This window comes from Phaenicophaeus curvirostris, chromosome 23, assembly GCF_032191515.1.
Source record: "Phaenicophaeus curvirostris isolate KB17595 chromosome 23, BPBGC_Pcur_1.0, whole genome shotgun sequence".
Classification (NCBI taxonomy): domain Eukaryota; kingdom Metazoa; phylum Chordata; class Aves; order Cuculiformes; family Cuculidae; genus Phaenicophaeus; species Phaenicophaeus curvirostris.
The window spans coordinates 3,800,454-3,865,116 of record NC_091414.1 but is presented as its reverse complement, the minus strand read 5'-3'; the positions used below and the strand labels follow the sequence as shown (position 1 = coordinate 3,865,116).

General features: G+C 53.3%; 4 protein-coding genes across 10 annotated transcripts in view; 3 read left to right on the top strand and 1 right to left on the bottom strand.

Moving 5' to 3' along the window:
- The first annotated feature begins 6,107 nt into the window (after window positions 1–6,107).
- Window positions 6,108–33,202, top strand: WDTC1 (WD and tetratricopeptide repeats 1). Its single transcript, XM_069875552.1, has 16 exons — window positions 6,108–6,325; window positions 11,673–11,820; window positions 14,111–14,194; window positions 15,093–15,139; window positions 16,338–16,449; window positions 17,363–17,550; window positions 18,157–18,339; window positions 19,094–19,188; window positions 20,245–20,360; window positions 21,402–21,477; window positions 23,622–23,718; window positions 25,037–25,210; window positions 28,573–28,808; window positions 29,180–29,348; window positions 29,761–29,953; window positions 30,093–33,202. The coding sequence occupies exons 2-16, from the start codon at window positions 11,713–11,715 to the stop codon at window positions 30,288–30,290; spliced, it is 2,076 nt and encodes a 691-aa protein (XP_069731653.1). The 5' UTR covers window positions 6,108–6,325; window positions 11,673–11,712; the 3' UTR covers window positions 30,291–33,202.
- A 6,019-nt stretch (window positions 33,203–39,221) lies between these two features.
- On the top strand, window positions 39,222–47,823 carry TMEM222 (transmembrane protein 222). The gene is made up of 6 exons (XM_069875148.1): window positions 39,222–39,356; window positions 41,882–41,966; window positions 42,752–42,783; window positions 43,432–43,528; window positions 43,682–43,812; window positions 44,781–47,823. The coding sequence occupies exons 1-6, from the start codon at window positions 39,238–39,240 to the stop codon at window positions 44,866–44,868; spliced, it is 552 nt and encodes a 183-aa protein (XP_069731249.1). The 5' UTR covers window positions 39,222–39,237; the 3' UTR covers window positions 44,869–47,823.
- A 5,083-nt stretch (window positions 47,824–52,906) lies between these two features.
- SYTL1 (synaptotagmin like 1) lies at window positions 52,907–62,869 on the top strand. Of its 2 annotated transcripts, none has more exons than XM_069875554.1 (15): window positions 52,907–53,052; window positions 56,686–56,982; window positions 57,672–57,817; window positions 57,906–58,008; window positions 58,295–58,334; window positions 58,774–58,873; window positions 59,065–59,147; window positions 60,380–60,493; window positions 60,575–60,741; window positions 60,827–60,929; window positions 61,714–61,875; window positions 61,944–62,025; window positions 62,103–62,199; window positions 62,286–62,491; window positions 62,575–62,869. In XM_069875554.1, exons 2-15 carry the CDS (start codon window positions 56,735–56,737, stop codon window positions 62,712–62,714), a joined length of 1,791 nt encoding a protein of 596 aa, XP_069731655.1. In that variant the 5' UTR covers window positions 52,907–53,052; window positions 56,686–56,734; the 3' UTR covers window positions 62,715–62,869. The 2 variants fall into 2 exon arrangements, with proteins under 2 accessions (XP_069731655.1, XP_069731654.1); XM_069875553.1 differs by having other exon boundaries at window positions 57,900–58,008.
- MAP3K6 (mitogen-activated protein kinase kinase kinase 6) overlaps window positions 62,856–64,663 on the bottom strand; it is a 12,559-nt gene continuing 10,751 nt past the window's right edge. For 3 of the 6 annotated variants that reach the window (XM_069875539.1, XM_069875542.1, XM_069875540.1), the window contains 5 exons: window positions 64,537–64,642; window positions 63,670–63,898; window positions 63,359–63,578; window positions 63,169–63,245; window positions 62,856–63,091 (listed from right to left, as the gene is read on the bottom strand). In XM_069875539.1, the coding sequence (XP_069731640.1) occupies window positions 62,926–63,091; window positions 63,169–63,245; window positions 63,359–63,578; window positions 63,670–63,898; window positions 64,537–64,642 (798 nt within the window). In that variant the 3' untranslated portion in view covers window positions 62,856–62,925. Of the gene's footprint in view, window positions 63,092–63,168; window positions 63,246–63,358; window positions 63,579–63,669; window positions 63,927–64,536; window positions 64,643–64,663 lie in introns of those variants that run through there. The other 3 variants (XM_069875541.1, XM_069875545.1, XM_069875544.1) reach the window with 2 other exon arrangements.

Here is a 64,663-nt window from a genome sequence, read left to right as displayed (position 1 = left end):
AGGAGGAGGAGAAGAAGAAGGAGGAGGAAGGCTGGGAGGGAGAGGGAGAAGAGGGAGGAGGAGGGCTGGGAGGGCCAAGGAGAAGAGGGATGAAGGAGGGGCGAGGGGAAGAGGAGGAGGAGGAAGGCTGGGAGGGAGAGGGAAAAGAGGGAGGAGGAGAAGGAAGAGGGAGGAGGAGGAGAAGAAGGAGGAGGAGGGAGGGAGGAGGAAGAGGAAGGCTGGGAGGGAGAGGGAGAAGAGGGATGGGGGTAGGAGAAGGAGAAGACGGAGAAGGTGGGCTGGGAGGGAGGAGAAAGAAGCTGGAAGGGAGAAGGAGAAAGGCTGGGAGGGAGAGGGAGGAGAGGGAGGAGGGAGGGGTGGGGGAAGAGGAGGAGGAGAAGGCTGGGAGGGAGAAGGAGGAAGGCTGGGAGAGAGGGATAAGAAAGAGGAGGAGGAGGGCTGGGAGGAGGAGGAGGAAGGCTGGGAGGGAAGGAGAAGGAGGAGGAGGGCTGGGAGGGAGGAGGAGGAAGGCTATGAGGGAGAGGGAGAAGAGGGAGGAGGGAGGGGCGGGGGAGAAGAAGGAGAAGGTGGGCTGGGAGAGAGGAGGTGGGCTGGGAGGGAGAAGGAGGAAGGCTGGGAGGGAGAGGGAGAGGAGGAGGAGAAGGAGGAGGAGGAGGGCTAGGAGGGAGGAGCAAAGTGGGGTGCAGTGCAAAGGAGGGGGGCAGAGAAATGGGAGGGAGAATGCAAGGAGGGGTGCACAGAAATGAGGGGTTGTGCAGGGAGCCCAAGAGGTCCTAATGCAGGGGTGTGGAGGCCCAAAAGAAAGAGAATGGAATCTGCAGTTGGCACGGTGAGTGCCCGCTGGTGGAGGGTGCAGTGGGGTGACCCAGCACTGTGCCGTGCCCAGCTGCGGGAGGGTGACGGGGAGACTGCAGGTGCAGAGCCCAGGCACCTTGCTGGGGGACAGCCTGGGCTCACAGAGCTGGCAGAGCACCTGAGCCTTGCAAGGAGAGCAGAGCAGCCACCTGCCTCCTCCCTCTTTGCTGCTTGGAGAAGGACAGTCATGGTCTGCTTAGCCTCAGCACCGCTCTGGGGCGGTGGGTGACTTCCAGGGAGACTGGACTGGGGGGCATTGGCTGCTATTCTGGACCAATATAGTGCTGTAACCCCATCTCTGCCCTTCGTCCCCGTCAGCGGCGTAGTCTGAGTCACCAGGAAATCTGATAAGGCTCTAATAAAACCACTAGAGTGGCGGGGAAGGGGTGGGGGGGGATGCTCAGCACCATGCGCCTGGGCTCAGCCGCCCTGATTTCTTGGCTCTGCTACTGCTTTCCTGAGTGTCGTGCGTGTGTGTGACCAGTGGGCCTTTTGCACTGATTTATTAGCTAAATTCTAGAGGCGAAGGAGCCTTTTGGTAAAGGTGCAGCCCCTAATCCTTGGGGGCACTTGGTGTGGGGAAGGCATGAGCCTTTGACATGATGCATGGCAGCTAAAACTCGAGCTCTGAAGGTTACGCTCGCTGGTTTGCATCGCTTACATTCTTTTTAAGATGGCATCAGCTCCCAAAGCTCTGGCAGTCGGACTCACTCGGGGAAGGCTGCAGGGAATGTGGCCTTTTGCCTTCCTGGCAGACAGGAGGGGAGCACAGCAGCTCCTTCGTGCAAATCATCAACAAACGTGACCCGTCAATTAAAGTGAATCATCAATCCGAGCAGGAACCAGCTTAGGTGTGTCAACTCCCCTCTTCCGCTCGGTTATGTTCTGGATAGTCAAATTAATCTGTTTTAGCAATTAAGCAAGGAATCCTGAGCACTTCTCGTTTTGAAAGGTCTCAGTCATATCTGGGTGAGAAGCCTGATCCCAGATTTCGGTTGAAGCAGGACCGTGCGCTGGCAACATGCAGACAAGCAGAGACTCGTTCAGGATTAAACACTGAGGCTCGTTTTCCTTCAGAAACAGCTCCTAGAAGCTGAAATGGGTACAGTGAAATAACTGGGTCAGCTTTTTCCACCTCGTTGTGCCTGGATCCACCGGCAGCCCTGGTGGGTAGGTCAGAGCTGTGCAGTACCTGGCTACGTTTGCCGCTGGGGGATGCAGCATCCAATTAACGTCTTTCTTCTTTGGGAGCACAGGTTCCCAACCTCCTTGCCTGAGTGATACTGGCTGGACAAGGGCCTTTCAACCCATTGAACTCTGCAACCGAGTTCGGTTGGTGCGAATTCTTGGCAAAGTGGAAAGATACACCAGCTTCCTCCAGCTCAGGAGATCAAGACCTGGAGATAACCAATTAAATCTGTGTTCCCAAGTCAATCCATCAGCACTGCAGTGGCTGATATCCCCACAGGGCCTTGGGGCTTGAGCTGCCTTGGGGCTTTATTCACTTATTTGTGTCTCCATAGCCCATTACCTCCAGCTTTTCATGGCCCAGCCGAGATGCTCAGTGTGATTTTTGGAACTTGCACCACCCTCACACCAGGAAGGACTGTAATTAGGATTAAGCTTCTCAGCCTGCAAAGAGAGAGCAATGCAACCACATGAACAGGCAGATGGAGCTATAAAAATGTCCCATCAAGCAAATTCCATAAATTATAATACACCAGAGCTTGTCCTGTTGTATCTTGGAGAGCAAAATCAGACAGTGTGTGTATACCTGAGTTCATAATTGCGTTCCTTGGCCTCTGTCGCACCTCCTGTCTTAGAGCATCTGGCCATCTTCTCCGACCCAGACACCAGCATTCTCCCTGCTCCTCCAGGCTGTGCAAGCGCATGGAACTTCATAATCCATAATGCAAAACCAAGAAAACATCCAAAGTTGTGTTCACATGCAAATCATGCAGAATTCAGCTCTTGTATTAAGAGAATCCTCTGCAAAGCTTTGCTATTCCATAGTAGGCTTGATCAGAGGGTCTAAACATTTTCCAGCAGACGTTGATCATCAAAAGGCAAACATCATTTACCTTGCACAGGGAGGTGAACCCAGGCAGACGCTGAAAGGGAAGCGTTTTCCAAAGTCGTGCGAGGAATTGTCAGAAGGTTTGCTCAAAGGAACAAGGAGTGCAGGCTTTGCTGTACCTCCTGGCTGCAGCCCACACTGGCTACAAGAATGTTTCTATGTTTATAGTCCCTTTCTATATTAGGCCCAGCTCTGTCATTCTCATCCTCTCTGCACTTATTCAATAAACTCAGCACTGCTGCTTCTCTCTGTTTCCACTTTGCGCCTCCACCTTCCTCCATCCCCACTTGCAAACTCAGAGTTGCCCGAGCAAAGCGGGTGCAGGTCAGGCGTTCCCTCTCAGTCAAACGATTTTTGGTGATCTGCCCCAATAAACAGCACAGGGAAGCTGGCAAGCAAAGAATACATGACTCTAAATTTTATTTCCACAGCTCTATCCCAACCATTTCCACCTGCAAATCCTAGTTGAGCGCCCGTGCTTGTCGGCCAGATGCCTGCAGGACAAACCGTGTTGTTTCTCTCTCCCAGAATAAGGTCTGTGTCTGTGATCCTGTGACTTCCTCACTAAGGCATGGGGTGTAAAACTTAACTTTTGTGTGCACGTTGTGTTTTTATTTTATTTTTTTTACACTGCACTGTCTTTTCCTGTGTGTAGCACGGATTGCATAGACAGGAGACCAATATTTACTGAAAAATGCCTTTTGTATGACTTAAATTGTTTTCCCTCAGACACTGTATGAAAGGTAAGTCTAACTCTCCAGCAGTTTTATTCCTTCTTCCCTGTACTTTTCTCCAGACTGAAAGCCCCACAGCCCTGTTTCTGCTCTCCAAGGTGGTGTTTATACTGCAGGAGGTTGGCGCTGGGAGGAGAACGCCTTGTTTACATTCCCCAAGCTGCCTCTAGTTTCTTTTGAGACTGCAGTGGGAAACTTCGGCTTTGACATCAGGACCAGCCAGTACCCCTGGTCCTCCGTGGTTTCAGCCGCTGTTGTGTCTGTCACCAGCTCAGAACTAAATCCAGCGCCTGTGCCCCAATTTTCTCTCCATCAGCGAGTAAAGCTTACGGGTCAAGGGCATCTGAAGCCTGCCTGATTTCCATGTAGAGCTTTCAATCCCTGTGAGGACGGCATCTGAGAGAAGATAAAACCCTGTTGTAAGGATGATAGTGACGGATCCCAATTATTATTTGTTTAATTAAAAGCGTCTGGACAGACGCAGAGTCAACAATTAACAATTATCTGCCTTGAAGAACATTGACACAGCTGAATAAGTTAATGGGTTATGAGATGCAGACAAATCATTTCAAGCTAATAGTTGGCCATTCGTTTGTGAATCTTGAGGTGTAGGGAGAGTCCTCTCACTTCCCTCAAATGCCTGATTTAAGGTTTTTTTTAGCTCCTTCTGTTCACACAGAACAGGGATGTAGCAATTTTCTTCCGTGGTGCAGCTGGGATCATCTAGGAGCCATGGAATTAAGTTCTAAATGAGAATTTAAACTAATCATTACACTTTATTAATAGACTTCAGAATGTTTAATTCTGGAAATCAATTACAGAGAGATGAATTCATACCTTTTAATTTGTTTTACGCACGCACTCTCCCTTGTGTGCATTAAGATAATTAGGACAAGCGGAGGTCCCAGCCTTTCCTTCGCCCCAAGCTCCGGTGGCAGTGTCCAACGTCCAGGCATGCGGATATGGAAGGATGAGGTGAAGAGAAGGTTGTTGTAAACACTGCCACCCCCTGGCTCTTTCCATAGAGTTATATTTTCCTTCGCAAAGCTCTAACTTTGTGCTCCCTGAAGGAGCTGTGCAATTTTGCGCATTCCTAGTGGGAATTCTCCCAGAGGAGAAAGACCTGGGGGTGATGATTGACAGCGACTGAACAGGAGCCAGCAGAGGCCCAGGTGGCCAAGAAGGCCAATGGCATCTTGGCTTGGATCAGAAACAGCGTGGCCAGCAGGTCCAGGGAGGTTCTTCTCCCTCTGGACTCGGCACTGGGGAGACCGCTCCTCGAATCCTGGGGTCAGTTCTGGGCCCCTCACCACAAGAAGGATGTTGAGGCTCTGGAGCGAGTCCAGAGAAGAGCAACGAAGCTGGGGAAGGGGCTGGAGAACAAGAGGAGCGTCTGAGAGAGCTGGGGGTGTTTAGCCTGGAGAAGAGGAGGCTGAGGGGAGACCTCATTGCTCTCTGCAACTCCCTGAGAGGAGGTTGTGGAGAGGAGGGAGCTGGGCTCTTCTCCCAAGTGATAAGTGATAGGACAAGGGGCAATGGCCTCAAGCTCCACCAGGGGAGGTTCATATCGGATATCAGGACAAAAAATTTTCATGGAATGGGTCATCAGGCCCTGGCAGAGGCTGCTCAGGGAGGTGGTGGATTCACCATCCCTGCAGGTATTTAAAAGACAGGTAGATGAGGTGCTCAGGGACGTGGTTTAGTGGTTGATGGGAATGGTTGGACCCAATAATCTAAGAGGTCTTTTCCAATCTAGTGATTCTATAATTCTATGGATTTGTTTTAACTCTAGGTCTTGGCTACACCCCTTCTGCCTGTGTGGAACTCCCACCATAGAGACACGAGCCTGACAGCTTTCCCTGCAGCAGGGTGATCCCTGTGGGATTGCAGCAAAGCAAGGAGGTGATGAAAAAGGGGCTGGAAGTCTAAGACCCCCCAAACCACCTCGGGCACCCTTAGGGGGATTCATGAGGCAGCTGCACCCTGCAAGCTAAGGGTGTACAGGCCCAGCAAGGCCTGGCTATATGCATCCCCCGGGCTTGCTGGAGAGGAGAGAAGGAAGGAGAGACGCGGAAAGACCTGGCAGGAGGGACAGGGGTACAAGGCCAAGGCCTGCAATCCCCCAGGCAGGAGGGACAGGGGTACATGCCCAAGGCCTGCAGCCCCCCCAAGGGAGGAGGCCATTGCTCCCTCCCTGACTACAACTCCCAGCAGCCCCTTCGCGGCACTGCGCTCCCGCCCCCTCCGCGCCGATTGGTCTAGCCCGCCACGCCGAGCTTTCATTGGCTGAGGGAGCTGTCAATCACGAGGGGTGACGGCGGCCGCGAGGGCAGGCCGGAGCGGTATTCTCGAAAGCGACTTACGCGATATGCGCGGAGCCGGCGCCGGCGCGGGCGCGAGGCGGGTGGTGGCGCAGTTAGCGCAGTTGGCGCGGCGCATGCGCAGAACGCGGCTGGGCCCCGGGCGGCTGGAGGGGGCGAGCAGGGGCGGGGGGCCAGGGCCGGGGCCGAGGCCGGGCCGAGACTGAGGGCCCTGCCCGCGCCCCGGGGCTCGCCTCGGGCTCCTCACAGCGACCCGTGCCGCTCTCTGCAACCCCTGCATGGATGCAGCCTCGCCGCTTCCAGTGCCCGCTGCGCCCGAGCCCGGGAGGCCCTGACAGGTAACGGTCCCGCCCGCCGCGCCGCCCCTCCCCCTGCCGCCCCCCCACCCCCCCGCCTGATACCCCTCCCAGATACCCCTGCCCCCCAGATACTCCCCCCAGACACCCCTGCCCCCCCCGGTACCCCTGCCCCCGCCAGAGACCCCTGCCCTGCCCTGCCCCGCCCGCTCCTCCTCCTGACAGCGTCCCCAAGCCCTGACAGCTACCCCTTCCCTGTCACCTATCCCCCTTTCCCTGTCAGCTGCTCTTCTTCCTTGTCTCCTATCCCCTTCTCTACTGCCTGTCCTCCTTCCCTGCCACCTATCCTCCTTTCCCTGCCACCTATCCCCCTCCTTCCCTGCCACCTCTCTCCCTTTTCCTATCATCTGTCCCTCCTTCCCTGCCCCCTGTCCCCCTCCTTCCCTGTCCCCCGTCCCCCTCCTTCCCTGTCCCCCATCCCCCTCCTTCCCTGCCCCCATGTCCCCCTCCTTCCCTGCCCCCTGTCCCCCTCCTTCCCTGCCCATCGTCCACCTCCTTCCCTGCCCCTCGTCCCTCTCCTTCCCTGCCCCTCGTCCCCCTCCTTCCCTGCCCCTCGTCCCCCTCCTTCCCTGCCCCCATGTCCCCCTCCTTCCCTGCCCCCATGTCCCCCTCCTTCCCTGCCCCCATGTCCCCCTCCTTCCCTGCCCCCTGTCCCCCTCCTTCCCTGCCCCCTGTCCCCCTCCTTCCCTGCTCCCCGTCCCCCTCCTTCCCTGCTCCCCGTCCCCCTCCTTCCCTGCTCCCCGTCCCCCTCCTTCCCTGCCCCCCTGTCCCCCTCCTTCCCTGTCACATATCGCCCCTTCCTGTCCTTTATTCTCCCCACAGTCCCTGTGATCCCTTCTTTCCTGTCACCCCCATCCCACTCCTTGTCAGGTCCCCCCACTGCATTCTCTCCCTGCCAGGCATTCCCACCACTGCTCTGCAAGGCACCTGACCCCTTAACAAGCCCTTCTTTATCCAGCCCCTCATCCCTATCCCTTCTGCCTGCCCTGCTCTGTCCAAGCATCTCTTACTCCCCAGTTCCGTTGATATCTGCTCCCTCTGGCTGGCACTCACCCCTCTGCTGCGTTCAGCCTCTGCCTTTTGACTTCTCTTTCCCCCCTTCCCACAGCTGGGACTGCGCTTTCCTCGCTTTCTTCTCCCCTTTCCTAAGGGCTGACTCTACCCTGCTCCCTCCTCTGCTCCCCTTTCCCTTGCTAAAACCTTCTGTGAAACTTTCCCCTGCCCGGTGGGTGCCCTGTAGCCCCTTTCCTTGGAGAGGAGATCAGCCTTTCCTCCTCTGCTGGCTAAACTCCTTGCTAGAGCTCCTGGGCCATGTGGATCCGGGTATCAGGCTGCTCCTTGTGCTGGGCTGAGGTGTTGTCTTGCACCTTCCCTTTCTTCCCATGTCAGCTGGCAGATGAAGGGGTGGGGTGCCAGCTTGGAGGGGAGCTATAGCTGTTGTGTGGGCCAGCATCTCTGGGCGTATCAAAGCTTCCCTGACGCTACCGTCCTCTTGTGCTGGTTTTGTCAGGTCTCTGATCCCACCTCTGCTCCTGTAAGCAACTTCTTCCTCTGTCGTTGGCTGGCTCCGTGCTCTGAGCCATCTGTCCTGGGGAGTGACTACTGCTCCTGGCAACTCCTTCAGCTGTAGCAAAACCTTATTTTACGAGGTATCTGCTGCTAACCAGGTCATTTCCTCTTGTTTCTCTGGGTTTGTTACAAAAATCTACCTATTTATATGCTTAAGTTTTAATTTCATCTGTGATGTCTCGGAAAGTCGAGGTAAAGAGAATAGGGAGAATAAGTTGTGAGGCTGAAGAAGCCTGCGGAGTTGGGTCCCAGGTGGCATTTGGATGAGTGATGTAATGTATAGATGCTTGAGGGAAGGGCCATTGGAATCTTCCTTTGGGATGAGTCGCGTATCTGCAAAGCTTGTAGCAAAGTGCTGCTCCTTTTCAGTGACCTTGAGTTTGGAGACTGAGAAACTTGGGCACGTTAGAACAGTTTGGAACTGGATTACTTATTTAAGATTGCTGATTTAGAAATGAGCGCTGCTGCTTTGTGGAGCTTCTTGGCAGTGATGGAGCTTTTCTGAAGGGCAGTGGTCCCTGGGTTTGAACTCCGAAGCCCACATCTGCAGGGCGGTTGTCCGTGTCAGTGTGTTGCTGCGTGCGTCAGTGAGGTAGGGAGGTGTGTGAAGGTGAGGGGAAAAGATATTCAAGGACAGGAGCAACCTCCCATATCCCACCTGCTTGGGAACCATTCAATATTAAAACAACTAAATTGTTTTCATTATCGTTGTTGCGGCTTTGTTTCCGGACTTAGAGCAAATGTTTCAGGAAAATTAGAAAAGCACGCGGGAGAAGGCCAGATAATGATGTTCCTCCCCTTCCTCCCCGTACCCTGAAGCACTCTTTGAGAACACACTTTTCCAGGAGCTTAAGTGGCTCTTCACTTACTGTTGGGGTAAATACAGCCCATCAGATTGTGAGCCCACAGCCTCCAGAAATCTGTGGCTTGTTAATTTTTGACTGCAGATTTAAAGGCCAAGTGTTGCGAAAGTTCTGTTTCTGCCTCTGGAGCTTTGCATTGCAGGAGCAGGAGTCCATGAATGAACCGCATCGGACTGCAGGGGAGATGATCCCTTCTATGCTTCAGCCTGTAGTTTGAGAAGAGGCTGCTTCTGCAGATGAGGTGACAGTTGGAACTGGATCCCAGATTTATAGTCCTGTCCAGGGTATTCCCAGCAGGTTTGGAACCATGAGGGATCAGGGAAAGTTGTCCTTGCTTGGAATTGAGTGCAGAGATGCTCTTGCAGGGCAATGGAGAAACGTGCTCCAGTGTCATCTGATTAGGGAATCACAGAATGGTTGGGGCCACTTTGTTGGACTTGGAAGGGCTTTAAAATCCATTCTATGATTCTATGAATTTGAGTCTCCCTTTAAGGAGTGGTAGATTTTGGGAGGTTCGGATATTTGTACCCTCTGAGCATCGTGATGCAGTCAAAGAGTTGATTTATAGCATATTAGTAGTTTTGTAGTAACTTATTTAGCAGTAAATTGGCTTCTTGTTATGGGTTATTTATGTCTGGAGAGCATGGGAAGTCCATATCTTTCCATGAACCTGTATTTTTCCATGTATATCCTTCAGGTCATTTGGTGCTAATTCTTGCTAGACAAGAGTTGAATAAAAAGGAGCTGTTTAGAAATTAGCTGTGACTGGAGTTGGAAATTTGACAACAATATTTCCAGGGGTCTTCAGAGGCATTTGTCCATCGGGAGGTTACTGTGTGCTTGGCTCTGGCATGGTACGATGCCTCTTTGGGGTCCTAAGAGCAGAAGAAAGCTAAGCTGCTCTTGAAGAGGAAGACAAGCAGTCCCTGCCTGGTAAGGAAGAGGAAGGCTTAGCTGGATGCCACTTGGAGAGGGGGAACTGCAGACTTAATATGAAGTTAAAGATGCTTAAAACATGAGGTTTCTTCCTGGGCATGTGTGCTGGATTTCCTGGTGCTGCTTCTGGAGGAGAAGGAATGTGAATTAAATATGTACACGATGGACAAATACAACCGCACTAGCTCAGTTGCAGGCTGACCGGTGGATTGTAGGGAAGCCCAAATTTATGATGGGGTCCAAAAAATCTCAGCTGATGGCTCCAGCATCTGGAGGTAAGAGTTGAGATGCGTGGCAGAAGCCACTGGCTCACTGGACACGTTTGCTGCAGACACCAGCCTTGGGTGGTGGTGAGTTTAGGCTTCTGTGTGTACGTCTGGGGTTTGAATTGGCCCTGGTGGAAGTACGGCCTCGTTTGCCCTCGCTGAGCACGGGCTGGGAGCAGGCTGGCTGTGCAAAGTCCTCCCATCGTCTCGACTCACCTTGGGTTCAAGGCCTGTGCTGTTGCTTTGGGAGTTTTATCAGTTTTGTTCCCATCATAAGCACAAACTAGGACTGGAATGCAACCTGCTTGCATTCTGCCAGAGGGAGGTTCATCTTCACAGACCTGCGAGCAGCTGTGCCCTGTCTCTGTGTGTTGCTTGGTGGGATGGCTACCCTAAAAGTCCTCCTTAGGAACCCACTGCAGGAAAATCCAATTCTCTGATGTTTGTGTGGCTTTTCTTGCTATCCCTCTGTCTAAAGATGCTTCTGTGCTCACTGCGGAGCCAGCTGCGTTAGAAAAGCCATCTGAACTTCCACTTTGGACAAACTCGACTTTCTGTGAGGAAATGTGAATTCTTAATACTTCCTACCTGTGGACAAATGCCTGTGTATGCACGCTCATGCGTTTTTGAAAGGAAATTAAGCCCACGGATTTGGGGATGATTGGCTGCAGTAGCCTAGTGGTTTTGCTCTGCGGTACAGCTGCGTGGCTGTAGCGTTGCTGATGGGGGAAGCCCTCGGTTTGCAGCAACTCAACGGATGAACTGGTAGAGAATCAGGCAGGGTTTGTCATAACTTCTGCCTTGCCTCAGTGGAGTCGCTTGCTGCTGCGTTTCTGTGAAATAGTCTTGTTTCAGTGCATGAGTGGGGCTGGAACTGGATGGGCTTTAAGGTCCTTTCCGACCCAAACCATTCTATGATTCCATGATTTCTCAGAGATGAGCTGGTTCCTTTGCTTAGCAGCCTATCCGAAGCGGGGTTGTAACACTCACCCTGAATGTTAATGTTTTCTGGCAGGCGTAGCTAATTTTGTTGGGTTTCAATTGTTCAGGTTAGTGTGTTAAATGTGGAACTCCATTAAAAGCATGGAAAAATCTAATTTCTCCTGGAAATACGGCTGTAAATGATCGCCCCTTTTCTATTGCTAATGCAGCTGGGTGCTCAGATGACAGTGTCACCTGATGGTTGGCCGTTGTGGTTCCTAGGGAACACTTATGCTCTTTTGTTTATTTTTGTTTGGCTGATAATCAGATGTAGTAAATGAGAGAGAAGAGGAGACCAAAAATATCGATGCCGTGTTTATTCCCTCTGTAATAAGTCTTGTTGGTTGTAGAGTTTGGGAGAAGTGAAGTGGGGCGTGAGTGGATGTGTAAAGGTGGGAGGCGAGCTGTGGGTCAGGGCGCTACTCTGGCCTTGCAGGGTCTTTGCTGGCAGAAAAATACGGCTTTTCTAGACTCATTTAGTCCAGGAGCTCTGCTCATTTTGAATTTCTCTGCAGACTGGGGATGGCCTCTTCAGTTAGGAGTTCTTCAGTCTTAGGTTGTTCCTTCCCATCCTTGAGTTTCTTCAAGGAGCCTTTATACATAACTCCAGTTCTTAGCCCTCGCTGTTGTTTGAAACCCAAGTATTTGATATTATCTATGAATGGCCTAATATTTGTATGCCTGCCTTTGTTCCCTTCCTTTTCTGTCCTGCAGGTAATTAAATGCCCTTGGTGTGGATCTTTGCTCTGTTGGCATGCTCGGATGCGCAGCAGCACCTCCGATAGCTTCTTTTCGTCTGCCCCATTGCAAGAAGATGGCAAAAGCAAACATTACCCGAGACATCATCCACAGACAGATCAAGGTATGTGTTAGCTGAGTGTTCACCTGTGTTGGGTGGAGAGCAGCTACAGAACCGGTGTCCAGGCTGGACTGGGAACTACTCATGTTGTTGCCTTCACTTCTGAAAAGATCTCTGCTACTTACGTATTGATAAGCTGTGTAAGAAGCTTAAGAGAACAAACACATAGGACCTGTCACTAGCCTTAATGAAGAGCTGGAATGAAGTATGGCATAGCAGGAATACAGTTCTTCTCCCTAGCAGGAGCGCGCCGCTCTAGTTTGACATCAGCAGGTCTGTTCCTTTTGAGTACAGCGCTGAAGAGAGAAACACAGCTACTTATGTTTGGGCACCATAAAAGGACCCTCCACTAGCTTCCCTCATGAGTTTTCTGTCTGCTTCTTTGTGTGTTCTCTTTGTGTGATCTTGCCATCAAAGGTATTTTCTGACTGTAGTAAAGCTAATGATCTCAGTCTCTTTCTGTCTCTTTTTCTTTAAAGGGTAGTGTGTTGCTTCCTTTGTGTAAGAAAAAACTTCTGCGGTGGTCGGATCAGTGATCTGACGGCTGCACTTGTGAAATATCTCTTAGCTACAGCAGGCACAATGGGCAATTATTGCTTGGACTCAGAGCCCTTAAATCATTTGCAGTGTTGCTGGTAATCGGCATTCACGATAGGGGTCTGTTAGTGGCCAGAATAAGGAGCTTGAATGCTCACTTTACTTTGCAGTTTGGTCCCAAACTTTGTTTTATAAGCTTGTAATTTAATCCGTGTGCAAAGATTTATTCTGCTGCCCAAACAAGGAAGGGATGGTTCCATGGTTAGAACATTAGCCTGGGACTTTCTCACACTGCCTGCTCTGTTAGATTTTCATGTGTGACCTTGGGAAGATTGCAAAGTCTGACAGTTCCTATAGGAAAAGCAATATCCTACAGCACAGACCTCACAAAGCCACTGTGGTTGCAATAGCAAGGCAATTATAACTGCAGCACCTTGCGCTGGGCCTAGCAGTGCTTTGGGAATGCTATCCATAAAAATATGTCAAGGGGGTTGAAGATTATAATGGAAAGTTACTACAAAAAGCCTGGTTTGTTTTATTTTTCCTCCAACCCCCTTCTGTCTGTCTCCATTTCGTTACAAATAGCTTTTGTTGTGTGGGGTTCGTTGGTCTGCAGAGCAGTAATGCAGCGTGCTGGTTCTTTGTGTCTGTGCTGTGACTGCTGACGTGTTCCTGGTACCATCCCTGTGATTTTTGGCATCGGTTTTGTCATCTTTAAATGGTGATAACGAAGGCTTCAGTTGTCTTTGCTCAGGGAAGTCATGGATGCACCCTCCCTGGAGGGGTTCAAGGCCAGCTTGGATGGGGCTTTGAGCAACACAATCGAGTGGGAGGTGTCCCTGCCCGTGGCAGGGGGTTGGAACTGGATGGGCTTTAAGGTCCTTTCTGACCCAAACCATTCTATGATTCTGTGGTACTGTGATCACAGCTTGGCATGGAATGGAACCGAGGCTGGATCAGGTCCTTGGAAGGAATCTCCTTGGACATCAGATGTTCCACCCCAAATATGACTGCCGCTCCCTTTCCTTCATGCCTGCCTCTGCAGTTGGCCTTCTTTCATCAAAGCCATCTGCTAATACATCTGTGAACCCTGTGCGATCACAGGGGAAACAACTGTCCTGCTTTCCTTCACCTTCATTTGTACTGACGCAGTTCTGTGGCAGCTGTTCCCTTCCCCGTGGAACAGGCTGTGCTCTGGTACTGCAGCTACACATTCCTGCTCCATTTCGGATGAAATAAGCCATCTCTAAAGGATGCTGTTTGCTTGTGTTCCCCAGGATTTTGCACTGTGGTGCTGGTGTGTCAGGACAGATCAGAATCTGTCTCTCTCTGTAACAGCAGAGTTCTGAGCAGTTGTGGTCTTGTGCTTTGGTCCTTGGGAGCGAGTTGTTCCTGAAATCCTTGCCAAGGGATAATGACAGGCATTCCCAAGCTCTTCTGTATCTTGTTTCTGGCCCGAAGTAGGCAACTTATTCTTAGTGTGGGCCTGTCAAACCTGGTCTTGGCTACCCAGCTGAAGCCTGGTGATTAGATAAGCATCATTTTTAGACCAGTTCAGGGTCAAGGATTACAAACTGCCTACCTGGAGATAATGCAAATGACATCTCCATGCAACAGGCCATGTACTTGATGCTATGGACACCTCAGTGGCTGGCAAGGTCCCTGCTTGATTTTTAAAGTCCTCAAATCATCTCTTAAAGAGTAAAAGGAGTATTTTGTTTGTGTAATCAGTGTGGGCCTTATTTGCTTCATGCAGGAGAGGGGTGCGCTGGGATTCGAACGACACTATCACGTCACTGATCCATTCATTCGACGCCTGGGTCTCGAAGCAGAGTTGCAGGTAAGTGGGCAGTGTTTAAAGAGCAAACTGAGCTGCTTGTTGTACAACTCACTGCAGAAAGGACAGTGTGCGGAGTTCAGTCTTGGATAGGATAGATACTGATTGCTTAGTCCCCTAAACTGCGTTAGAGCCAGGAATAGCTCAGTGAGATCTTGTGTGAGCTTTCTGCGTTACCTAATGCACCAACAAGAGAGCCTTTACTGGGCGTGGATCAGCTAATCCCGGCAGTGGTGCCTGCAGAAGGCAGTCACCAACTGTTGGAGACACTCAGCTCTAGTGATGAAGAGCGTAACGCGTTGCCTGAAGAACATGTTGTTGTGTTGCAGTCTGGCACAGCTTAAAAAGATCTTCATTTGGGGGAGGAAAGGGTTGTTTTGCCCCCCTTTTCAATCACGTTTTCCATCTCAAATGCTGCTCAGCGTTCTCCTAGTCTTCCCTGATGCCGTTGTTAGTTAATTTGGGCGCAGATGTCTGATACAGTCACCCAGCAGCAAGGTGCTTCTAAAAGAGTTACCAAAGTGCTTTTTCCCTGCGTTCCCAGAGAACCTGTGCATGTAATTTGTCAGCCTAGCCAAAGGCTCTTGAAGCAAAGTCACCTTTCTGTGTGTACAGCAGGATTTCAGCTGTAGCCTCTGAGACTAAACCTCCATTTTATTCAATGCTACATTTTTGTTTTTAGTTTCATTTTGCCTTTTCTACCCCAACTGCTCTAGCGTCTCAGTCTTTTATGGAGGTGCTTATCTGCCATGTGGGTGTTTTTTCACAGGGTTGGAATAAAAAAACCTGCTTGTATTGGAACAAGTTGTTCTGTGTGAGGAGCTCACTGTGTCCTTGTCTTAGAACAGCTCTGTGTGATAAGTCTGAAGTTTGTGTAATACCATTTTCCCTCTTTCCTCAGGGTCACTCCGGGTGTGTCAACTGTTTAGAATGGAATGAAAAAGGAGAGTAAGTATGTGGCTCCATTCAGGGCATCAACAAGCTGATAAGCCCAGGTTCTCCCTGGAGCGGGATGGAGGTCGTCTTACCCTAAGTAGCTGCTTCCCATGCCTGGTGAAGGGGAGCTTGGGCTCCAAGTTTTGAATTGTCGGAGAGCACACCCTTCAAAAGAAGCTTTATTTTGTTAAATATATCTGGATATTCTTAGAAATGCCCCTTTGGTGAGTTCAGAAGGGAAATGGTCAGGCTAAGAAGTGGAGATTGAAGGCTGCTTCTCTTCTCTTAAGTGGTATTATGGATTATAATGGATCTTCAGGATTTGCCCAGCTGGTAGTGACTTTTCCCTGCCCCCTTCACCATGCTGTTAAAAGCTTCTGCTGGGGGACAAATATATAAGGGAGAGAGGCAGGGTGTTTACCCCCCTGCAGTTTTAGAGGGACACTAAACATGAGCATCTCTATTAACCAAGTGGAATAAAGAGCGTCTGCTTGAGAAATGACTGGATGGAAGGAAGAGCCTATATTTCTTGACATGCCTCTTAGAAAATCCAAAGTCTGCTGGCTGATACTCTTCAGAATTATTTACCAGGGAAGATTTCATCTACTTGAAAGAGATCTGGCTACAAGGAAATAAGTTTAAAACAGCTAATAGTTGCAGGTGTCAAATTCTTTTGCTTCAAAGGAAGGTAGATGTATGAGGCAAACAGTGCCTTGTGATGCTGCTGCCACACCCCACACTTAAAAAGCAGTCTGGGAGTGACTAAATGGGCCCTGGCTTGGGACTGCTGGGCACTTCCAAAGTCCAGGAATTAATGGTTTGGCTTGGGTTTGGGGATGATGTGGAGCAGTAATGCAGTCAGGCTGATAGGGGAAATTGAGACCTTGCTTTTTGTTGTTGACCGGACGTTCCTGTTGTTCTTCCCTGGGCCATCTGAATCGGTGGTGAGCGGGTTCAGTGAGCTAAACCAACAAAAAACACTTGCTCTGTTTTCTGTGGAGTTGGTATTTGACTGGTTTAGCTCCCTAAATTGGCGGGGTGGATTGGCATGTGGGGAGCAGCAAGAAAACGTAATGGAGAACAGAGAGGATGTGGGCTACTTAGAGCTGAATTAACTTAATGGCTGTCTGTGGTCAAACCACTCTAAGAAATTGGTCACACATTAGGACGGAAGAATACCTGATGTGTGCTTCTTTTCTTTTTGATTTAGCTTGTTGGCCTCTGGCTCTGATGACCAGCATACCATTGTCTGGGATCCTCTGCACCACAAGAAACTCCTTTCTATGCACACAGGACATACTGCAAACATCTTTTCTGTTAAGGTATGCGATCGGAAGGAATAAACAGCTGACAAAATTGGCAGCCTAAGCTGCAAGAGAATAGAATGTTTCCTGGAGGAAACATTCTCCTCCAGGCAATTTCTTTCCCTCCCCAAATAATTTAGTATTTCTAATGTTGAGTTAAAAATGCATTGAATCTAATACCTGCTTAGCTTATTTTCCGTGGAAAGTCAAAGTAAATGCTTGTAGCACACTGGGATGTGATCAAGAGACAATTTTTTGTGCTGCTGTAGTTGGTGACTCTTGAGTGTGTGCACTGACCCGTGTGTGACATAGGTAGTAATCTGAGTCATCCCATGTTCCTAAAGCAAGCTGCTCTGTGACCTGCCAGGACTGCTCAGCCGAGTCTATGTGAGCAGCCTCAGCGCTTCATGGAGTCATGGAATAGTTTGGGTTGGAAAGGAGCATTAAAGCTCATCCAGTTCCACCCCTGCCATGGGCAGGGACACCTCTCACTGGATCAGGGGCTCCAAGCTCCATCCAACCTGGCCTTGAACCCCTCCAGGGATGGGGCAGCCACCCCTGCTCTGGACAACCTGGGCCAGGCCCTCCTCACCCTCACAGCAAAACATTTCTTCCTAAGATCTCATGTCAATCTTCCCTCTTTCAGCTGAAAACCATTCCCCTTTTTCCTGTCCCTGTACTCCCTGATCAAGAGCCCCTCCCCAGCTTTCCTGGAGCCCCTTATAGTACTATGAGGCTGCTCTAAGGTCTCCCCAGAGCCTTCTCTTCTCCAGGCTGAACAAGCCCAACTCGCAGCCTGGCCTTATAGCAGAGGTGCTCCAGCTCTTGGATCATCTTCGTGGCCTTCTCTGGACTCAGTCTGACAGATCCATGTCTTTCCTGTGCTGAGGACTCTAGAACTCAAGTTTGATGTCAAATCTGTCTCCCACAGTTCTTGCCACATTCAGGGGATCGGATCCTCATCACGGGAGCTGCAGATTCCAAGGTGCATGTCCATGACTTGACTGTGAAGGAGACCATCCACATGTTTGGAGATCACACCAACAGAGTCAAGCGGATTGCCACAGCTCCCATGTGGCCGAACACCTTTTGGAGTGCTGCAGAAGATGGACTAATCAGGTACAGAACTCTGAATTAGGATCCGATGCAGTACTTTCTGTGCACAGACCTGAAGAGAGGTTGTCCTTATGCTAAAGAGCGTAAGCTAGTCACTCCTTTTCCTGAAACTGGAAGGACTCCTGTCCTCAGCTCTGTTTTCTTCCACTGAAATGGGAGGCCAAAAAAGGAATAGCTGTGTCAAAGGGAAGGGAGATGCAGCACTGAGAAACTTTTCCCCCCAGAGTCATTGAGACTCTTAAATGAGTGATGTTACTATGACAGTCTTCCACTTTTCAAATGAGTTACTGTTTGTGAGGTCATGACTTGGAGTTTAATTTGGAACTTGAATATATCTGTGCACATTATAGAGCTGGTTTTAATGGTTATCCCAGTATTGAGGCCTAGTGTGTGTTGAACTGTGACGCATCCAGTATCCTGTGGCCAAAATGACTGTTAATGTCGTTAGTGCCATTTCTTCATGCACAGTCCAGATAATTAAGTGTAGGTCACTACTGAGCAGTACAAATGAGCTGCTTTGAGTGGCCACTGTGGAAAGTTAACCTCTCTCTTATTGCTGCTTCTGTGCTTTTGTGGCACGGGTTGCCTGACTCCTTGTTCCCTGTGCAGACAGTACGACCTGCGAGAGAACAGCAAGCGCTCGGAGGTCCTGATAGACCTGACGGAGTATTGCGGGCAGCTGGTGGAGGCCAAATGCCTGACAGTCAACCCCCAGGATAACAACTACTTAGCAGTAGGGGCGAGTGGACCCTTTGTGCGGCTCTACGACATACGCATGATCCACAACCACAGGTAATGGCACCTGGCTTTTCTGAGCAACAGGACTGGTACAAAAATCTGCTCAAGGCTTTGGTGAGAAGGGGGAGTTGCAGTGGTCTGGCACTTGCCTGTCTGACTGTGCAGTTTTACCCAGTATTTTCTATACCCCACAGTCTGTTTGATGTGGGTGAGCACACTGTGTGGCAGGTTTGTACATCAAGTGTCAGCATAGACCAAGCTTCCAGCAGTGGAATGCTGTGGAACGCTCCCTGAATCCTGTGTTCAGTTCTGGGCCCCTCACCACAAGAAGGGTGTTGAGGCTCTGAAGTGAGTCCAGAGAAGAGCAACGAAGCTGGGGAAGGGGCTGGAGAACAAGAGGAGCGGCTGAGAGAGCTGGGGGTGTTTAGCCTGGAGAAGAGGAGGCTGAGGGGAGACCTCATTGCTCTCTCCAACTCCCTGAAAGGAGGTTGTGGAGAGGAGGGAGCTGGGCTCTTCTCCCAAGTGACAGGGGACAGGACAAGAGGAAATGGCCACAAGCTCCACCAGGGGAGGTTCAGGCTGGACATCAGGAAAAAATATTTCACGGAAAGGGTTGTTGGGCAGTGGCCGAGGCTGCCCAGGGAGGGGGTTGAGTCACCTTCCCTGGAGGGGTTTAAGGCACGGATGGACAAGGCGCTGAGGGGCATGGTTTAGTGATTGATGGGAACGGTTGGACTCAATGATCCTGGGGGTCTTTTCCAACCTGGTGATTCTATGATTCTGTAAGACTGTTCTTCTTTCTGGCTAGAAAAAGCATGAAGCAGAGTCCTTCAGCTGGAGTGCACACATTCTGCGACCGGCAGAAACCCCTCCCGGATGGTGCGGCGCAGTACTACGTGGCAGGTACAGGAACCAGGGCAGAGGGTGACTGGTGGGACTTTAATGCCTGAAGAAGCAGAGTTCTACCCATTGCATGGGAAACTAGTGCTTGGAAGAGCTGTTCTTTGATGCAGGGATGTTCCATGGAATTGCAGTTTATTTTATTTCTGTGCAATGAATTCTTACTTATGTTACCCGCCCGCTTTCCCTGGTTTGGAAGTGTGTTGGTGAGCTGGCCTGCCTTCTTCTTTTCTAGTGTGAATGTCTTGTTGTCACTTTTAATTGAAAGTCAAGGATTGGATAACCTGGGCACGATAGGCTTTCTCCTGGAACTCGTCCCAGCAAGGCTGCTGTTCAAATCTTTTTGGCACAGAAGAGAAGTGGTTTGTCTTCATCCTGCAGATGAAGAACCGTCGATGCAGTATCTGGGCAATCAGATGACATTCTTCTCCACAGCTCATTATTTACTACCTTTTTCCCCTCTAATGTTTGTTTTTTTAAAGTCTCTTAGACCAGCACATTCAGCAGACCAGTTTTGACAGTCTTGCTTCTGATGAGTCCCGCTAGAGGATTCCTTAGGCCCCCTGAATTGGTCATGCGACACATCTGCTGTCTGAAGCAGAAGAACCTGTGTGTGAGCTGAATATTTAGAAGCCTTGCTTCGGTTGTGCTAAGAGCTTTATTAAGGAAATCTGATTAGAGGGTTGAAGATGGAGGTATTTGTTTGCAGATGGCCACAAATCACAGAAGCTAAATCCATAGTGCATCCCTAAAACTGAGATTTGCTGGGTTCTGCAGACTTCATTGTTAGCAAGCTAGTTACAATGCAGTCTTCTCCTTGTGTGGAGATGGCCTTGCAGAATTATACATAGAACTTGTAAAAAGGCAGCTGTGCACATCTGTGTGTTTTGGTGCCTGATGGGAGGATTCAATAAACAGCAGCAGGCAATGGAAAAACCACTTGGGTGCATGTGCTTACTGACATTGCTCTCCTCAGAACCTCTTGGAAAACGGAGCAGCTGGGATCAAAGACAAGGATTATTGGTTCTGCTAATATGAACGGACCTCTTCTCCCCACAGGGCACCTTCCAGTGAAGCTTCCAGACTACAACAACCGGCTGAGGGTTCTAGTGGCCACGTACGTCACCTTCAGTCCTGATGGCACTGAGCTCTTGGTCAACATGGGAGGGGAGCAGGTAAGAAGACAGCTGGAGTTTGGCAGAAAGCTTCATATTCAGCCACGATATGTGGTTGTGCATTCTTTGAAATGGTATCGCAGCTTCTCTGTGGGTAATGTGATTGACTTTGAACTGTTCCATGATTCATTCGAACTAAATGCTTGGTATTAGGGGTTGAGCAGCAAACTTGAGCAGCATTCTCTTCTGGTTTTTCAATTCATATTTCGCTCTCTGGAAGAGATAAAAAAAAGAGTTCTGGAACTGACCTTTGCTGACCTAGAAAAGATTTCATAACTCATTCCTGAAACATCAAACTGCTTCTGTAATAGAATCTAGTGAATAAGGAACTTGAAGAAGCAAAGGCCTTCACCTGGAATATTGATTGCTTTAATTTTAAGCACTGAGCGATATTCATGGATCTTTTGTAAAGCCTATCAGTGAAATGAGAAAATCCTCCTGTGACAGCATTAATCAGCATGGATTAATCAGGAACATTGCTTGTAGGCAGGTTACTCTGTGGTTGTCCTCCACAGATCTCTTTCTCACACTTGCACTCATTCTCTTTGAGAGAGGGTGCTGAGTTAGATGAATTGTAGGTCTGATCTGGGTTGTCAGGTCCTGTACCACCACGATTCTAAATTACAGCTTCGTGGCGCTGCTTTCAAAGTTTCTGAGGAAGTCCTGGCTTCAGCTTTGGCCTTGGTATAGTGGATCACCTCTCTTCTGCCACTAAATGATTTGTTTATGATGACTGTGTTAATTAAGTAGTTAACATCATCTTAGAGTTGAAGCTTTCTGAGCAGGTTAGTGTGTGGTCAGGTCATGTTTTAAGTTCTTGAAGTGTGGAGAGGGCTGTCTTACCTCTTAAGTAAGAGAAGGCCTCAGTTTCTCAGCATTATTCTTTCTGAGCCTAGAAACATTCCTCGTTAGAAAACTGGAAATAGCAGAGCACAAATGCGGCACCATGTACCCATCCAGCGCAGTGTAATATCTTTGATTTGAGCATCTGTGTTTCACTGAGGGTTTTCTTTTGTCTCATTCTCTTCCTTTGTTCCTTAGGTCTATTTGTTTGATCTAACGTACAAACAGCGACCGTACACTTTCCTTCTCCCAAAGAAGTGCCATACTTCAGGGGGTAAGTACGATGCTCTCATGAAAGCAAGAGGAAGGTGAGTGAAATCACTCGCTACACAACTCTCTATCAGGGTGTAACCCGGTCTGGGTAAGAACTAGGAAAATAAAGTAGGTCATGGCTGTTTCTGCAGTTTCTGAGTCCTAAAACCCTTCTACAAAGGGTGTGTCTTGGGGGCTATGAGCTGTTGAGAGGCGTTTGCCTATGTAAGCTAAGGAGAATGCTTAAAGCATAAAGTAGACTTCATAGAGGGGTTGAGATCCTGGTGTCCTGCCTTCATCTAAGGGGGAAAACTTTGTGGATAAGCATGGAAATATTAAATTGGTTTTATTTTTTAAAGATTATTAATAAAATGTAGCATCTGTCTCTTATCCCCTTAGATGCTCATTAGGAAAGAGACAGAACAATCTCTTCCCTAGTCTAAGAATCTGGCCTGGCACTAATATCTCTCCTGGTGGTGAGATAGTTGAATCAAAAAGTCATTTGTTTGATGAGTAAGTGTATCCAAAGGCCTTTTTATTCCTGGCCCTGTTTCTTACAGGGCCTGTTGGTACACAGATACTGCAGGCAGTGCGCAGTGAATGACTGCAGCGTTATTCCCCAGGCAGAAGCTGACTCTTAGGAGGGAGTGTTCCCTGCTCAGTCCCTTCCCTGTTTTCAGAGAACTCTGGCAGAGTTTGATCTGTGTATTTAGCATGCCTTAGGCCTTAATCTGACACTCACATCCTGGTGGTAAATACAAGCCCTGCCTGCCTTTCTCTTCTGTCCTGGGTGTGTGTGGGTGATCAGTGCTGTGGTATCTGCTGAGGTCACGCTGTAAACGGCAGGGTGGCCGTGAACAGGCTCGTGGTGGGGCAGTCGTAGTAAAGGCTCCACCCTGTTGGGCACAGAAAGTTCGGGGAAAGGCTGTGGAAAGGCATTTATCAGTACAAAGGCTGAACTTCATGTGTATGCTTGTCTCTGCATACTGAAGTCTCGGAGCAGTTCAACAGGAGGATGTGGAGCTGTTAGAATGGGTCCAGAGGAGGCCGTGAAGATGATCCGAGGGCTGGAGCACCTCTGCTGTGAGGACAGACTGAGAGAATTGGGGTTGTTCAGCCTGGAGATAGACCTTAGAGCAGCTTCCAGTACTCTAAGGGTCTCCAGGAAAGCTGGGGAGGGGCTTTTTACAAGGGCATGGAGTGATAGAGTGAAGGGGAACGTCTTTAAATTGGAAGGGAGAAGATTTAGATTAAACATCGGGAAGAAATTTTTTAACGTTGAGGGTGGGGAGGCCCTGGCCCAGGCTGCCCAGAGCAGTGGTGGCTGCCCCATCCCTGGAGGTGTTCAAGTCCCAGTTGGATGGGGCTTGGAGCCCCTGATCCAGTGGAAGGTTTCTCTGCCCGTGGTCAGGGGTTGGAACTGGATGAGCTTTGAGGCCCTTTCCAACCCAAACCATTCCATGATTCTATGACGGTGTTCCTAGTTTCCCAACCTGCGAAATAGCCACAGGAGCACGTCCAGCTGCAATGTAAACACAGTTTGTAAAAATCTAAGCTGTATATTTTCTATAGAAATGGTAGAGGATGTGGCTGTGTGGCCTTTAGAGGATTACTTTACCTTCAACTGCTCCTTGAGCAGTACGGTTAGAAAAGAAGGAATTCCAGATGCTTTCTTCTTTTCTTTTACTGGATTCCTCTATTGGTTCCACTCATCCTTCTTGTTTATTACATGTTCAGCAACTTAGCTCTGTGATTCTGTATCTAAGTGGATCTAAAATACAAAGTTACTGATGTTAGTAAATACTTCTGCATTTTTAAACTTCAAGTTTCTTCAGGCACTCCAATCATGGCCCAGACTTGCTCTGAAGGCAGCTCTGTTCAGTAGCCTTCTCATTGTATCTTCATGTAGTTCTGCATGTTTCTGGTTTTCTGTTCTAGAGTTTCATTGTGATGGATACTGTAGAGATCTTGTAGTAAATATAAGAAGCCAAATCAAATCCAGTTGGAGGATGTGGAATCATGGACTTTTTATTTCTGCTCAGAATGGGGCTGCGGAGTTGGCCTGGCTGTGGTGTAAAATCAAACCCTGAAGCTTTAGATGTGAATTTGTATAATCTACACGGATACTCAGCATGGCTGTTTGTTTTTTTTTCCCCTAACCTTCAGAAGTGCAGAACGGAAAAACCTCTACCAATGGAGTGTCGAACGGCATCCATCTCCACAGCAACGGCTTCCGCTTGCCTGAAGGAAGAGCACACGTGAGGTAAGAGCACAAGATCTACTTATGAACGCCCTATGGCTTTGTTCGTGTCCTCTTCCTCTCACCAGTGTTAGGTGCTGCTAAACAAGGTGCAAAGCACAAATCCACTTTGTGTGTTGACTTCTTTGTCAAGTGATCTCTGTCCTAGGAGCTCTATTTGATCCTGCTGTGTGGGCTATGAACAAGAATAGATCAGGCAAGAGTGTCCTGGTGGAGGATTTTTCTGCTCTTGATGGTGAATTACTGCAGGCAAGACTAAGAAATGACTTTTCAGGCCTGGAAGCGAAGTGTTCTTAGTTGTCATGAGTGATTGTTACTTCTTGGCCTGCGAGAACCTTGTCTTGGTAGATAGGAGATGCTGTAAGGTTGAAAGAGCCTTGTTTCCCTTTGCCTTTCTTTTGTTCACCTGCCTGCTACCGACTGAACTGAAGCAGCCAAAATTGCTTGATGACAGTGACACTGGAGTGATTACTCCTGCGTGTGAGCTACGGTTGGATGGAGAGCCCTCTCCTATTGTTCCTGCCGCTTGCTTTCTTTAAGAGCAAAATGTGGTTGGGGCAAAGCAGAAGCAGCCTTGAAGCACGTTTTGCTGACTGTTTTTCCTCTGGCTGATGAGACGTCGTTAAAAAGTCGACACAGTTGCTTAATACCAAATATGGGTAGTCTAGGTTCCAGCAAAGTCACTTTGTTGGATGTTTTCAGCTTGTTTCCTCTAGATGGCCCCTCCAGCACAGCAGCGGAGATGCTGCTAAGCATGAGACTTGTGCAGCCCTGTGAACTCGGATGCTTGCTTTCCTTCTGAATTTGCATTCTGTTATACATAAAAGAGGGCTGGAAATGCTGTTTATGCAGTCAAAGCAAAGATGTTTTGGTGAAGTCTGAGGGATTCGATGTTTAAAATGCCCACTGCTCAATTTTAGGTTTGTATATAAAGAAAAGATGGAAACAGTCAAATGAAGGCCAAATAGAAACCTTCCTCCTAAGTTGAGGTTATTCAAGTTTAGGATCTCTTCTGCCTTTTTCTGAACACTTCCAGGGATGGGGCAGCCACCACTTCTCCGGGCAGCCTGGGCCAGGGCCTCCCCACCCTCATTGTGAAGAATTTCTTCCCAGTGTCTAGTCTGAATCTTCCCCCCCCTCCAATTTAAAGCCATTCCTCTTTGTCCTATCACTTTAGGCCCTTGTAAAAAGTAACTTTTGATATTAGCTAACGCTCTCTGAGCCTTGCTACGTGAGAATGAAACACCGCAGACGTTTAACTGGAGTTATCAAAGTGTTGGCATGCAAAACTCACCTGTGCTCCTTTCTTCTTCCCCTCCAGCCCCCAGGTGGAGTTACCTCCCTATCTGGAGAGGATCAAGCAGCAAGCCAATGAGGCCTTTGCGTGCCAGCTGTGGACTCAGGCCATCCAGCTGTACAGCAAAGCCGTCCAGAAAGCCCCTAACAACGCCATGCTGTACGGAAACAGAGCTGCTGCCTACATGAAGCGCAAGTGGTAAGGAAGCAGACAATATCCGAGAGTTTAGTGTCACAGGCAATGCTGATGCTGGCTTCTGAGTACCATGGATACCTTGTCCGCTGCAAAGCACCCGGTTTCCCTCTGTGCGGAGCAGGGTTGGGGTTATTGGATGAAACCATAACTGGATCACCTCTGGCATAGAACAAGGGTATTGCACAGCAGCATGTGTTGGAGAAATTACAGCCCCAGATAGCGCACAGGCAAGCACAGCTGGTGGTAGCTCATCATTTTGCCTACTGGCATGCTGAGTAACGTTCTGTTCCTTTCCTGTTTAAAAAGAAACAAAAAATTCACTTTTGAGGAACAGCATTGTGAGTGTCTCCAAGGGTGTTTGCCTTTCTTTAGATAGTTCTGGTCTGCATTGGAGTATGGCTCTCAATCTGCTGAAAACAGATGAGGTAATGGTTCTGATGCTTTGCAACTCCGTATCTCGTGATATGAGATTGTTGTAGGGCTGCCTGGAGTTGCTTTGCTTGCTGCTTTATTCAAGTAACTAGTACTGCAGACAGGGTGACCTGGCTGTTCCTGCCTTACCCCAGCTTCCACATTTCCCCTGAGTGGAAGCGAACCCTTCTGAGGGATCTGGGGAGGTGGCAGCTGGTGCCTCGGAGTCTAGGGGAGGTTTTGTCTTTATGGTTGCAAAAAACACCGCTAGCCTCTGCGGTAAGTATTGTCTTCTGTGACCAATAGCCACATCTGCATCTGCACGATACAGCTGAGTTATTTAAGTCTCTGTCCCCTTGCGCAGGGTAAGACTGAGGAGCATGACTTGCCATTAATGTATTTAAAATAGCCGTGGTCCTTCATCTGCATTTGCTTTGTGAGGATATCCTTCTTCCCTCCCTGCTGAAATCCTCAGTCTGAATTCTCCCATCCCCTTGCCAAGATAAAGAGCAGCCAGCAGTTGTTGTGACTGTTGGTAACTGGCCTACTGGCTGTTTTGCAATAGCAGAGGTTTGGGAGCTGCCTCAAAAAGACCTCAGCGTTCAGAGGGAGGAGAACAATAGGTTGGGATTAAGGAATGGAGGACAGAAGCTGAGTGCTGATCTCATGAATGACATTTTTCTTGTAGGAATCATTTTTCCCCAAGGATGTTGGCAGATCTGAACCTTTCTGTGTGTCAGCTCGTGCTTTGCTACAGTTTTTGGTAGCAGGGAGATGTGAAAATGTATGCACAGTGGGTTTCTATGGTGTGCAATGATTAGAAATTAAACAGCACTGAGCTGATAACTTCTCAGGCACAGAAAAGACGGGCACTTTTCTGCTTGGAACAGCTACTGTTGTCTGGCAGAAGGCAGCTGGGTTGTCTCTGAAGGAGGGTGAAGCAGTTAGACAGTGACCCATGCTGAATCACCCTGTGTCTTGAGAGCAGGAACGTTGGGAGCAGGAATATCTCTGGGCCACCCAGCATAATCCTGCAGGTCTTGTTATAGCCTTGTTCTCTGAATAACAGAGAGATCTGGGAAAAAAAGGAAGGTTTGTAATTTCCTAACATTGCTTTACTCATCTTCTCTAAGATGCTGCTCGTACTCTGCAGCACTTCTGAGACCATCCTTTTAAAATGTGCTCGTAAGAGCCAACCACATCACTCTCCAGATTGCTCTTTGTGGTCTCTGTTGACAGTACGTAGCTGATTTCTAGTTAGAGCACTTTTGCATTTTTGTCTTATGGACACGGCTCTCCTGTATGGTGCTAGCAAGCTCTAACATCTGGAAAATATCCACCTAGATGGGGAGGAATGGCTCACAGAACATACATGTGGCACTGAATAAGCGCCGCTTACATATAACACAAATATTCGGAGCTACCTTTGATAAGTAGAGACACAAAAACACCTCTTCCTCCACGTGATCTAAAGCCATTGCCCTGTGGAAGGTACAGAGCAATTCATCCCCTTTCCCTATGACCGGTTCAGACTTCAGTAGGTGCAGTGCACGGGGGTTACAGGTGTGAAACATCATCGTTATTATTCTTAGCCATCGTATGGAGACTTGGCACCCTCGGAAGGCAGGTTATGGTGACTCTGACCGATTTAGACTCAGTGCTGTTACACCAGGTGCGTCAGCCCTGGCTGACTTCTTGGCCCCTGTCAGTCTGAACTTAGTACCAGTCCACAAGGTTCGTCAAATCTCTCCTGCTTCTACAGCACAAGCAGAAGTGTTCTTATTCCTGCAGCCACGGAGCTTGGGGAAATCATAGAATCATAGAACAGTTTGGGTTGGAAAGGAGCATTAAAGCCCATCTAGTTCCAACCCCCGCCATGGGCAGGGACACCTCCCACTGGATCAGGTTGCTCCAAGCTCCATCCAGCCTGGCCTCAAACACCTCCAGGGATGGGGCAGCCAGGAGTTCTCCAGGCAAACTGGGCCAGGGCCTCCTCACCCTCACAGCAAAATATTTTTTCCTAAGATCTCATCTCAATCTCCTCTCTTTTAGCTGAAAACCATTCCCCCTTTTCCTGTCCCTGTACTCCCTGATCAAGAGCCCCTCCCCAGCTTTCCTGGAGCCCCTTTCAGTACTGGAAGCTCCTCTAAGGTCTCCCTGGAGCCTTCTCTTCTCCAGGCTGAACAAGCCCAACTCTCTCAGCCTGTCCTCATACAGGAGGTGCTCCAGCCCTCGGATCATCTTTGTGGCCTCCTCTGGACTCACTCTAACAGATCCACGTCCTTCCTGTCCTGAGGAAGCATAGTCGCCAACTGTAAATGGGGTATAAATATCCATTACGATACCAGTTTGATTTAATGCTTATTTCTAAAACTTAAAGGTTTTTCCTGTAAAGGTGAGCAAAGCCTGCTGCTTTTGATGTCTGTCTGTTAGGCCCACGAATGTGTGATGGTTTTGTAGCTCCTTCTTGAGGGCTACAAGTGGCTGTGACTGGGCAGGGAAACGTGCTGCCACGCTGTGCCTCCACAAAGGGGCACGCGTGAGCTTCCGTGCTCCGAGGAGGCCCCGCTCGCCTTGCTGGAGAGGCCTTGTGTCTGCTTGGCCAGAGGGCTTGTGCATCCTCCATCTTCAAAGGACTTCCCGAAATGTGTTCTATCCGTGAGCTCCGCTCTGCCGGATTTAAAATGGCAGGTCAGGGCTTGCTGGGCTTTCCTGGCTGGTCACATTACTGAGCTGCCTGCGTGCGTGTGGAGGTGCGTTTGAGAAGCTGCCTTTGGTCAGATGGTGCCCCTGGGACACAGTAAATGCTATTAGTGCATGAGCTTGTGGGTGTCAGCTTGCATAGAGAGAGCTGGGAACAAGCAGCTTTGGAGTGAAATGAGGGCTGGGAAGCAAGTGGAAAATGTATCCTGTTTCTGCTTTGGCTTTCTCATCCGCTCCTGCCTTTTCTGCAGGGATGGGGACCATTATGATGCTTTAAGAGACTGCTTGAAGGCCATATCCTTGAATCCATGCCACCTGAAGGCCCATTTCCGTCTTGCCCGCTGTCTCTTTGAACTCAAGTACGTGGCAGAAGCACTGGAGTGTCTGGATGACTTTAAAGGGAAGTTCCCCGAGCAAGCACATAGCAGTGCCTGCGACGCACTGGACAGAGACATCAATGCAGCCCTCTTCTCCAAGAGTGATAACGGTGAGTGGCCTTGTTCAGGGTGGCTCTTCAAGGTTATACTGAAAGCTAATGATTGGACAAGGAATTTTCTCCTTAAACTGCCCCTCTGAAGTAAAGCTCTGTCTTCTGAGAGAGATTGATTGTTGCTGTGGAAAAAAACTGGCCTGAGCCTGTTTTTCCTTGCGTCTGGTCCTGGTTTGCTCTTGAATGAGTGTGATAAAAGGAGTCTGATGTACCCAGGAGATAATCTGGAAGGAAGCGTGTGCTCTGCTGCCTGCTGGAGTTGTCTTTAACTCTTCTCTAAAGCCATTGGACTCTCCTAGAGTGCTTTCTATATGCTGAGAACGTGTTGCTCCCCAAATTGTGACAGGGGAAATCTGTTGTCTTTCCAGCTGAAGACAAGAAGGGGGGTGGCCCCATCCGGCTGCGAGCCACAGGCCGCAAGGATTCCATCTCAGAGGATGAGATGGTGCTGAGGGAGCGCAGCTATGACTACAAATTCCGATATTGTGGCCACTGTAACACTACTACAGACATCAAAGAGGCCAATTTCTTTGGCAGGTATGTTGGCAGAGCATTATAGGGGTGCAGGACAGGAGTGTGCTCAGCAGTAGAATGCTCTCTGCTGTCGGATAAAGCCTGATGCATAGCTCCATGTGTTCATAAAATGACGCTGGTTTTCAGGCTTGAAAAAGATAACAGAAAGCCTCCTCCTTGTGTGCTTGTGTGAGTAACTGGTTCAGCAGCAGATCCACAGAGGACTCTTTTGGGCTAGTGTTTCAGAAAAGCTGTTTGGGATTGAAAACACGGATCCTGGGGATGGAAGGAGACAACACAGAAAGCTTTATCTGGATTCGTAGGCATGAGGGGTGGCAGCCTGCTGGTTATAGAAGTCATCTGGGATTCTCACGTCTGGTAGAGCTGAGCTTTGGCTCTGAGTTGTGATCTCCAAGCTCTGCTCCTCTCGCCCTAGCAATGCACAGTACATAGTCAGTGGGTCAGACGACGGCTCCTTCTTCATCTGGGAGAAAGAAACAACCAACCTCGTTAGAGTGCTGCAGGGAGACGAGTCGATTGTGAATTGTCTCCAGCCTCATCCCAGTTACTGCTTCCTGGCCACCAGCGGTATCGACCCGGTTGTACGACTGTGGAACCCTAGGCCAGAGGTGAGACTGTCGTGTTTTCATGAGGTGTAGGACACGCTGGTCTGTCCTAATGGCGTCTCTTGAGCGTTGCAGCAGCAGTAACAGCCCCTCTTTGGTCCTAGCACTGTCATGCTGAGTTTTCTCCCTTCTTGTCTTGCAGAGCGAAACCCTGAACGGCCGCGTGGTAGTAGACATGGAAGGTGCTTCCCAAGCAAACCAGAGACGAATGAATGCAGACCCGCTGGAGGTGATGTTGCTCAACATGGGGTACCGGATTACAGGACTGACCAGTGGTGGGGCTGGAGGCTCAGACGATGAAGACAGCTCAGAGGGGCAAGTCCAGTGCCGGCCCAGCTAAAACAGAACTGCCTCTCCTTCCTCTAATTGTTTGGCTGAAAGGGAACCTAGTTTCCTTGGTCCTGAACTTTCTCTGATGAATGACTGCACTGTTTCGCACTATGCACAGAGTAGGACAAGCTGGCAGGGGCAGGAGCGGCCGTCTCTTTAAACCATCGCCACCACCTCCTCCTTCTCCCGTCACGCTACTGAGCAGCATGGCAGTGCAGTCCAGGGTTTGCCTTTAGTGGAATTTAGTCCCAACAGGGGTCTTTGAGTTGTCTATAAGCAGTGTAAGCTGGTGATTCTTTTCCAGAGCTGCTGTACGATCTGGTACAGAGTGGTGTTGCCTGCATTCATGCGTTCGCAGAGGGGATGTTAAATTCCTGAATAAAACAAAAACCTAGGGCAGGGGTTATGGAATGAATTCACAGCAGTGATCTTGGTCTTGAAGGCTTGACTTTGCTTTTGTGCTACCAGCCTGTCTAGGGGCCCCTGGCTTAGGGTTGTAGGCCCTGAAATGCCTGTTTTCTCCCATAACATCTTTCTTCTGGCTTCCATCTCTAACACGTTGTCACCAGAGGTAGCTGTGTTGTATTAAGGACTGGATATTGCCCATCCTGTCCCTGGGCGTCTGTCTTAGTCGATGAATCGCTGAAGGCACTGAGCATGTGTAGCTCAACAGAGCAGGATGTGCTTGCCCAGCTCTGATACTTTCTTCCAACTACAGGAACCTGTGGAGGAAGGTGACAGCGATGGCAGCAGGTTTGATCGGAGGCCTAGGACTCACGTAGCTAACGCTACTGAGGAATGGGGCTGGTAACAGCACTCTTGCAGAGCGTATCTCTCTGCCCAAAGTGTGTCTAGCTGCATTCACCTTCTCCTCTCAACGTCACTCGTGCTGGAGCCGAGAACGTTGCCACTACGTATCTGTTGCAGCTGAAGTGTTGAGCTTTTAGGCAGCAGCGTTTTTGTTCAGTCAGCTGCTCTGTCTTGGCCGATGAGGCCTTCTCCGCCTCATTGTTGGTGTCGCATCCGATGGGTTAGTGGTCCTCTCAGGAACCCTCCTCCCTCTTCCCGCTCTCCACACACTGGCTCCGTCTGCGCAGCCAGGAGAACATCTAGAAATGCAGCACTGTACTTCCATTCCTTCCCCTCTCATGTAAGCTGCCCTGTTTTTCTCTCTTGCAGTTGCCAAACACTAACTATCAAACAGATCTCACACAGCTGTGCTACAACTGAATCCGAAGACGTTGTTTTTTCTAGGACTATCAACTAAGACCAAAGAGCCCCTGGAGATCTTAACTGCTCTGTGCTGTCTCGTATCTCTTCCTGCTGAAGGTCTGAACATGCTAGCCTTGGTCCCAGGGGTGTGAGGTGTGTGTCTGGGAGTGTGTGCGCATGTGTGTGTGCTGCGTTAGTGCTCTTCTTCCATGTGGTGCAGTCCCTGGTCTTCCTGCTGTGGAAAGATGAGGCCTCCTTTTCCTTCACTGGCTGCTTCTGGCTGCCAGGCGTTGATGAGCGAGACTGTGCAGTGCTGGCTGATCAAGGTAGCTGGCGGCTTCTCCCTTCCAGAACAGTCTTTATGAGATGAGTGAGCCTTGTGCAGGAGAGAGAGAGGTCGCAGAGGCTTGTAGCTGGCAGCGTCTCTCCAAGGACACAAAGAGATCCCACACGCTCCCTTTGCAGTTGCAGCGGAGCTGGCTGGGATCTGAACTCTGCCCCTCAGGCAAAGATACCCACCTGCTCCTTCACATGTGGGTGAAACCGAGCCTTAGCGAACCCCAGTCTTGTGGGACCATGCCCCTCGCCGCCCAGAAATGACGGGCTGTGCTTGTGCTCTGCCGAGCTGTGATGGAGACTTGCCCTCCATCTTCTGCTGCTGAAGCAGAGCTCTCCTGGGACGGATCGGATCGTCACTTGGCCGCTGAGGGCATGTTTGCCTCTTTCCATCGTGGCAGATGTGGCTGTTTGCTCAGTTTACCTGTTTGGTTGTTCCAAGCTCCCTGACTCCGGGGGTGCTCTGGCACTCGATGCTCTTCAAAACCTAGAGGCAGCAGCAAATTCTTCTCACTTGGGTGGCTTTTGACATGGTCTGGCCTTTCTTTTTTTTTTTAGCTTAAGGCTTTCCTGCTAGACGCATCTTCTTTTTTTTTTCCCTCTTCTCCTCCCACTCAAACTTTTTTTTCAGCTTCCAGTAGACAACGTTTGCAGGCTTTGATTTCTAAACTGAGAGACTGAGATGGAAAGCTCTGAAGAGAACAGACCTCTCCCTCCCCATTCACCTTTTGCTGTGGCAGCTATTTTTCGTTGTTTTTACCCTTGTGAGACAGTGCAGCTCTTTTACCTGCTGGTTGCAGTGTGAAACCTATAAGATTCCCTGCCTCTGCAGTGGATTGCTCTTTTTAATGGCTGCTGTGGCTGAAAGAGAGAAATAATAATGGGACAGAAGGGGAGAGGAAAAACTCTTTCTGCCTCCAGCCCCTTTTCCCCTTGTTGCAGGCAGATTACCTGCTTTGTCGCTTGTTAATGAGGAATTTGTATTTATTGGTGAAGGAAAAAACATGCTGGGGAAGTAGGGAGAAGATGTTGCTTTATTGACCTCTGCTGTTTACTTCAACCCCCTCTTTGGGAAAGCTTCTTCCTGCTCTTTCTGGTTAACTCTTTCTAGCCTGGGATATGCAGGGATGCCTCCTTTATTTTTGTACTCTAGCAATGGGCTCTCCGTTAGGAGATTCTAGGATTCTCTTAGTGTCGCAATGACCATTGCTTCTCGCTTTTTCAAGTACTAAAGATGATCATCTCATAAACTTTGCCCCTGCAGTTGTAGAGGTAACACACAAGCCTTACTGCCCTCATTAGAAGGAGCAGAAAACTTGTTTCTCTGGTCCCTGGAAGAGAAAGGGTTAAGCAATTAAACAATTCTTTGTTCTAGTTCTTTCTTTGGTGTCATTTTGTTGGGTGTAGGGGGGTGTTCTGGCTTTGTTCTACCTTTCTCCTCAGTGGAAGTGGATGAGGGTGGGTGGAAGTGGACGAGGGTGGGTAGAGGGTAGTTGGGTAGGGCTGGTTGTTCTTCCCAGAGAATGGAAATCCCAGTAAACTTGAGTGGGGAGGAGACTGGGGAGCCCAAAACATGGGCTCGTGAGCTGTGGTGGCTCCTGCATCAGTGCCGATGTTGGTTTATCCAGGTGTGGGAGCTCAGATCCCTCGGTGAAGCAAGGGCTGGAGCCATGTTTGGGAGCATAGTTCATTTCCAGCTTGGTTTAGAGCTAAAGCTGCAGCCACGGAACTGTGGAATAGAGTCCTGGTTGGGTGAGGATGAGAACGGGAGCCTGGGTTGCTGGGAAGGAGAAGGAGCAACACACACATCTTGCAGAAAGTTTACTGATGCTGCGATGGAGTAGGTTTCTCTGATCTGGCTGTGTCAGGGTGGGGGGTAAAGTTGATAAAATGCTCTATGAGTCCCTGCTGAAGCCAAGAGTTGGAGGTGAGCGAGGGGGTGACAAAGCTGACTAGGGAAAACAGTCCATCCTTGCCTTTAAGCTTTTCTTAACCAGCCTCTTGCCCTGGAAGCAGAGCCCCAGGTCACTGTGTTACTGACCAAGATGTTTCAGAAGCAGCACGCTCATTGCCTTAAAGTGTCTCACACTCAGCGTGGTGTGTTGGACATCAACGTTTGGACCCAGAGATGATCCCTTGCTAAAAGGTCTCACAAACATGCTTTCTCCTCTGGGCTCCTGCTGCAAAACCTCCCAAACACTTCCCTGCCCTCCAAGCTGTGGAATGCCAGGTCTTTAAAAAGAGGTAGAAAACCAGCCTGTTCTTTTCAGAACCCATTTGAACTCTTCCCTTACAAATTCCTGTTGGATACCTTTCAGCTGGAGGCCTTTTGGAGGCCTCTTCATTTCAAATCCTGCCTGATGTAAATTATTGCTTGAAGACAGCTCTGCTCTAACAAAGCAATGTGCATCCACAGCTGGAATTGGCAATCAGCTAATTAGGTCAGATCTTGGACTGAGTGGTTGGATAAAAGAGGAAACATGGAAGGGAAAGCTGAGCGGTTGAATGATGGGTGGAAATGACTAGAAGGACCCAGAAAATGAGTTTTATCTGTAATTTGGATAAGGGAAATGGGTTGAGGTGGGAGAGGAACGATTGCAGCGCTGCTGATGTGCTCACTTTTCTCCGCTGTAGCTGTCGGCAGCGCCAGGAACAGACCTGGAAAGGGCTCAAGATGGCTCCTGTCTGAGCAAAATGGGAGCAGGATGTCAGGAAACTGCTTGGTGCTGCTGCAGTGAGGGATTCAGTCCTCTGCCTGTTACGTTCCTCGTAGCTTGATGGGGAATTCCACCAGGGTTGGAAAGGAGAGAAGGTGGGTGCCTCTGTGCATTTCATAGCCAAGAGATTGGCGTGACCCACGCTTGGCTCTTTGAGTTCTTCCAACTTGTCCCGATGTCCCTGAGAAACTGGTGGCTTTCCCTTTAAACTGGAAAGTTGCCCTGTAGATTGATTCTGTCAGTTGAAGAGAGAAGGAAATGCAGCTTCCAAGTGACCGAGGGGAGCAGGAAAGCCCTGAAGGTGAAAGCTGAGGAGTGCGAGAGCTTAGGGGGTTGCTTGGTGGGGCGGGTGGCGGAGCCGGCGTCTGTTCTTGCGCTCGTGAGTAGCACCATCATCAATACAGATGCGAGTGACGTTTCTGGTTCACGCTGAGCGATTAGAGGCTGTCAGATTGCAGCAGGCACAGACCATGGGAAAGGGAAAAAACAAAAAAGGCGAAGCCACCCAGCCCAGCCTCACCTCTGGGGCGAGGTAAGGACGCTGGGGTGTCCTCCATCAGCCTGCGCCTGGGTGACATTTTCCATCGGCTCCCGCACGCGGTGTTGCCTCCTGCCGCCTCGGTTGTCAATGTCAGAAGGGGGAGGGGATCTCTTCCTTGAGTGGTTTGGTTCTGGCAGTCCCTGAAATGTTTGAGCTGTCACAACAGGGAAGGTTCCCAAGGAAGCTGCTTACTGAACAGGAGGCTGGCTGGGTGCCTGCTGCTTTCAGGCTCAGGGATGAGCTGGGGTAGGAAGGGGAGGTGACCGCAGCCCTTCCAGGCCGAGCTCCATGCTGGTGGACAAGCCCAAACTGGTGTGTGGACTGGGTTGCTCCTTCCCAGAGCAGCCAGGCTCTCCTCTCTGCAAGGCTCCAGGGTGCGAGGGATGCGCTGGCACCTGCGGCGAGCAGGCAGAGACCTTGTCCTGTGGGCCGACGGGAGGTAGAGCTGCTGCCAACGGGTGAGAGGAGCCATCGGTGGCGACTTGCTGGCAGGAGCGGGAGCGAAACCTTTTGTTTCTCATCAAATGAGAGATTGCAGAAACAGGGATGGCAGCGTTCCTGCTCCGTCCATCGATCCAGCATTGTAGTCAGGCAAGAGAGCTGCAATAAGAAGCCCAGCCTTTAATTTTATGCATGGAGAACTTCTTACCTGCTCTCCCTCCTCCCAGTTACCCCCCTGCAGTTTCTTTTCCAACTGCAGCTATTTTTCCCTGCTGACTTCAGGTATTTTGTATTCTGCTTAGATCAATAGCGGGAGAACAGCAGCAGCTTTCCAGTTGTCACTAGGAAGACCCTGCTGTCAGCTACAGCTCAGCCGTTCTCTGCCAGCGCAGTGCTGGGGATGGAGAGCCCTTCTGCTCGCCTGACAAACACAAAGAAGGCTGTGCAGTACAGGAGGGCTCTATTGATTTTGTTGGTTTTTTTTTAAATCCAGCCTGGGGAGAATGGTGTTTTTCCTATGCTCCAGCAGCTGGGTTTGCCTTCCCACACCTGGTTCAAGAGGGAATAAACTGGGGGATCTGATCTGGGCAGGGGAGGGGGCGAGGCAGCACTGGCTTTGCCAAGGGCGCTGGTCCCTGGTGATGTGCTGCTGCTTAGCGGCCTCCGAGACACCAGCAGGAAGAACAAATCCATTGCCTAATCCGACAGACGTGCCAGGACCACATTAGCCGATGTGAACATTGGCCCCTATTCATACATTTTAACCATCTCTGATATTTATGTTAGCCCGGAGCAAATCAATGCCGGTCTTTTCCTTCACTGAACAAAAAGTGTTCGCTGAAACACATCCAGCCCTTGTGTGCATCTTCTGAGGGCCAAAGCGGGCGGTATTCGTTAGAAACCAAAGCATCAGGCATGGCTTTGCTCTCCCTAGTGTCCATATTTCCTCAGCTTTCTCTCTTTTGGAACCAGACTGCTGTGTGAATTCCCTCCCCGTCAGATTTTGAGGAGCGTGATCGCAGGCTCTTGATCCACTCTGGCGCTGTGACAGGTCACGCTGAGCCACTGCTCACGCTGCAGCTTGACAGGGTGGACAACTCTGCTTCTGGAGCAGCTCTCCCGCTCGGAGAGCCTGTCCTAAAACACCCTCTAGACTAGGAACTAGGGTGGAGTGCTAGATTATCTCTGTCGAGGCGACAGTTTGTAGTTGTCAGTGCGTTACTAAGCTAGTTGAGTCCAAGCCTGACGTGTTAGTATCGAGGGCGGGTAGCCCACCTCTACGTTAGACTGTTAACCAGTGCTTCCTGCGGCCACACCGGCAACTCCAAACTGCTAATCCTTCTGCTGCAGGCAGAGGTTACCCGTCTCCCAGGCTTTCCACCCAGAAGCTTCCCTCGTCTGAAATGGAGCGAGCACGTAAGTGCTTTTCTGTCCCCAGAACAGAGAGCGCGTTGCTAAATGCGGGAGGTTGGGCTCAGCTTAATTGTTGGGCACAGTCAGGTCAGAGAAAGCAGAAAGTGTGAAGGAGAGGGAAGAAGGCTTGGATGAAGGAGAGGAATTGCAGCAATGTGGAAGCTGTGAGCTTGTGGCGACCCTTGGGAACGTGGCTTTAGTAATTAATGGGGTTTGCTAATAAGAAAAGCCAGCACCTTCCGTGAGCGGAGTGCTGATTGCCTCCGCTCAGCGTACCGGAGCTCCGAAGGACGAGGAGCCCAGCCCCGCGCAGGAAGGGGCCGAGACTGTTTTATTAGGATAAACCTCTTGTGCTGAGAGCGCTGGGAACCGCGGGCCTTGAAGGGAAAGGCAGCTCAAGGTCTCCGTGTGAGGAGGAAAGGAGCGACTCCCAAGGAAAGCACAGAAAAATACGGAGAGTGGGAGCTTGGACACCAGGCAGAACCTCCCCATCCTCCCTCTTCTTCCTCAGCGAGTCGTCACTGTATTTTGCCGAGTGTGTTTGTGGTGGGTGGAAATCTGGAATAAACATCTTTCTTCTTCAGCTTTCTCGTGTAGTTTGAATTCAAGTTCCTAATAAAGCGATTGTTATTTTTCTAACCTGCTTCTCGGTTTGTATGTGCTGTTCCTGCCCTGGCAGTGCCAGGTCTGCTCCCCAGGGCACCCGTTTCTGCTTTTACGCTTCCCTCAGGGGCTCTTCCTGCCTGGCAGCTCCCGGAATCACAGAATCATGGACAGGGTTGGGTTAGAGGGACCTCAAAGCCCATCCAGTCCCACCCCTGCCATGGGCAGGGACACCTCCCACTGGATCAGGGGCTCCAAGCCCCATCCAACCTGGCCTTGAACCTCTCCAGTGATGGGGCAGCTGTGGCTTTTCCAGGCAAACTGGGTGAGGGCCTCCCCACCCTCACAGCAAAACATTTCTTCCTAAGAGCTCACCTCCATCTCCCCTCTTTCAGCTGAAAACTGTTCCCCTCATCCTGTCCCTGCCCTCCCTGATCCAGAGCCCCTCCCCAGCTTTCCTGGAGCCCCTTTCAGCACTGGAAGCTGCTTCAAGGTCTCCCTGCAGCCTTCTCTTCTCCACGCTGAAAACCCCCAACTCTCTCAGCCTGTCCTCGTACAGGAGGTTCTCCAGCCCTTGGATCATCTCCGTGGCCTCCTCTGGCCTCACTCCAACAGCTCCAAGTCCTCCCTGTGCTGAGGACTCTAGAACTGGACCCAGGGCTCCAGATGGGGTCTCACCAGAGCAGAGCAGGGGGTCAAATCCCCTCCTTCACCTGCTGGTCCCACGGCTCTAGGTGCAGCCCGTGCATCAAAAAAATGACTCTCCTGGCCTCTGACCCTGGGAAGAGCGACTGGGAGGCAGTCACTGCTGCGGTTTGCGCGGCAGATCTGTGCAAGGTGTATTTAAAGGTTAAGGTTCCTGCCTGGAGGGTCAGGAACCCCACTGGAAAGAACAGGAACCTCTCCGGAAAGCAGGAATCCCATTGGGAAGTGGGAATCCTCCTGGGAAGCGGGAATCCTCCTGGGAAGCAACAACCTCTCTGGGAAGCAGGAATCCTGCTGGGGATCAGGAAACCCCCTGAGAAGCAGGAACCTCCCTGGGAAGAGCAGGAGCCACACTGAGAAGCAGGAAACTCCCTGGGAAGTAGGAATCCCAATGGAAAGAGTGAGAACCGTGATGGGAAGAGCAGAAACCCCACTGAGAAGTAGGAATCCCAATGGAAAGAGTGGGAACCGTGATAGGAAGAGCAGGAAACTCCCTGGGAAGAAGGAATCCGGATGGAAAGACTGGGAACTGTGGTGGGAAGAGCAGGAAACTCCCTAGGAAGAAGGAATCCCGATGGAAAGAGTGGGAACCGTGATGGGAAGAGAAGAAACCCCACTGAGAAGTAGGAATCCGGGTGGAAAGAGTGGGAACCGTGATGGGAAGAGCGGAAACCCCACTGGGAAGTAGGAATCCCGATGGAAAGAGCGGTGGGAAGAGCAGGAGCCTCGCTGGGGAGCACAGGGAGGGGTTCCCGGTCCCCAGGCGGGTTTCCTGCTTCCCTAGGGACCGGGGGATCCTCCAGGAGAGCGAGAGCCCCGCCGACGAGGAGGGAACCCCACGACCCCCAAGGAGGAGGAGGAGGAGGAGGACGAGGAGGGCGGTGGCGGCAGCGGCGGCGACTTCCTGGTTACGGGCCGTGACCGGAAGCGCGCGCGGCGTCTCCAGGAAGTGACGTCAGCGCGGCGCGCGCGCAGGGCGGGCCCCGGCGATGGCGGAAGCGGAGGCGAAGATGAAGCAGTTCGGGGGCAGCGGCGGCGGCGCCGGGCTGGACGCGGAGCGCGGCCGCTTCCCGTACTGCGTGGTGTGGACCCCGATCCCCGTCCTGACGTGAGCGCGGCTTCGGGAACCGACCCCCCCACCCCCTCCTCCCGGTGTCCCTTCCCCAGCGCCCCCTCCTTCCCTCCTTTCTCCCGGGGCCTCCACCAGGCCCTGGCCCCCTCGGCTTCTCTCAGACCCCCCCTTTGCCTCTCCCGGGACCCCCGAGCCTTCCTCCTCCTCGCTTGCCCTCTCCCCGTATCCCCTACCCTCGCCTCTCCCGGTCCCCTCCCTGCTCTGTCCCGCTCTCCTCCTCCAGTTTCTCTCGCCTCAGCCCCTCGCCTCTCCCTGGGCCCCGTCGCCTTCGCCCTGCCTCCTACTTTGCCTCCCCCGGTGTCCTCCCTCACCTCCCCTACCCCCTCTTTCTTTCCTGGGCTCCCCTCCCTTCTCCCATTGTTCCCACCTCGCCCCCTCTCGCCCCAGCCTCCCCTGGTTTTCTTGATGTCCCCCCCGGGCTGATCCCGGCTTCTCCTCCTTCGTTTTTCCTGGAGCCTTTGCCAGCCCTGCCCCTCCTCACTTCTCCCAACCTCTCAGCATTGTTTTCCTCCCCTCCTCTCCCTCCCTTGGTGTCACACCCCTGTCCCATCTGCCCTCGCTCCATGGTGTGTGTATCCCCAGCCTCGCCTCTCCTGGGCCCTCTAGCCTCTCTCAGACCCCCCCTCACATCTTTTCAGACCCTCATGGACTCTCTCGGCTTCCCTCCCACCCCCCTGGCCTTTCGCAGGACTCCTTGGCTTCTCTTGGACCCCTGCTCACCTCTTCTGGGGCTCTCCCAGCCTCTCTTGAACAACCTGCCCCTCCTCTTGACTCTCCCAGATCCCTTGGCTTCTCTTGGTCCCCACCTTGCCTCTCCTGAGACTCTTCTGGCCTCTCCCAGGGGCACCCACCCACCCACCTGGACTCTCTTGGGCCCCGCAGCTTTTCTTGGGCCCCCTGGGCCTCTTCCAGGGCTCCTCTCACCTCTCCCGGGATCCCCAAACCTTTCCCAGACCCTCCCAGTCCCTGCTGGCTTCTCCCGCCCCCCTGCCCTCTCCCAGGACCGGCTTCCTGGCTGCTTCACAGCCTGTGTAGGTGTCTTTTTGTCTCTGGGACAGGGCTCTCCCTTCCCTGCAGCGCAGGCAGAGCTGGGTGGTAAGCAGGCTTGTCTCTACAGGAGTGGGAGAGGAGGACGGCCGGTGGAACGTGGGATGCCTTTCATGTTTCTGGAGCCAAGGTTTGGCTCCTGGGATCCCAGACCTCCTTATGCCTTGAGGAGAGCCTCTGCGCTTTGCTTCTAATGAGCTAGGAGTCGATTTGCATTCCCAGTCCTGTCAGCTGAGCGTAGGCAGGCTTCAAGGAGAACTCGAGGGGTTCTTGGTCGTGGGAAAATGAAAAGCTGTAACATGTGGCTTTGGGGGTTGTCTGAGAACACTAGGGCTTGGTTTTATGCCTTCCTCTTCCCCTCCGGTTCAGGTCAGGTGATGATGTTTACTGAGCCAGAGCTGAGAGTCAGGTAGAAGATGTGGCGTGCTCCGTGCTGGGATCGGGAGCGGCTCCGGAACGCCTCGGCTAGGAGGAGCTGCAGCTTCCCTGTGGCTGTCTCACATGCAGCCACAAACCAGCTTTGGGTTTTACCTCTTTTCCTTTTTGATTGCCTAAAATTTCCACCTTAGTCTTTCCCTGGAGGATTTTCTAAAGCTTTCCACCTTTTCACTGATGAAGAATCCAGAGCCACTGGGCATCCATGTTTGTGGGTTCATTCCTCTGATGGACGATGGCTTCTTCTTGCTGAGTTTATTTTGCAGCTGCAATTTCAGTCTTGTTATTTGTCACAATCTCCTGTTAGATGGCATAATGGCTTCAGTTTCTCCCTCAGTTTCCTGTGTCCTTGGATTTGAAGCTGCTCAAGCAAGTCAGTGGGGAGTTAAAAAAGGGAAGAAGTGTGCAGTCTTTTGAAGGTGACAGTGCCCCATCCAACCTGGCCTTGAACCCCTCCAGGGATGGGGCAGCCACCACGGCTCTGGGCAACCGGGGCCAGGGCCTCCTCACTGTAATGGTGAAAAATTTCTTCCTAATGCCTAATCTAAGTCTTTCCCCTTCCAGTTTAAAGCCCTTCCCCCTCATCCTGTCTCTGCCCTCCCTGATCAAGAGCCCCTCCCCAGCTTTCCTGGAGCCCCTTTCAGTCCTGGAAGCTGCTCTAAGGTCTCCCTGGAACCTTCTCTTCTCCAGGTTGAACAATGCCACCTCTCTCAACCTGCCCTTGTACAGCTCTTGGATCATCTCCGTTGCCTCCTCTGGCCTTGCTCTAACCCATGTCCTTCCTTTGCATATTCTCTGCTTGTTCTTCTTCTCCTTTGACCTATTCTGCCTCATTCCTTGTCTTTGCCTGGTTGTTGGCTTCTGCGTTTTCACCTCTCAGTTGCGTGTTACACATTAACTGTGTCCATCCGGTGCTGTGTGAGTGGTTTTATAGCTGCTCCTGTGGTGTCCTGGCACGTACTTGATGCGATTTTGGGGGCAAATACCTCAGCCTGACGGTTCCCTTGTTCCCTCGGCAGATGGCTCTTCCCAATCATCGGCCACATGGGTATCTGCACGTCGACTGGAGTCATCCGGGACTTTGCGGGGCCGTATTTTGTCTCAGTAAGTACATGATGTATCTGGTGCTTAAGCAGGATCTGTGCCTGGGCTGCTCCTCGCCTTCGCTGGGGACCTCTGAGCCATCCCATGTCTTTCACAGTTCAAAGTTTTGCAAAGTAATGGCTTAAGTCTTTCTGAAAGCCGTGGATCTTTGTGAGCTGCTGTCCAGTGGAGTTTGTCTGGGGGATGTGACAGTAGCTGCTTTGGTTTGCTGAGCAGAAGGGAAAAAAAAAATCTTGTAGTCCAGACTCTTAATTGGGAACTTTGGACTTAAATCCTCTTAATTCTGAGTGCCAGAAGCCTTCCACTTTCTAAGCATGCCTGTCGCTGTTGTGCTGCTTAGATCAGGTATGCACCAGTCTCTTAAACTGCTTTACAGTCTGGTGGGTTTTGAAAGTAAGGGAGTTTTAAATTGGGATAATTAACACTCTTAGTGGATTGGGACGCTTACAGCTCTGAGTTAACGAGACGTTTACAGTTAAAACAGAAAAGGGAGGGTGAACATACACCAAACAGCTAGATGATGTCACCATGTCTAGAGTATTGACATACTCAAGCCCAGAATCGTAGAATGCTTTGGGTTGGAAGGGACCTTATAGGTCATCCGGTCCAGAACGAGAGTACGAAAACAGTTACAGTCTAAATCCAGATAAACAAACTTATAAGTGTCTGGAGACCGCTGAGCAGTGTGGCAGCAAACCATTGTGGGCTGTGAGGCCTCCCAGTGAGGGCCATGCTGTAAATATTGTGTGGGTTTGTCCTCTTGAGACCTTTTTCCTTTTTTGTAGGAGGACAACATGGCATTTGGGAAGCCAGTGAAGTAAGTGCTTTTGTTGGTTTTTATTAAACTAACCTAGTGACCTGCAATGTCCTTTAATTCATGGTGACAGACGTGCTGCGATATTGCTTTCCTTGCTGTTCAGATGCCCTCATTCAAGCAAACGGCTGCTCTGTCTCTGCTTTTCAAGAAACCACATTAAATTAAATCTTTCTAGGAGCCTGACAGCAATGTAATGGTATTAATAACTGAAGCTGTATGGAGCCTTTATATATATATAAAAAAAAAAATCTCAAACACTTTAAGATCATGTTAATGACAAGTGCTCCAAGTAAATACTGCCCGTGCTGTGTTAATGAACTGTCGTTGCTTGCATCCCATTAGTGATTTTCTGGGAAGGAGGAGAGGAGTTTGTGTCTCTCATGTTTTGAGTGGCCTGAATGTTTCCCACCACAGGATGTGGAAGCAGTTTGGAGTTAAGTCTGTGCCCCTGAGGCCAGCAGTTTCTCTCCCTCGGGTGCTGAGCAGTAGTTCCTGCTGCCCTCTGTAGCACACACTTGTCTTGAGGAGCTTGGCTTCAGACTCCAGAAGGACTGGATTTCTCCTACTATTTTTAGCAGCTTCCTGCTGGGAAGAGCAAGAAGTTGTGAAGGTGCAGCATTCGTGCAAAGGCATCTGTTCTTCTTCTAGGTACTGGAAGCTGGATCCCAACAAAGTCTACTCCAGTGGTCCCAATGCTTGGGACACGGCCGTACACGATGCCTCGGAGGAGTACAAGCACCGAATGGTAAAGTTCTGATGCCGATGTCGTGTCTGTGTGTGGAGGGATCTCTGCCCCCAGCGTTTGGGTCCTTTCTGTGGGAGTGGGACCTGTGGGTCTGCAGCACTGGGGAGCCTCAGGGACAGGATTTCAAACGCCGCGCCCCTTTCTGTGTTCCAGCACAACCTCTGCTGTGATAACTGCCATTCGCACGTGGCTCTGGCCTTAAACTTGATGAGATATGACAACAGCACCTCCTGGAACATGGTGAAACTCTGCTTCTTCTCACTCCTGTATGGGAAATACGTAAGGTGAGCGGAGGAGCAGCCTGGATTCAGCAGGCAAAGGGCTCTGTTTCTTCCTAGCCTTACAAAGCTTCTGACTGTGCTCTGGAGAAAGGAGAAACATCCCTCCCTCACAGCGTGAGTGTCTGTTGCTGGTAGGTGCTTCTGTCGCTGCCTGCTGCCTCTTAGGGAGAGAATCAAGGTTGCTTTCTGGGTTCCAGCAGATGATGCTGCTCCCAAAATACTGCATCTGGGAGCTATTATAGGGTGCCTGGAATTTGGGGAATGCTAACTGAATCAAATCTCGCTCTGTGTTGTCTTTTGGCTGGGTCAGAACATAAGGTCACAGAATGGCTTGTCTCCAAGGATTATGGTTCTTCTTCCATTGCTTGAATCTTCTTGACATAAAAACTAGTCAAATTTCCCGCTGGCATGGAGCTTCCAACTTGAGCAGAGAGGGAAACCCCAAGCTTTCCCTACTAGAAAGTGCACTTTGTCTTCATTTCAGCTCCTTGTGCCTGACGAGGAGATTCTGTGAGGACTGCCCTGCAGAAAGCTTTTGAGTTGCTCCACTTCTGTTGGTCTTCCCTGTTCTGGAAGAGCTTCTCTGCCAACTTGTAGGCAAGTGTAGTCCATGCTATCTATACACCAGCACCCTCAGAAACGAGGTCTGCAGTAAGAGGGTTTCATTTTTTGTCCCCTGTCACCACTCCTGCCTATGCAAGTATGAAATGTGCTGGTCTTCAGCTTGAATTTAAGCTGCAAGGAGAGTCCAGCCCTACTGTTCATTATACGGTTATTTGTGGACCTGGTTTAGTCTTAATTTTTAACTGAATCTCTGGGTTGTGATGTGTGGCAGTGCCAGCAATGGACAAGAGTCAGGAGGGCATCTGTCTCCCTCTGATTTCTCCACTTATTCTCGCATCCTCTCTCTTTTGTCTCTTTCTGCCTTTTTTCTTGCATTTAAACCCTCCCTGTTTTTTTCCATCTTGCAGCATAGGGGGATTCATGAAGACCTGGCTTCCCTTTGTCCTCTTCTTGGGGGTGATCGTGACCGTTGTTCTGACGCTTCATCTACGGTGATGACAGCTGTGAACTCCCCATTCCATGGACCCACGAGGGAAGAAACTGTGACTGATCCAGCGAGATGGAGGCATGGGACTTTGGGAGGCGTTTTCTGGGGAAGGTGGCAACTCCACTCCATTGTAACAGCTCATCTTTGTTTCCTGGAACTGGCTTCTTCTTCTTCTTCTGTTTTTGTTCTGTTTTGTCAACGGTGTCTCCCAGTGTCAGGGGTCCTGAAGCCTCCTCCTCTCTCCCAGAACGTGTTCCCTTTCTCTGGTTTGGTAGATAGAAACTCAGTTGGGAAAGGAGAAGTGTGGGCACCTTTGCTTTCAGTGCCAAGTCAAAAGCCACAAGGCAAACCCTGCCTTCTGCTTCAGGAGCCCAAGCAGATACACCTTGTAAGGTTCTCTCTGATCACCTGGTTTCTTCTTCTTGGCAGACTTCATCAGATCCTTCCTGCGTCTCCAGAAAGAGGTTGTTTCCCTGTTGCATGACTGTCCTGTAGCCTGTGTTTCAGTAGAGGTGTGGAGTTCCTCCTGGAGGTGTGGAGTGTTGCAGCACTTGCTGACAGCCTCCCTGGTCGTGACAGAAAGGTGTTGGTGTTGGGACGCTCCTGAGGGACGCTCTGTGGCAGGACAAATCTACCTGGTCCTGCTGGTGAGCCCAGAAAGGCAGGAAAGTCGATCGACTGGCTTGGGAATGGCTCGTGGCAATTTGTGTGATTTCAGCTCTGCCTGTTGCAGAGCTGGGAGTCTGCTCCCTTTTAGTTTGTGCCAGAGAAAACGCAGCTTTCCTGCTTTTCCCTGCGCTCTGAATATCTACAATTGTTGTTAATTCTTCTCACAAGCCACTTTCTCACGAGCTGCTTACTTTTCTTTGATCCTTATACCTGTGTTGCTCCTTACCTGAGTCTGCAGAGCTGGTAGCATCAACAGGTCCTTGTTTCTGGGGCAGAAGGCTTAGACTAGGATTTTGAAAGCATCTGTGAGACCTGAGCATGCTGGGGCCATGAGAGATTAAAAGAAGAGGTGAAGGGTCTGGAAAATACCTTTGCAGGACTGGCTTTGATGTGAGAAATGCTGGTTTGGCAGTGTTGGGGGTGCTGAGGGCCCTTTTGAGCCCTGGATTGTGCAGGACGGGTTGTAGGGGAAGAGTCTGCTTCTGAGTGCTAGGCAGGAAGTGAGTTTGGATGAGACCCAGAGCTTCTTCCAGGGTGAGAGGTCTGGGTCTGTGCTCGACGAGGCTCTGGCCTGCAGATGCTGCTTTCTCTGGGGCTCTGAGCCAGGTGGCTTTGCAGAATAAGTGTGGCGGAAGGGTTACTTACGTGCAGTTGAGCAGATCCTTCCGACCGCACAGGGAAGGAGAGTGACTTTTCCACTCATGCCTTGAAAGCCCAGCTCTCTACTCCACTACTTGATGGATTTAAACCTCAAGGAGTGCCTGTGGCCAGCAAGAAAGCTCTTTTCGAGTGCTTGCCATCTCTGTGGCTTCCTGTGGGAGTTCACTGTCACCTTGCTGGCTCAGACCCACTCTGTGTGCCTTGCCATCCGTTTCCAGCTCCTCCGGCCATGTGGGAGGCTTGGGGACTCCTTTTGGGCTTCTCAATTTCTGCATTTTCTCCTTTCCCTTGGTTGCTGTTAAACATCCCCTTACCCCTCTCCCTTCTCCCTCGCATCCAGGTGTCTGTCATCGGGTTCTGGCCTTTTGGGGCTGGATGGAGGAGGCGTGCAGACCTCAGCGCCCTTCCCCATCTACCTAGAATTGCAATAGTCATCGGTGTCTGCTCTTTATGGTCATTTCAAGCCTGTGTGGAGGGTGCTGGCCCTGGGGCTGATAGAAAGCCAAGATCTTGATCAAAGAGAACCTTACGATGAAAAGACGGTGTTGTACCAAGCTGCCTCGCATCGCTGCCGTCTCTGCCTGGTGAGCCTGCTGGCTAACGTGCCCTAGGAGAAGCCAGTCAAACAGGAGAGATGAGTCCTTTGCCTCTGCTTTTAATTTAGGTGTGATTTCTCAGATGGATGCATTCGGATTCCCTGGCCGCAGGGCTGAAGCCAACCTGTTTTACGCAGTAGCAATAACCTAGAGACTCGTAGGCCTGTCTCACACGTTGATTCTGTGTTTTATCGATAAGCTATACACGCGTTGCCAAAGCCAAGACTTCAGGTTGCTGGAGGAAGCTGGGACCTGCTGGCCACAGATCCCACTCCTAGGACTTCCGAAAACATGTTGAGTGCCGTTCCCCACCGTGCAAATCCTTATCATTTGCTCCTAATGCTTTTTATTGGATCTGGGTTTCAAATGGAAGCTCATCCTGAGCAGTAAATGGGCTTCATAGTTGGATGGAGCACTGGCTGCTGGGGAAAGAAGGTGACTTCTCACCCTAGTCCTGGTTGAACAGCCAATCTGCCTCCGCACATGGAGATGGAAGATGGCTCTGGGCATCTGAAGGAAACGCGGCTAACGGGAGAGCAAGGCCCAAAGCTGAGGTGCCACAGAGCCAGCCTGCACATCCCTGCTGGACACGCAGAGCTGTCTGTACTCGCACAGTGAAGCACGGTGCCCGCAGACGTCAGGTGCTGGGAGAGGAGGGTGGGCTCTGTGGATTTAGGGTCTTCCTACGCTGCAAGGTGGCAGAAGGGGTGTGTGGATAAGGAATATCCTCTCCTTGTAGCTTCCTTCATCTCACTACTGGCTTCTTTGTAGTAACCACTTCGAAGAGCCACATTTAAGGTTCACCCCGTCCTTCACCTTCCAGTTTTGTGCTCTCCCCATGGCACGTTCTTGTGCTGCAGAGCTCCGCGGCGTTGCCGTTGCTCTTTGTCTAGGACGAGCCCTCCGTACCCTCATCCTTTGTTCTCTTGATCTCTGCGGGGCGCTGGATTACTTTGTAAATATTTAAACTCTGCTTCTGTGGTTTCAGAGTCCCGACGGTAGGGGAAATAAACTTATTTCTGTGGATGTCTCCCAAGTGCCACATCTCATTGTTGAGACTCTCCTCCTTCCAGCCAGGAGCGGGGTTGGAATCCCTACTGCCCCCCTGAGCTTCAGCCCTTCTCCTGCCCCAGGGCAGCATGTCTGGCTGTGCAGGAGCCAAACCCCAAAGCTCTGGTGCCTTTTACTTTAGGAACTTGCCCTTTGCTCTGCCCTAGGGCAAAACTCAGCCCTGTTTTCAGAGCTGTTGTTGGGAAGAGGGGGTTGGGATGCAGAGGGTTTTGCTGCAGCACAGGAAGCGTTTTCAGGCTTTCATGCTGGGTTTCTCCAAGCCAGAGATTTGCCAAGGGTCTTTGTTTTGTTTGGGAGGAGAAGGGACTCTACCTGCTCTTGCTCTTTTCTGATCCCTAAGCCTTTGCGCAGTCAGCAGAGCTGAGTGCTCTTAGGAGAAAGATGCTTTTTCAGAAGAGAAACCCCCTCTTGCAGGTCAATCCCATTTTGCTGTTCCCTTTCCATAGTCTGAACCCTGGCATCTCTGTTTTTTTGGAAGCTGGCATCCTTTCTCCTGCCAGTGTGGAGCCCCCATCTTCCATTTCCCTGCAGTTTGGGGAGGGGATGCATGTGCTGGGGCCAGGAGCTGTGGAGAACCAAGTGGGTTACAAAGACCCAGCCTCATTTTCCCCTCCCAGCAGGATGCAGCTGCCTGAGTGAGGAAAGCTGGGCCTCCGAGTGCTGTAACGATTGCTATTGCAGCAGCTGATTTTTCTGTTACATCTGATATCCAGAGGCCAAGGCTGCACGGTGGGGGGAAGGAGATCAGCCTTAAAATTAGGTTGTGTACAAGGCTTGGGGATTTAACGGCACAGCCATCTTGCAAAACACCACCTGGATCCTCTCCTGCTCAGCCCCTCGATCCAAACCACCCTCCTCTTGCGGCTGCATTAACTCCAGACGCTACTTTGGCTCCAGGGCTGTGGAGCAGGCAGGCTGCGAGGGGTTTATCCTGCTGACGTCTGTCGCTGGAGCACGAGGTGAGGATGCAAAGCCCGCAGGAACGCGCTCTGCACAGCTCTGTACCGCTGTAACCATCCTGCTGGGTCCCTCCTTGCCTTCCAAGCGTGGCAGGATTTTTTTCTAACCCACTTCTGCTGCCTGGGGAGCTGCAGGGAATCTGGCTGGAGGTGTGTGGGAGCTGAGCTGCACGGTTCAGGTCACGGTATTTGGGGATTATGTGGAAGCAGCCAGTCTGAATGCGTCAAGATAGTCACACTTGGGTGCCTGGGGTGCTTGCAGGCAAGCCCTCCTCTCATTTTTCTCTCCGTGGGGTGAGCGGAGGCTGCTGGAAGCCAGGGAGGTTGCAAAGCAGAGTGGCAGGATCCATCCCAACTTGCCAAACGGCCTGAACCGAATCATCAGAGCGACCTCGGTGCCTCCTGCCCCTCTGCCCTCGCCCAGGAAGGCTGAGCGTGACCGATCCAGCCCTGGGAGAGGGGTTGGGGGTCCCTGACCTCCCTGTGGGATGGGGGAGCGGATGCCACATCAGCGGCTCTGCCACCTCCGTGGGGCTGGGGTGAAGCTGCCTTTGAAGCGGGGTCACTTTGCCACAGCTGGTGGGAGGGGAGGGGGTGCCTGTTTCTCATCCTCTTCGCAGGAGGGGGAAGCATCAAAGGGCTCCCTGGGGCGCAAATATCAAATTGCACCGAAGCGTTTGCACGGTGGAAGCTTTTGGAAAACACCAGCGATGCTGGCTGAACTGCCTGTGGCTGTGGTTCCTCCGGGCTTTGGTGCCTCTGAGGCTGCTGCAGCATCTTCTTCCTTACAGGGGATGGGACGAGAGGGAATGGCCTCAAGCTCCATCAGGAGAGGTTCAGGCTGGACATTCGGAAAAAATTTTTCATGGAAAGGGTCATTGGGCACTGTCAGAGGCTGCCCAGGGAGGGGGTTGAGTCACCTTCCCTGGAGGAGTTTAAGGGATGGGTAGACGAGGTGCTGAGGGACATGGGTTAGTGATTGATGGGAATGGTTGGACTCAATGATCCAATGGGTCTTTTCAACCTGGTGATTCTATGATTCTACAATTCCTCAGCTGCCCCATCATCTCTTTTGTTTTCAGTCAGGGGAGGGGAAAGGGGGTGCAAGACCCCGTGCTGGGGATCTTCATGCAGGCCTTGCACAGTGTTCCCAGCCAGAGCCAAAGGTGGGAACGCTGCAAGGTCCCTGCTTCACTGTAGGGATTAAAAATCATAATTGTGGAATGGTTTGACTTGGGAGGAACCTCAAATCCCATCCAGTTCCAACCATCTGCCATGGACAGGGTCACCTCCCACTGGATCAGGGTGCTCAGAATCTCATCCAACCTGGCCTTGAACACCTCCACCTTCTCTGGGCAGCCCTGGCCTCCCTACCCTCACAGCAAAACACTTCTTCCCAAGATCTTATCTCAGTCTGCAAGCGAGCAGCCCCCAGCCCATGGGAGCTCCGTCCCCACGTTCCTGAGAAGCGCTGGAGCAGCACATCAAAGGTACTGGGAGGGCAGAGGGCGCTGGGAGGAGGAGGATGGGGCCAGATGACCCCATCGCCGGTGGAGGGAGATGTAATGGTGTAAAAGTGATGGTGGGAAGAAGAGGATTTGGGCTAGGGGAGATTGCTGGGCAGGGGTCTCCGTGGGCAGCTTTGGGGTGTGACCCCCTCAAGTTTGCAGATCTCCTGCATCTGCTGCCTGTGTGGGCTCTGTGCATCAGGATGATGCCCTCCAGGGTTCCTGCGGGGAGAGACCCCTATCCCTCCTAGCTTTCTCCCCACCACTCTGCTGGGGAGACATGGTTTGGGGTGACTCCAGGCCCCCCATCCCTCTGCAGATGCTCTTTACAGCTGGTGGCTGTGGAGCTCAGCTTCTGCGGGAGCCTGAAAACCATTTCTCTCAAAGCCCTTCAACTCTGGTCGCTGCTGCCCACCCTGCCAGGGCACCAATGCTGCAGGAACTGCCTGGTTCCCCCTTCCTGCAAACCCACCAGCAGGTGAGGTGCTGGCAATGCTCTGGCACATGCTCCCTGCCTCAGTTTCCCCATGCGAGAGCCAGGCTTGCCTGTGCCACCTGAAAAACAAGTCCTTGGTGGTGGGAGCAGGACAGGACTTGCTCCTCGCCCCCGCTCCCTCCTCAGTGCCCGAACACCCAGTGCAGAAATGAGGCAGAACCTGTTCTGTGCACCTACTGGGATGCTGCCAGCACCCAGGGACACAAAGGAGGTTTGCGCCCTCGGATGCTCTTCGGGAGGTGGCTGGAGCTGGGCTGCCAGCCTCCCTCTGGGGTCTCTGCAAGGAATGCAGGGTTGGACTCGATGATACGATGGGTCTTTTCCAACCTGGTGATTCTATGATTCTGTGAAAACCATCACCCAGGGCTGGTGGCCAGGGTGTTCCTGGGTGCCACCAGGTGCCACAGCCCCTGGACATGTAGGCTGAAGGATGCTCTGCTCCGGAGGCAGTGGCTGAGACCCAGTCTGCTGTCCCTCTGGGTCACCACGGATGAGGATGCGCGCTGCAGGGTGTGACCCACTGCTCCCCTGTGCCCCCGGCCATGGGGTTTGGCTCTGTTTGTGAACTCTGTGAGCAAACCCATCAGTGAGGCATCAGGTACCATCCAGCCATCGATCCCCAGGGATGTAGGAGCAGGGGATGGATCCTGCCACCTCCTTTTCTGCCCCAACCTCAGCTGACAAACGGGACATCGCCAGTACAAAGGGTCTGGGATGCACAGAAAGGGCTCAGCACCCACTCTGGGTGACCCAGAGCTGAGCCACAAGTTCCCTGTAGGGACTCAACCATCCCCAAGCCATCACTCTCCCTACAGAGACCCGGCCACGCTCCTATAGTTCCAGAATCTCTGGAATCTCTGCACTTCCAGAGGGTCTGACCTCGTCCCTCTGGGACCTCTCCCCACTGGAGCTGAGCAGTAAGTGCCCTGTGAGGGGAGGAAGAGGAGGGCAGCTGCCAAACAGGCAGAGCTGTTGCTAAAGCCTCATTTCCTTAGAAACCACGCTAAAAATAATCCCCTTTTCTTGCGGTCCTGTGCTCAGGCTGCTGCCGCTGTACCCCGCTGCAATCCCTCCCCTAGCAGTGCAGCCGCTCTGGGATAAAGCCAGCTGGGGGGTGGCTGGAGCTGGGCAGGTAGCCTGACCACCCCCCCCCCCCCAAAACAGCCACCACCTCCGTGCCAACAAGGGAAACTGAGGCACGGGGCACTGCTGCACTGGGGAAGGATGCTCCTGGGTGCCCTGGGTGCTGGGGTTTGAGGCTGCCAGGTATTGTTAGCCTGACCCTGCGTGGGGCTGAGCATTCAGGTTTGTCTGCAGGGTTGGGATAACGGCGCCCGTGGGGCTGGGACAGAAATTCTTGAATGGGGTTAGGGTTAGAGGGACCCCAGCCCCATCCTCATCCAGGAATTTCTGTCCCCTACCCCACGGGTGCCCTTATCCCAACCCTGTGGATCGCCCTTTCCTTACAGATGCCACTGTCCCAGCCTTGGGGGGGACAAGAGACACCCCCCCAGCATTGGGGACCCAGCTGGGGCTAAACTGGGAAGGAGCCAGGGAAGGGGGGTGGGAAAGGAGGAGCACCCAGGGCAGGGGGACCCTGAGCTCAGTGCAAAGGGCGTGGGGGCAGGGGGATGGGGTTAGAGAGACCCTCACCCCTTGACTTTGAGCCTGCACTGAGCTCAGGGTCCCCCTGCCCTGGATGCTCCCCCTTTGCCCCCCCTCCCTTCCCTGGCTCCTTCCCAGTTTAGCCCCAGCTGGGTCCCCAATGCTGGGGGGTGTCTCAGGTCCCCCCCAAAGCTGGGACAGGGGCACCTGTGGGGAGAGGGAGATCCACAGGGCTGGGATAAGGGCACCCGTGGGGTAGAGGACAGAAATTCCTGGATGAGGATGGGGCTGGGGGTCTCCAGGGCTCCAGTCTGCAGACTTCGAGCCTGCGCTGAGCTCAGGGTCCCCCTGCCCTGGGTGCTTCCCCGCTGCACCCCGTCCTTCCCCAGCTGCCTGACGCCTCCCAGTTCAGCCCAGTTCAGCCCCGTCCGGCGGGTGCTGCTGGCTCCAGTCCCTGCTTTCGTGCAGCCGTGGCGAGGAGGTGCTTTGCTCGCCTGCGGTTGACTCAGCTCTGGGTTACCCAGCACCCTGCTGGAGGCGGGGGGGGGGACACACACCGGGGGCCACCTCTGGGGTGCTGGGGAGGGGGGCACGAGGCACCGTGACCCCCAGACACAATCCTGGCCAGGTAAGGGACCCCACTGCTCACCCCACGCGGGTGGAGGTGCTCGGGGGGGGGTCTGGCTCCTCTTTCCCTGCTTGGGGGGGGGGCTGCAATCCACCCCCCCCCCCCAGCTCCTCAAGGGTGGGGATGGGGGCTCTGGAACTTGAATTTCTGCAGTAGAGTTTGTTCACTTTGCACTGGGTGGGCTGGATGGGGTCTGAGGCAACGGTGAAGGGCTGCAGAGCTCCTGTTGTGTGTGTGGGGGGGAGGATCTGAGGCCACGGTGATGGGCTCTAAGGTCCCTGGTGCTGGGGGGATCTGAGGCCGCGGTGATGGGCTGCAAGGTCCCTGGTGCGGGGGGGATCTGAGGCCACGGTGATGGGCTCTAAGGTCCCTGGTGCTGGGGGGATCTGAGGCCACGGTGATGGGCTGCAAATTCTCTGGTGCTGGATGGGGTCTGAGGCCACGGTGAAGGGCTGCAAGGTCCCTAGTGCTGGTTGGGGTTTGAGGTTGCGGTGATGGACTGTAGGGCTCCTGGTTCTGGGGGGGATCTGAGGCCGCGGTGATGGGCTGCAAGGTCCCTGGTGCTGGGGGGATCTGAGGCCACGGTGATGGGCTGCAAAGTCTCTGGTGCTGGATGGGGTCTGAGGCCACGGTGATGGGCTGCAAGGTCCCTGGTGCTGGGGGGATCTGAGGTCGCGGTGATGGGCTGCAAGGTCCCTGGTGCTGGGGGGATCTGAGGCCACGGTGGTGGGCTGCAAAGTCTCTGGTGCTGGATGGGGTCTGAGGCCACAGTGAAGGGCTGCAAGGTCCCTAGTGCTGGTTGGGGTTTGAGGCCGCGGTGATGGGCTGCAAGGTCCCTAGTGCTGGTTGGGGTTTGAGGTTGCGGTGATGGGCTGCAGGGCTCCCGGTTCTGGGGGGGATCTGAGGCTACGGTGATGGGCTGCAAGGTCCCTGGTGCTGGATGGGGTCTGAGGCCACGCTGATGGGCTTTATGGCCCCTGGTTCTGGGGGGATCTGAGGCCACGGTGAGAGGCTGCAGAGCCCCTGGTGCTGAGGGGGAGGCTGGGGTGGTGTCACAGGGTATTGGGGGTGCAGCCCTGGGCTGTTGGTGAGGGTGACTGAGGCCTGGAGACCCCAGGGGGCTGCAGGGGTGTGTGTGGATGTGTGTGATTTTGGATCAGGGAGGGGTGCTTTGTGCCATCCATCATGCACTCCCCCACCGCTGCTTGCAAAGGGTATAAAGGGAGGATGTGCACACGCACAGTTGTGGCTTACTGGGGAGGTTTAACTGGTTTGACTGGTCTCTTGTGCAGGGTCAGGGACAGGGTGCCCAGCACCCCTCTGCTCACCAGTGGGAGCGGGATGTGGGTGCTGGGTTCCGCTGTGGGGCTGGGGCACCGTGGCAGAGGCAGGGCCAGACCTGGGTGGCTTCTGGGTGCTGGTGGTGTTCCGGGGTGGGGGGACACCCCAAGTGCTGCTAGTAAACAGGATACCAGCAGGTCTGTGGTGGGGAGGCAGCAGCAGCAGCATCCCAGCATCCTCCCAGCCTTGGTGACAGACAGAAAGTGTCCCCCTGAGTCCCTAACCCAGCCTTGGTGACAGCTGTGTCCCCTCAAGCCCCCGCTCCAGCCCTTGGTGACAGCCAGTACGTGTCCCCCAAGCCCCCCTGGCTGGGGACAAGGTGTTGGTGGGTTCTACAGACCCCCCTGCCCAGTTTAGGGGGGGTCCTGGTGGTGTGGGGTGTCCCCAGTGGGTGTTGGGGGGGGGGGGTCAGCACCCAGCCTGCCCAGCAGCATCAGTGTGCGCAGGTCCTGGGTTGGGACCCCAAAGGTGGGGACAGGATCCTCTCTGGGGCTGGGGTCAGGGGACCCATGGGATGAGACAGGACCCTCTGTGGGTGTTTGATACCCCTCCAAGGCTGGATGGGGGCACCTATGGGGCTGGGAATGGGGTTGGGGACAGAGCTGGGGCCAAGGTGACCCACAGGGCTGGGATAAGGGCACCCGTGGGGCTGGGACAAGACCCTTTAGGGGGCTGGGAATAAGGTTTCTGGTGTCCCAGCCCCACACTGGAGGTGCCAGCGCCTACGCCCTGCTGGATGCCCGGGGGTGACAGGACTGATCCTGCCCCAGCGCTGCTGCAATTTCCTGCCCTCGGTTGCTTTCCCAACGCCAGCGCCAGCTGTGAGGCAAGAGAGCAGTGGGGCAAGAGCCTTGCGGCAGCATCTGCCTGCAGAGCTGTGATGAGCTGAGCACGGTCTCAGCCTGGTTTGCTTTCAGTGGGGTTTGATCCCAGAGGGGTTTGGTCTCAGCGGGATTTGATCTCAGCCAGGTTTGGTTTTAGCTGGTTTAGTCTCAGCTGGGTTAGTCTCAGCTGCATTTGATCTCAACCTGGTTCGGTCTTAGCCCAGTTTAATCTCATCAGGGTTTGGTCTCAGTGGGGTTCGATCACAGTGGGGTTTGGTCTCAGCAGGGTTTAGTCTCAGTGGGATTTGATCTCAGCCTGGTTAAGTCTCAGCTTGATTTGGTCTCATCTGGGTTTGATCTCAGCCAGGTTTGGTCTCAGCAGGGTTTGGTCTCAGCAGGGGTTAGTCTCAGCTGGGTTAGTCTCAGCTGCATTTGATCTCAACCTGGTTTGGTCTTAGCCCAGGTTGATCTCATCAGGGTTTGGTCTCAGCAGTGTTTATTCTCAGCCGGGTTTGGTCACAGCAGGGTTTATTCTCTGGTGGGTCTCTTCCAACCTGGTTATTCTATGATTCTACGATTCTTTGATTCTATGATTCAGCCCCATTTGGTCTCACCAGGGTTTAGTCTCAGCCCGGTTCGGTCTCAGCAGGATTTGGTCTCAGCAGGGTTTATTCTCTGGTGGGTCTCTTCCAACCTGGTGATTCTATGATTCAGCCCGGTTTGGTCTCAGCCCAGTTTGGTCTCAGCAGGGTTTTTTCTCAGCCCAGTTTGGTCTCACTGGAGTTTGGTCTCAGCCCGTGGTGGGGACAGCCGAGCCCCCCTTTCGCCACCCCTCTTGGCAGCCGCTGGGAGCCGTGGGAAGACGAGCAGGGCGCTGAGCAAACACCCTTCGCAAACACGGGCTGCGGGCAGGGCTGGCACCGAGCCGGCAGCAGCGCCTGGTGGCACGAGGGGTGGGACAGCGTCCCTCAGCCCCGCTGTGGGTCACCTGTTCCCCTTCCCTCAGCACCCCCAGCACCATCACACCCCTCATTTTGCTCCCTTGTGGAGAGGCTGAAAGAGTTGGGGTTCTTCAGCCTGGAGGAGAAGGCTCCAAGGAGACCTTAGAGCAGCTTCTAGTGCTGGAAGGGGCTCCAGGAAAGCTGGGGAGGGGCTCTTGATTGGGGGGTGCAGGGAGAGGATGGAAGGGGAATGGCTTTAAATTGTAAGGGGGAAGATTTAGATGAGACATTAGGAAGAAATTCATCGCGCTAAGGGTGGGGAGGCCCTGGAACAGGTTTCCCAGAGCAGTGGTGGCTGCCCCATCCCTGGAGGTGTCCAAGGCCAGGTTGGATGGGGCTTGGAGCCCCTGATCCAGTGGGAGGTGTCCCTGTCCATGGCAGGGGTGGGACTGGGTGGGCTTTAAGGTCCCTTTCAACCCAAACCTTTCTGTGATTCTGTGTTGAGCTTCCACTCCATCTCTTTGCAGAGGATCAGGATGATTCCCACCCCAAAGTGGCCTCGTGGTCCCTCTCCAGATGCTGGCATCCCTGGTACATGCCCGGCACGCTGAGCACCCCCGGTTGAGGCTCCCCGCTCCTCAGCACCCACCGAGACGAGCGCCCTGGGGTGTCTCCCCCATGTCCCCCCACCCCGCCATGGAGCTGGAGCTGGGGTCCGAGGCGCTGTTGGACCTGAGCTTCCTGACAGAGGACGAGCGACGCGCCATCAACGAGGTGCTGCGCCGTGACTGGCAGCTCCGCCGGCGCGAGGAGGGGCGCATCAGGTGAGGCGGGGGTCCCCTGCTCAGTGGCACCCTTGGGGACAGCATAACCCCCTCCAGGACAATCCAGGCTGGGGTCTGTCACCCTTGGGGACAGCATAACCCCCTTTAGGAGCATCCAACCTGGGATCTGTCACCCTTGGGGACAGCATAACCCCCTTTAGGAGCATCCAACCTGGGGTCTGTCACCCTTGGGGACAGCATAACCCCCTCTAGGAGCATCCAGGCTGGGGTCTGTCACCCTTGGGGACAGCATAACCCCCTCCAGGAGCATCCAGGCTGGGGTCTGTCACCCTTGGGGACAGCATAACCCCCTTTAGGAGCATCCGACCTGGGATCTGTCACCCTTGGGGACAGCATAACCCCCTTTAGGAGCATCCAACCTGGGGTCTGTCACCCTTGGGGACAGCATAACCCCCTCTAGGACCATCCAGCCTGGGGTCTGTCACCCTTGGAGACAGAGCAGGCAGGCTCGAGGTCCCCTTTCTTCTGGGGACACCCCTTGAGTTCAGCCAGGGTGATGCCCCGTGCTGGATGACGCTGGCATCGAGGTTCCCAAACCCCTGGGAGATGGTGGCTGGTGTCCTCCTAGCTGGCCTGGTGGCCCCACCAGGCTCTTGGAAAGGGTGATGGGGATGATGGAGCAGGGGCAGTGGCACCACTGGAAGCCAACGCCACCCTCCTGCCCCCAGCAAGCTCCGCAAGTCGGTGTCGGACCCGGTGCGGCTGAAGACCCTCACCGGGGACTGGTTCTGTGACGCCCGCGCCCAGCGCCACCGGCACCACCTGGGCTCCGACCTCGTCCGTGCGTCCATCCGACGCAGGAGGCGGCCACGCGGTAGGCGAGGGAGGAGGAGACGGGGAGCTGGGGGGGTACAGGGGACCCCGGCTCAGCCCCCTGAGGTCCCCGATGTCCCCAGGAGCAGGGGACACGGAGCGTGGCCCCAGCCGGGGCGAGCTGGAGGCCATCGGCGAGCCGCTGGGGGAGGAGAAGGAGGATGAGGATGGTTTGACGGAGCCGGAGGAGAGGTGAGGGTAGGATGGGGGAGATGCTTGCCCCATGGGTGTCCCAGAGCTTGTGGCATCTCTTTAGGGTCCCTTGCTGGGGGTGACACAGCCCTGGGATGCCCGAGGGGAGCTGGGGGTGGGGAAGTTGGAGCCTGTGGGGAAGGGGATGGCGTTGTCCTGGTGTCTGTCCACCCTCTGGGTCTCTGTCACCACCCAGGGCTCTATAAAAGCTGTGGAGTTGTGGGGAGGGGGAGAAAATGAACAATTAGCCTTGTCGAGAGAAACTAATTATCATCTCTTCTCGCAGCTCCCCCGCAGAGGACGCGCAGGTGACCACAGAGCCCCAGGTTGGTGCCTGGTGGGGGGTGTTGAGCCAGCACAGAGCCTGAACTTGGTACCTGGTCTTGAACCCCTCCAGGGATGGGGCAGCCACCCCTGCTCCGGGCAACCTGGGCCAGGACCTCCCCACCCTCACAGAAGAACATTTCTTCCTCAAATTTCATCTGAATCTCCCCTATTTCAGATGATAACCGTTCTTCCTCACCCCATCCCTGCCCTCCCTGATCAAGAGCCCCTCCCCAGCTTTCCTGGAGCCCTTTTCAGCACTGGAAGCCTTCTCCTCTCCAAGCTGAACAACCCCATCTCTCTCAGCCTGTCCTCACAGCATTGATGCTCCAGCCCTCAGATCATCTCTGTGGCCTCCTCTGGACCCATCCCAACAGTTCCATCTCCTTCTTATGTCAGGGATGCCTATATTCACCCTTTTCCCTGTGTGCCACCTCGCAGCCCAGCCCCGTGACCCCAACTGTGGAGGGGACCCCGGTGTCACAGCCCCTGCGACAAGGTCACAGCCCCGTAAGGAACCCAGACATCCCAGCCCAGCCAGGTAACCATGACTGAGGGGTTCATACTGTTGAGCTTTTTGGGGTTTGGAGCCCCTCTAATGCTGTTTACCAGCCCCCTGCCTTCTCCCACCCCCTCATCCTTGTCCCCCACCCCTTGCTTGCCAAGAAAAAGTGACACCGTCCCCCCAAAACTATCCCTGCTGCCTTGGGATCCCCCAACTTGTCCTTGCAGGTGGGAACCCCTTTCTCACGTCCAGCGCAGAGGAAGATGAGGAGGAGCCCAAGTCCATCCGCAGTGGCCCTGAGGCTGGGCAGGTAGAGGGGGGAGGTGGCTTGAGGAGGGGCTACTTTGTGTATGTGGGGGGATTTGGGGTTGAGAGGGGCTGTTTGGGGTTGGAGAGGGCTCTATGGGGTTGAGAGGGGCTGTATAGTACTTGAGGGGACTGATTGGGGCTATATGGGGTTGGAGAACGCTATATAGGACTGGGGAGATCTGTACGGGGTCGGAGGGACTGGATGGAGTAGAGGGGGGCTGTATGGGCTTGGAGAGCACCATATGGGGTTGGTGAGGGCTGTATGGGGCTGGGGAGGTCTGTACGGAGTTGCAGGAGGCTCTATGGGATTGCAGGGGGCTTTACGGGGTTAGGGAGGTCTGTACAGGATTGCTGGGGTCTGTGTGGGGTTCTGGGGAGCTGTATGGGGCTGGAGTGGGCTCTGGGGGGGTCTGTGTGGGGTTGGGGGGCTGGCAAGGTCGGTATGGGGTTGTATGGGGCTGGGTGGGATTGGAGGGGGCTGTATTGGGATGGGGGTCCTGTAATGGGATTGGAGGGGGCTGTTTTGGGATTGGAGGGGGCTGTATTGGGATTGGAGGGGGCTGTATTGGGGTGGGGGTCCTGTAATGGGATTGGAGGGGGCTGTAATGTGATTGGAAGGTCCTGTATTGGGATTGGAGGGGGCTGTATTGGGATTGGGGGGTCATGTATTGGGATGGGGGTCCTGTTTTGGGATTGGAGGGGGCTGTATTGGGATTGGGGGGTCCTGTTTTGGGATTGGAGGGGGCTGTATTGGGATTGGGGGGTCCTGTTTTGGGATTGGAGGGGGCTGTATTGGGATTGGGGGGTCCTGTTTTGGGATTGGAGGGGGCTGTATTGGGATTGGGGGGTCCTGTATTGGGATTGGAGGGGGCTGTATTGGGATTGGGGGGTCCTGTATTGGGATTGGAGGGGGCTGTATTGGGATTGGGGGGTCCTGTATTGGGATGGGGGTCCTGTTTTGGGATTGGAGGGGGCTGCATTGGGACTGGAGGGTCCTGTATTGGGATTGGAGGGGGCTGTATTGGGATGGGGGTCCTGTATTGGGATTGGAAGGGGCTGTATTGGGATGGGGGTCCCATATTGGGCTGGGAGGTCCATATGGGGCTGGGGGTGCATGTGCAGAGCCAGCACAGGCTCTACAGAAGCACCAAGCACTTGCTGGGACCTGGGGGCCTCGGGATCCTGCCCTGGGGGTGGGGGCCCTTCCGACTCCTCTTCGCTTGGCATTTCCAGGGCCCAGAGGTGGATCAAGGATCCCCAGACCCGGTGTCCCCCCAGAACGGCCACACGCCCCCGAGCAGCCTGCTGACCACCAGCTCCTCCGTGTCCAGCCTCAGCTCCTCCACGGTACGGGCTGGGGGCTGCTAGGGTGGGACGGGGATCGCTTCTCCATCCCCCCCCCCGTGACCCCCTCCCACCGCCCCGCAGCTGAGCGGCAGCTTGATGAGCCTGTACAGCGAGGGGGAGCTGGGCAGCGTGCCCGTGCGAGGCTGCGTCCAGTTCTCCCTCCGCTACGACCCGGCCAAGAAGGAGCTGCAGGTCCACGTGCTGCGGTGCCGCGAGCTGGCAGAGGCCAAGAAGCAGCGATCGGACCCGTAAGTGACCCCAGCCCCAAGCCACGATGCCCAGGAGGTGCCCAGGGTTGTACCCACTGCATCCACCTCATTTCGGGGCCTCCAGGTACATCAAGACATACCTGCTCCCAGATAAGTCCAACCGCAGCAAGCGCAAGACCACGGTGCGGAAAAGGAGCTTGGATCCCATCTTCAACGAGACCCTCAAGGTTTCTAGCTCTGGTTTGCAGTGCTACAGACTAGAAGTCTGGCTGGAAAGCTGCCTGGGGGAGAGGGACCTGGGGGTGTTGGTTGACAGGGACTGAACATGAGCCAGCAGGGGCCCAGGTGGCCAAGAAGGCCAATGGCATCTTGGCTTGGGTCAGACACGGCGTGGCCAGCAGGGCCAGGGAGGTTCTTCTCCCTCTGGACTCGGCACTGGGGAGACCGCTCCTCGAATCCTGGGGTCAGTTCTGGGCCCCTCACCACAAGAAGGATGTTGAGGCTCTGGAGCGAGTCCAGAGAAGAGCAACGAAGCTGGGGAAGGGGCTGGAGAACAAGAGGAGCGGCTGAGAGAGCTGGGGGTGTTTAGGCTGGAGAAGAGGAGGCTGAGGGGAGACCTCATTGCTCTCTCCAACTCCCTGAAAGGAGGTTGTGGAGAGGAGGGAGCTGGGCTCTTCTCCCAAGGGACAGGGGACAGGATGAGAGGGAATGGCCTCAAGCTCCACCAGGGGAGGTTTAGGCTCAACATTAGGAAAAAATATTTAACGGAAAGGGTCATTGGGCAGTGTCCGAGGCTGCCCAGGGAGGGGGTTGAGTCCCCTTCCCTGGAGGGGTTTAAGGGACGGGTGGATGAGGTGCTGAGGGACATGGGTTAGTGATTGATGGGAATGGTTGGACTCAATGATCCTGGGGGTCTTTTCCAACCTGCTGATTCTATGATTGTGAGGGGATCTTAATGGTTCAAGTAGAGGGGTGGATAACCTCACCCTGTCTGTGTCACCTCCCCACCAGTACAAGCTGGAGAAGAGGGACCTGCAGGGCCGGACCCTGAATCTCTCCGTGTGGCACCACGACAGTCTGGGCAGGAACCTCTTCCTGGGGGAGGTGGAGATCGCGCTGGGCTCCTGGGACTGGGCCAACACAGGCCCTGAGTGGTTCAGCCTCCAGCCCCGGGTGAGTCCCAAACCCCTCAGCCCACTCTCTCCATCCACAGACCCCCCCTAACCCCCTCTCCTCTCCAGATGCCCATCTCCTCGGATGGCCTCGCCAGCCGGGGCAACCTCAATTTGGCATTGAAGTTCATTCCTGCTGGCTCAGAAGGTGAGAGGTGCCCATGGGTACCAGGGGTGGGGGGGCTGGGATGCCAGGGGGCCCCCCTCACCTCTGTCCCCCGCAGGTGGGGGGGCTGCCACCCACGGGCGAGCTGCACATCTGGGTGAAGGATGCTCAGAGCCTCATCCCCTTGCAGAGCGGCACCGTGGACGCCTTTGTGCAGTGGTAAGGGGGTAGCTGGCACCTCGGGGGGCAGCCGGAGGGGCTGGGGGGTGTGTGGGGGTGTCCCCTAACTTCACCATCATCTCCAGCTACGTGCTGCCGGACGACAGCAAGACGAGCCGGCAGAAGACGCGGGTGGTGAAGCGGAGCCTCAACCCTCTCTTTAACCACACCATGGTCTACGACGGCTTCCAAGCCAAGGACCTGGCCGAGGCGTGCGCCGAGTTCACCCTCTGGCACCACGAAGCCTTTTCCAAGCGCCAGCTGGGGGGCATCCGGCTCAGCCTGGGCACGGGTGAGACTTGAGGAGAACCCTGGGGGGCTCCCCATGGCTCGCGGGGAGCCCAGGGAGTGATGCTGGTGGTCGTCTCTCTGCAGGGAGCAGCTACGGGCTGCCCGTGGGCTGGATGGACTCGACAGCCGAGGAGCGAGGGGTGTGGGGACGCCTGCTCCAGCAGCCGGGGCAGTGGGTGGAAGCTCTGCTGCCCCTGCGGACAAACCTCGTGCCCCGCGGGTAGCCCCTGCCCTGCCAGAGACCACCCGGTGCCAGCAGGACTGGGGGACCCGGGGGATGGAGCTGAGCCCAGAGCATCACGACGTGGGGCTGGGGGCTGTGTCCCCCTCGCCCTGCAGCAGCAATGAAGTGACTAAAGTAGCTGTAGAGACTGTTTATTGATCCAGGTACCCCAATTTTTCCCTCTGGCGTGGGGTTGGAGCTCCTGCATCCCCCTATGAGGCTGTTTTTCCATCACCACCCCCCCATGGTGGCATCCTGGGGGTCGGGTGGCCGTGCCCCACAGGGGTGGGGAGAGGTCCCTCCTCTGTCTTCTGCTGGTTGAGGGTCCTGCGCTGCTCCAGGATGGTTGCCCAGAGCCGGTGTGCTGGCCCGCGCCTGCTGGGACACACGAGGCTGCTGGAGGGAGGGGACGGAGCCACGTGTGCCCCCCATCCCTGCCCTCCTCCCCCTGGTACCTGATGCCCACGTCGAAGAGGTCATCGCGGGTGACGCAGCTCAGCAGGTCCCGTAGGGTGAAGCCATGGGAGAGGAGCTGGGGGAGGTGAGAGGAGGTGTTGGGGGGCAATGCTGGGGGGGCTGCCCTGCTCACGTCAGCGGGGCTGGAACCCCACGTAGATCCACGTGCCAAGTGGCCGCGGGCCTCACCGTGGCCGTGGTGGCCGAGTCCGTGCCGTGCTGCTGCAGCCACGCAAGAAGAAGGGGGTCAGCCTGGGTCTGGGAGCTCGGCGGCGAGGAAACCTGCTTCGAGGTGGGGTCCCTGTGCTCAGAGCAGCTGGGGAGTGCAGTGTCCTCGGCTCCGGAGTGAAGCACCCGCTGCATCAGCCGCTGCCACTCTTGGTCCTTCTCAGCCAGCTCTTGGAGCAGCCTGGGGAACAGCAGGGCATGGAGTGGCACTGCCAGGGGACACAGGCTGGTGCTTGGGGAGATGGAGGCACCAGGACCAGCAAAAACCCTACCTGCTCGTCTCTCTGCGGAGGTGGCAGAGCTGTGCCACCAGCGCCGAGGGCTCCTGGAGGGTCGACAGGGTGCCTGCCTGGGTGCTGGGGCTGGTGCTGAGCCCCGAAGTGGCGCTGTCCTGCTGGGACTGGCTCCTGGGAGTGGACAGCCTTGGTGGCACGGGGTTGTCCTCATCATTTGTGTCCTTGGTGCTGTTCTCTGCCAGGCAGCTGGTGTGCAGGCCAAGGTCTGTGGGCACAGAGAGGTGCCTGATGGACTTGGGGAATAAAATAGAATCATAGAATCATAGAATCACCAGGTTGGAAAAGACCCACCAGATCATCGAGTCCAACCATTCCCATCAATCACTAAACCACGTTCCTCAGCGCCTCGTCCACCCGTCCCTTAAACCCCTCCAGGGAAGGGGACTCAACCCCCTCCCTGGGCAGCCTCTGCCACTGCCCAATCACCCTTCCTGTGAATTTTTTTTTCCTAATGTCCAGCCTGACCCTCCCCTGGTGGAGCTTGAGGCCATTCTCTCTCGTCCTGTCCCCTGTCACTTGGGAGAAGAGCCCAGCTCCCTCCTCTCCACAACCTCCTTTCAGGGAGTTGCAGAGAGCAATGAGGTCTCCCCTCAGCCTCCTCTTCTCCAGGCTAAACACCCCCAGCTCTCCCAGCGCTCCTCATAGGGCTTGTTCTCCAGTCCCCTCACGCGCTTCCTTGCTTTTCTCTGGCCTTGCCCCAAGCAAGGCTGCCCTGGTGCTGTCCCCTACCTCCCACCCCCCTATCCCTTTCTCAGCACCCCAAAGTCCTCCAGCCCACCTTCTTCTTCCACTCACCAGGCCACGGTGGTGGGACCTGGCCCCGCATCCCCCAGTGTCACCCACCTCTCTCCAGCACGGTGAAAGCCGCCTGCACCGCCTGGCTCATGGCATCGTCCAGCGCAAACATCCAGTGGGGTTTGATGCGATGCTGGCGCAGCACCTGCCGCACCTGGAAAGGGCAGCACCGGGC

Coding starts and splice junctions, on each gene's coding strand:
- WDTC1 (XM_069875552.1), top strand. CDS start 11,713: ATGCTCGGATGCGCAGCAGCACCTCCGATAGCTTCTTTTCGTCTGCCC. Junction 16,450..17,362: donor CAAACATCTTTTCTGTTAAG/GTATGCGATCGG, acceptor TGTCTCCCACAG/TTCTTGCCACATTCAGGGGA. Junction 19,189..20,244: donor GGCGCAGTACTACGTGGCAG/GTACAGGAACCA, acceptor TTCTCCCCACAG/GGCACCTTCCAGTGAAGCTT.
- TMEM222 (XM_069875148.1), top strand. CDS start 39,238: ATGGCGGAAGCGGAGGCGAAGATGAAGCAGTTCGGGGGCAGCGGCGGC. Junction 39,357..41,881: donor ACCCCGATCCCCGTCCTGAC/GTGAGCGCGGCT, acceptor TTCCCTCGGCAG/ATGGCTCTTCCCAATCATCG. Junction 43,529..43,681: donor AGGAGTACAAGCACCGAATG/GTAAAGTTCTGA, acceptor TCTGTGTTCCAG/CACAACCTCTGCTGTGATAA.
- SYTL1 (XM_069875553.1), top strand. CDS start 56,735: ATGCTGGCATCCCTGGTACATGCCCGGCACGCTGAGCACCCCCGGTTG. Junction 56,983..57,671: donor CGCGAGGAGGGGCGCATCAG/GTGAGGCGGGGG, acceptor TCCTGCCCCCAG/CAAGCTCCGCAAGTCGGTGT. Junction 58,335..58,773: donor AGGTGACCACAGAGCCCCAG/GTTGGTGCCTGG, acceptor GCCACCTCGCAG/CCCAGCCCCGTGACCCCAAC.